General features: G+C 36.0%; 1 protein-coding gene across 1 annotated transcript; it reads left to right on the top strand.

Annotated features, from left to right (window-relative positions):
• The first annotated feature begins 47375 nt into the window (after positions 1–47375).
• LOC18425775 (uncharacterized) lies at positions 47376–66340 on the top strand. The gene is given in 5 exon segments (XM_088871729.1): positions 47376–47880; positions 49797–50399; positions 50605–50661; positions 57112–57185; positions 66232–66340. Coding segments are annotated over 4 exon segments (837 nt in total). The 5' UTR covers positions 47376–47880; positions 49797–49802.
• The last annotated feature ends 5749 nt before the right edge of the window (positions 66341–72089 follow it).

Here is a 72089-nt window from a genome sequence, read left to right as displayed (position 1 = left end):
GACACCCCAAACCTTGGCCTTACCCCATAGACTCGGTGTCTGAGTCCCACACCATCTCGTCTTGGTCGAAATGCATCATTCAAGAGGTTAACCAAAATATGGGGATTTATGCCAATCCGCTGCCGAACAATTACTAGCAATCTAGCAGCAAGCCTACCATGGCAACCCCTGGAACAATTGGTGATAGCAAGGGAAAGCCACAGTCATGACGGTCCATAGAGGATCACGGGTAGGGGATCCGAGTTTAGTCATCTTCCCAACTGAAAGATGGTGCACAGAGTAAAAAGGGGACAAAGGGGAAACATTGAAAGATTTTTACCGAGCACAAAAGGTGAAAATAAGAGAAGGTCAAAAATAACCTTTTAAGGCTTGAACGCTAGTGCTAGCTAAGGCCATGGCGTCACAGAGGAATGCTTCAAGAGGGACAACTCTCTTTCTCTCTCTGTAAAAAAACAAAGGCCTAGGAAATAAAAGGGAAACTGAAGGCAAGAAGCCCTTCTCTCTCTCTACCTCCACTTTTATAAGCTGCTTTTATTCGCGGGTCTGTCAAAAAAATGTTTCGCCTTCCTGGCAATGCTTCATGCTCACAGGTATGTCACAAAAACATTTCACCTTCCTGAAAATGCTTCATCTACTCATGGGTCTGTCACAGAAACATTTCACCTTCTTGGCAACTCTTCATCTATTCGTGGATCCGTCACATAAACGTTTTGCCTCCTTGACATTGCTCCATCAATCTGCGGCTCCATCAAAAGAGCTTTCTCCAGCTCTTCACACGTACGAGCATGTCACGGCTCTGGTGTGCCTTCCCACACAAACTTCACATCTCCATCCTCTTACAGCTCACATAGGCTACCTGTTAACTAGGGAACCTTATGCAAATGCGATCCCTCTGTCCTATACATTGTCAAGGAAGAAGGATCCCTTTTAAAAAAAAAAAAAAGACAAGCCAGGCATGATAAGCATCCGATGAGGATCATCATGAGTAAAAGTGAGAGCTTTAGGCGAACATAGTCATGAAGCTATGGGTAAAATTGCCAAAATAAAAATTTGGACATGGTGAAAACCCACAAGGGTGCTATGAGTAAAAATGATAGGCATGCATGACCATGAAGCCATGAGTAAGAGAGTCTTGAAAATGAGAAAATCGGGCACGGTGAAAATCCTAATGGGTGCCATGAGTAAAAACGGAAATCGAAGGTGGATGTGACCTCAGAGTCATGGGTAAAAGGACATCGATAAAAAGGAGCTGGTGAAAACCATTTTTATGGCGCCACTTCTATCCAGTTCAGGTGAAAACCTAAAAGGGCGCTTGGACTAATAAACAGGTTGATGCAGCTTTTGACCAAGGACGACTTCAACCAATTATAAAAGAAGATTGGAAGGTACTAGGTGAAATCCAGACCAACCCTTCCCCACCAACTAGATTGGGGCAAGCCACTAAGGGCACCAATTACTCGGCCTCAAAGCCAAAATGAACTTCCTGCGACACTGGGATCAAGTCCACTAAGGCCCCTCAGTTGTTACAAATTCAGCCACTGATCTGGGGTAACGCCCTTAAGCAAGGCGCCCACTTAGAGACAAAGAATATTACAAGGTACTAGGTGAAATCCAGACCAGCCCTTCCTCACCAACAAGATTAGGGCAAAGCCCACCAAGGGAACACGCAAGCGAACCTCAGAGCCAAAATGAAGTTCATGGAACACTGGGATCAAGCCCACCAAGAGCCCTCATTTGATACAAATTCAGCCACTGATGTGGGGTAACGCCCTTCAGCAAGGCACCCACTCAGAGACAAAGAAGATTGGAAGGTACTGGGTGAAATCCAGACCAGCCCTTCCCCACCAACTAGATTGGGGCAATGCCCACCAAGGGCTCCCACGAGCAGGACTCAAAGCCAAAATGAAGTTCCTGTAACACTGGGATCAAGTCTACCAAGGGCCCTCAGTTGCTACCAATTCAGCCATTGATTTGGGGTAACGCCCTTAAGCAAGGCAACTCAGAGACGAAGAAGATTGGAAGGTACTGGGTGAAATCCAGACCAGCCCTTCCTCACCAACTAGATTGGGGCAAAGCCCACCAAAGGCACCCACAAGCTAGCCTCAAAGCCAACATAAACTTCCTGCAACACTGGGATCAAGCCCACCAAGGGCCCTCAGTTGATACAAATGAAACTACTGATGTGGGGTAACGCTCTTAAGCAAGGTACCCACTTAGAGCCAAAGAAGATTGGAACGTATTGAGTGAAATCCAGACCAACCCTTCCCCACCAACTAGATTGGGGCAAAGCCCACCAAGGGAACCCACTAGTTGGTCCATTAGGAGGTGTTGTTGAGACGGAATGGTAAGCCCTTCAACAAGGCACCCTATCAGCACACTCCCCCAAAAAACATATTCTAGTGGCATCGGGAAGAAAGCCCTTAAGCAAACCCCCAATCGTTAGAGTCCACTTCGATCACCCCTCCACGAAGAAGCTTGGCGTAATCTCCTCCTCAAGGATTGTGCTGATGCCGGCAATCAAGAAGAAAAAGACTATTGAGAGACAATAAAAACTCTTATTAAGGATTCAAAAGATGAACTTCGACATTAAATTTTATTTTGAATGCTACACTTCCCACATTTCTCGAAGATCAGCATTTGGTGGAACAAGTTGTTATAAGTCATTTTTGACGTACTTGTATTCTTGAGTTTCATAAGGAGAGACCGGCAATAACCTGGTTCTGATAGTACCCAAGACACCGCCAGATCATGGGAACACTACAAAATAAGCTTAAAATTGAACAACCTTAGAAAAAAACACTGAAACGACTTTAAAAGGCATCAAAGGGTATCTTAGGATACCCAAAAGACGCTCAAACAGTTTTGTTACATTCCGATATGTTCTTATATGATCAGGACGAAATTTAATTATCAAACTCAGCTGCTATCATATTAAAAAATGGACCTTATAACTGTAACCCTATTTTTGGGGCTTCAAAACAATACAAGACCATCTCCATTAGATTTGAAATGTCGAAAAACCTTCAGGGACCAAATTTGGGCTCAATCAGACCTTTCAAGACCATTTTGGGCCCAAATTACCATAAAAGGATGGGTAACATTAGGACATTAAACATAAACTATGAAATCAGAACTGTGCAAATTATAAGCTCCTTAAGTTTGGTCTTCTTTCTTGAATTTACATGGCGTCTCATATCACATGTTTCACATGCTTAAAACTATCACTTGATATATTTGAGGCTAAATTCTTTAAGCTTGTTTTTATGGTCATATTGGAGTTAATACTGTTGCATGATGAACCTACCAAGTTTATACCTGACTAAACACCATTTTGCATCAGAACTACTACCATTTAACTACTTTGACATCAGCCACTGTCTTATGTAAAACTCAACATCAAATTCTATCAATGAATCCCGTTAATTGTTTGTTCTCATGAATGTCTTTATCCATGGGCCATCTCCATGTGTAACCGTTTACAAATCCTTCTGATAAAAGCAAAGACTACTTTGCCAATAGCCATGTGATTGGATGCTGATTTGCAGTCTGATGGATTCTTAGAAAGACGAAACCTAAGAATGATTCTTCTTGTACATGTTCATGGATGAATTTCAATGCTTCAAATGTGTATATGTGTTATGGCTGTCTTGAGGCCCAATGAAAGAAAACTGTGTTATATCATGTGGAAATGTAACTAGTGATTAAAAACACTAGAAATTAGCCTGTTAACACTCTTTTTGAAGCTCTAGACTGGAGGTTAGTATTCACAAGCTTTTATAGATGTTAAAATATGTTTGGTCTCTTATTTTAAGATACCTAGTCTAAGGTGTTTCTATAAATTTGGTAAATTCTGCTTTGAGAAGAAAAGAACTCATATTGTAAGGAACATACTGGGCCCAGCGACTTTGAGTCAGCCAATTTTTGTCTAGATGACCCTTGAGCTGTGCAAGAGCAGTTGGATCGGACAAAGGTGGCTAGATTGGTTAGAATCAGATCAAACTGGCTGGAACAGTTGAAATAGTTGGATTTTATCATATGAAACATTGCAATTAGTTCAGAGCAAGCTGGCTATTGTTTCTGTTCTGTCAAACTAGTCCGATCCTGATGATATTCGGATGAATTGAAGATGATTGTAGTAAGAATAGATCCTTGAAGTTTGGGGGTTGATTTCATACTTTTGGTAATTCTTGTTTGATCTGTCTTATTAAGCTTCCTTATTTAGATCTCGGACAAGGCAATCATCTTTTAGGAATAGCAACATAAGTATTTCATTGAGGATTAAAAGAATTACTACAAAAAAAATGATTACAAAAAAAAAAAGCTTAAATGTTTCATTTGGTTGACCTTCAAAGAGTCATAACTAGGTTTGCTAGAAGGAGAACATATGATAGGCAAACAATTTAAGGCTCTTTTATATGATAGTGAAGGAGTTACATTTGAAGTATATGTCCAACAATAACTTTGATATTGGGTGTAGCATTTCATGGCTTAACTGAAGATTGCAAGGAGTGATTGGTCGCCATATGGTCAATGTTTCAAAAAGCAGATCGCCCAGTGCCTGGGCGGCCGCCCAGGGCCTGCGCCCCGCCCAGGGGTGGAAATGCCCCTCGTTGAGGATATTTTTTGGTCATTTTTTTAATACTAAAGGTGCAAAATTGTGGGTTTTAGGTTCATTTGAAACTTAGAACCTATTAGAGCCTATTTTACAGAGAGAAAAACCCCAAAAAAAATTTCTACTGGGTCGCCCAGGTTCTAGGCGCCCACCTAGTTGCTGGGCGGTTTGGACCCCCCTGATCGCCTAAGTGCCGCCTAGTGCTTTTTGAAACACTGCATATGGTTGAGCTGTTGAACCAAAGTACCAACAAATAGAACTAATATGAGTTTTACTTGGGAAACCCAATGATTGATCAAGTTCTCTAAGAGTTGTATGAGATATGCTGGAAGGTGATGGATATATAGTTGTTGGTTTAGAAGAATGTCAGATGTGAGTTACTAGGAGCTTTTGCATTAGGCACTTCAATAGAGAGGGCGAAACACAATGTATGATTTAGTTTTTTCAGTTCATCATGAAAAAACTGTTGCATGTTCAGAAACTGTGCGTTTATGTCAGTGTACCTTGGACGAAATTCTTGTTGTATTGATGATCTAAATACTAGGCATGGCTTAGGCCCTACATTAGCAAACTAGTCTATCTATTTGTAGTTCAATTTGTATTCTTAGCTGTTATATCTGCTCATTTAGGCTTGAACTCTAAACTAATCTTGTTCTTTCTATGGTCGATACATGCCAGTTATGAGAGACATGCAGATGCTTAAATTTGGCTATCATGGCCATTGTGAAATGAACAAGCCACGATCCATTTTTGGACATATCATTTGTGAAGCAGTATTTGGTGAATGTTGTAGCTCATAAATGCTTGATGTTTCCAAAACTGATCCAAGTCAGAAATGTAGTATTCGAAGGGCTCAATCTTTGATTTAAGACCTTAAAATTTATTCAGATGGATATTGATAATAGGAAATTACTTGAATTGGTAATATTCAGCAACATCTTATTGGTAATAGAAATTGTGACCATTCCTTTTGTCTGGTGCTTAACATTATTTACATACATGCTTGCAGTGAGTCCATGATTGAAGTAGGAACCTTATTTTCATTAATTTTTGATTATGAAGTAGGAACCTTATTAATATTGGATTTTTATGACCTTAGCTTTCTGTCTCAACAATGGTTGGTGATTTGGATTCAACTATTTCTACTATTGTAGTATTGTGTTTTTATCTAGTTCTTCCATTATACGATAAATATTGCCCTCCAGAATGTTCCCCATTATGAAATTTCCATTGTAGGTCTCCATACTGACTTTCCCAATCATTTTTGTAGGCCTAAGTGATTTTATTATAAGTGACAACTTCAATTCAGGCTAAAGATGAACCCAAACACTTAATTGTTGATCACAACAACTTAATTGCTGCACCCATGAATTGTGAATGTCCTTGTCAATGTTCGAAAATTCGGCCTCCCAACCGCCTAGGTGAAAAAATTTTGAGAACGCCTAGGCGCACTGGGCAGAGTCATTATGCACCCTGCTTCTGGGCGCCTGCCTAGGCCGTCAAGGTGCCACCTAGGTGCTATTGTCTGGGCGCCCGCCTAGGCGCCACCAAGTGACAACTTGCGGGAGGGTGAAAAAATTGGTGAGGGTAAAAATGTAATTTCCCCCCCATAAATAGGGGGGAAAATGTTTAAGGGGGTATTGTAAACTCCCAATAGAAAATCCGTGGCCTTTAGGGTGATAAAAACCCCTTAAAAACCACTCTTTTGTAATTTATTGAAAGATTGATAAATTTTTTATTTTTTCGATTTTCCCAAAACGAAGACTCGTGGGTGGATTTGGAGTTTCTAGTAGTTGATTTTGAGAACTTTTGGCGACCCACTAGACGAGGTTTACACCGACATCTATTTGATTATGATATTTTTAAAATATTATCATATTTGAAAGAGGGTTTTTATTTTATGTTGCTATAACATATTATGTTATGAATCATGTGTTTTTTCTTGTACTATTTTTTTCTTTTACAATATATTTACATGTTTGTAGTTAAAAGATTGATTTTTTTGGTGATTCATTGAATTCTTTTCTCACTTGGACGATGTTTGGGGTGGGGAACCCCCCAAAAACCACTCTTTAGTAATTTATGGAAAGAGCGATAAATTTTTATTTTTTCGATGTTTCCCAAAATGAAGGCAATAGTTCATGGGTGGATTTGGAGCTTCTAGTAGTTAATTTTGAGAACTTTTGGCGACCCGCTAGACAAGGTTTGCACCGACATTGATTTGATTTGGATATTTTTAAAATATTATCATATTTGAAAGAGGGTTTTGATTTTATTTTGCTACAACATATTCTATTATGAATCATGTATTTTTTCTTTTACTTTTTTATCTTTTTACGATATATTTACATGTTTGTAGTTAAAAGATTGATTTTTTTTGGCGATTAATTGAATTCTTTTTTCAGTTGGACAATGTTTGCGGTGGGGGGGTTTGATATTGATGAGGGCACCTTATTTCTCGGTGCCCACCTAGGTGGCCAGGCACCCAAACCGCCTAGGCACCCGAATCCGTCTTTTTGAACATTGGTCCTTGTAAATTAGGATGATTTGTCATTTATGTCTGGTTCAACGCTGCCCATGGAGTCTAAATGGACTATGGACTTGGAAGTCATATTGTAGACACCCAACTCCATGGCACCATCCAGCTCTTTTAAGTGGTCACCCCCCCCCAACCTTCTCTTCTTAAAGCCCTGAGGTTAACACTTGAAGGTCTTTTCATGTGTCAACAATCTTGTATACCACACCACAATTTTGTTTGGCTTGGATTGAATATTCCACGTTTCCATCACTTCAAAACCATGGCAGTCTATCTAGGCTTAGAACACAATCCAAAATATTTTAAATGAGAAATGGATCATCGAATTAGTCACTTGGAGAAAAGTTACCTAAAGATTGGTAGAACCAAACTACTACTCAATCAATTTACAATTAAGACCCCCTTAAGCTACTAAAAAATTATTTAAACCTCCTTGCAGCCCCTGGAATATATAAAATGTCAAGTGCAGTGACATGATTTCCTAATCACACCTCTTGGCAGCAAGAATGATCTATGGGCTGCCTTAACTACAGAACATTTGTGCTGAGGAATATGACTGGTATGGTCGAAATCAGGAGAAAATGAAGATCCAAATTTAGCTAATGGATTGGCTTCTGCAAAATGCTTTGAGCAAAGTAATTTCAAATTGGCTCGATTTTTTTCAAAAATCTTTGGGAGATGCTTTTCTTTGGCCATGGCTGATAACTGTCATCAAGTTTATATTGTGAAGAACAGCATCATTAGTGGATAATTTTTATTCAATTTGAAAGCTACAGAGACACACACTTAAAGAAGTTGATTTACTCTCGTGTGGGGAATAACCAACTCTTTGATCCCAGTATAAAGGATTCAACATTTGTGCCCTTTGTATTTATCTGAATCAGGAATGTAATCCTCCTAGAGATCCAAGTTTTAATGTAGTTGTTTTTTTGAGCTCTTCAGTTAATGCTTCCCTTTCTCAGGTCATTCATGATAGAGGAAGTGACATTATAATTATTGGTCGTGGCATCATTAAAGCGACAGATCCAGCAGAGGCAGCTAGGCAGTATCGTCTTGAGGGCTGGGAGGCGTATAAGGCAAGCTGCTCATAAAGTATGTCCTTTTCTTTGTCATAGTATTTATAAATCTACTAATTTTGCATTGATGTAAATTTTCATGGAGTGATGGTTTATAAGCTTTATGGCTCATAGGCTTCTATTTCAGGAATAAGGTTTGCAACCTGGGGCAGCTGCAGCTGCATTACTTTGTTACAGTACCATTAGTTTGGTTCAAACTAATTGAAGCATGATAGAATATATGGTCATCTTCTATTTGGATTGGTAGCTTGCTACGAAGAATAAAGTGACACTTTGATTGGGTGTATTCATCAGCAAAATGCAAGGAAAAATCCCTTTATTTGTTAGTTATAAATCCATTGCATTTCTTCTGTCTCAGATAAAATTCCAACTACCAGTAATCGACTTATTGGGGTGTTGTTACTGATGGTCAAATTGATGAAAGCAAAGAAGTCTTGATTGATGTGGATCATCGTTTTTGAACTCTCTGGTTAATTAGCTGAAAAATGGCTGTATGATTATGTTTTTTAGTACGAGACTAAGAGCATGTATACTATGTTTCCTTGAGAGCATAGTTTTTTGCCTCTACTCCCTAGGTTAGAAAACCTACTAGGGAGGATTTTTTCAATATGAAATTCTGTGAAGCATTTAAGTATGGGAAAAGTTTATATAGAGCCGAGGCTCTAAACAATCACATTGGAGCCTACCACAAAATTTTCACTAGAAGAAGTTGTTTTGATGCCCAATTATCCTCAAATTGATCATCTTGACATCAAGTTGCTTGGACATGAGAAAAAAATGGATTTCAAGTTTTGGAATATTGTATTTTGTAAAGCATTTTTGGACAGTCAATTTTCAAGATTTTTAAGATTTCATAGATTTGTTGATCTATATTGTTTTTGAAGCTTTAAACTTTATAAATAAAGATGAAAATATATTTTAAACCTATCACAAGGATTTTCAGTATTAAAACCACATTTCTCAACACTACTTGAAGGTAGGCTCTAATTTGATTCTTTGGAGCCTATGCTCTATACAAACCGCACCCTTTAAGAATCATTAGATGATTATTCTCAAAAAAAAAAAAAAAAAAAATGAAATTTGAGATTTCTAACATTTAGAGCTCACCATCTACACATTGGACGGTCTCTATTCAATCTCGAAACATTTTTTTTTTCATATAGAGGGTATAATTAGAATAGGTTTTTTATTAAGGTTAATCTCATAATTGTTCTTACAGGGCAAGTTCAAGAATCTGAATGAATGTACTTAATATACTTTCCAGTCACAACAGACTCGCTCGAGTTGACTTGATTCCAGTGAAACACGTTGAGTCACCCGGTTCTAGAGAAGAACCAATGATTCTCTACAGTAAACTGCTTGAGTCAGCAATTCTGTACAATGAACCGCCCGAGTCACTATCTGGAACCGACAATTCTCTATAGTAAACCGCTTGAGTCAGCAATTTTGTACAGTGAACCGCTCGAGTCACTACCTAGAACCGGCGATTCTCTACAGTAAATTGCCTGAGTCAGTGATTTTGTACAGTGAACCCCCCGAGTCGCTACGATTCAACTGCTCGAGTCAGCAATTCTGTACAGTGAACTGCCCGAGTCACTACAAATAAAGCGATTCTGTACAGTGAACAGCCCGAGTCACTATAATTAAAGCGATTATGTACAGTGAACTACCCGAATCGGTGATTCTATACAATGAATCGCTCGAGTCACTATAATTAAAGCGATTATGTACAGTGAACTGCCCGAGTCAGTGATTCTGTACAATGAACTGCCTGAATCACTACAATTAAAGCCCCAAAAAACTACTTACGTTAGCATGCACCTTTTAAGAATTACTAGATGATTATTCTAAAAAAATTTGAAATTTGAGATTTTTAGAACTTAGATCTCACCATCTAAACATTTGATGGTCTTTATTCAATCTCGAGACATTATTTTTTTTTCATGTAGAGGGTATAATTAGAATAGCTTTTTTATTACGGTTAATCTCATAATTGTTCTTGTAGGGCAAGTTTAGGAATCTTAATCAATTTACTTAATACACTTTCCCGTCACAATGGACTCGCTCGAGTTGACATGGGAATCGGTCATCTCGTGTCGATTCCCATGAAGCACGTTGAGTTGCCTGGCTCTAGAGAAGAATCGGTGATTCTCTAAAGTAAACCTTCTGAAACACATTGACCATTCCCATGAAGCACGTTGAGTTGCTTGGTTTTAGAGAAGAACCGGTGATTATCTACAGTAAACTGTTTGAAACACATTGAGTCGCTCGGTTATAGAGAAGAATCGACGATTAAGAATCGGTGATTCTCTACAGTAACTGTCTGAAACACGTTGAGTTGCTCGGTTATAGAGAAAAACTGACGATTCTTTACTGTAAACCATTTGAGTCAGCAATTCTGTACAGCGCCTAAGTCACTACTTAGGATTGGCAAGCCAAACGGTAATTCTCTATAGTAAACCGCCCGAGTTAGCGATTTTGTACAATTCTCTATAGTAAACTGTCCGAGTTAGTGATTTTGTACAATAAATCGCCCGAGTCACTACAATTAAGGCCCCAAAAAAACTGTTTATGTCAGCATGTACCAACCCCCACATTCGCGTAGCCATGAAACAACCGTTAGCATGCAACAACCCACATGAAACAATTGTTAGCGTGCAACAACCCACACAACATCAAGTTGTTTGGGTTGGTTGGATTCTTTTATACCACCTTTTCTTCTTCCCACATCGTTTCGAGTGTGGGACAATTCTATGAGTTAAAAAACCAGCGCCCGATGGTGTAGCCACGACGGGCAAATATTGTTAAAAGCAGCTTGGGATAAATTGGAGTGAGATGGTGGATGCGCGACGCATGACGTTGTACGTCCATCATGAATAAGAAGCTAATGGTGGCAATTAAATTAGACGATAAAAAAAGGAAAAAAAATTATTAAAAATAATAATTGGGTGCCCATCACTACTATCTTTCACCAAAACAATTGAAATTTATTTAAAAAAAAAACATAAAAACTCTATCAGGCTATGATCTCATGGGATTATTTTATTATATGATTATTAATTAATTAATTAGTTAATTAGGATTAAAAATTTAGTACTAGCTTAAAAGATATTCAAAAAAGTAAAAAAATAATACTAATTCTAGTAAATTGAATGTTAAAAAAAATCAGTTTAGATGATTTTTTAAAAGAAAAAAATAACACTAACTCATACAACTTTAGAATTTATTTCAAGTTGTTCTATCAATTATCCCACATTGCAAATATGAATTTTTTTTAATTATTAATAACCAAATCTTGTATATTATTTATTAATATATTTATAATGTAAATTTAGTAATGTATTATATTTTCTTATAATAGTAAATAAGATTTTTTATATTAGATAATATGATAAGACATTTTATATTTTTATTTGTATAGTAAAATAATTATAAAATATAAAGTTATAAACCAACAACTTCAATTTCAATATATATTATTATAGTTAGTTAAGTTGTAATAATTTTGGATGAGTAAAATGAATTAATAAATGCTTGATACTTTGATGTGATACTACTATATGTGGGAAATTAAATTTTTTAATTTTATAATATGGAAGTGTTTGTAACTATTGTGCATGTTGTTGATAGGTTTTTTTTTTTTTTGAATTTTGATATCTTTATTTTTATTTTTTTGGGTAAATTGTTTTTGAATTTTTTAATATCATAACATTAAAATTTATTGGAGGTTTTATTTTTATTTTTAATCATATGATATGGAAGCATTTTCGAATAATTTTTTAATCATGTTTACTATAATATTATAATTAATAATTATACATTGATAACCAAATCTTGCATTTTATCTTACTTTATTTACATTATAAATTATATAATGTATTATTTTTCTTATAGTTGTAAATAAATTTTTAAATTAGATGATATTATAAGGTATTTTAGATTTGTTCTTATTTGTATAGTAAAATAATTATAAAATATAAACCAACAATTTTACTTTCATTATATAATAATATAATTAGTTAGGTTGTAATAATTTTGGATGAATAAAGCGAATTAATAAATATTTAATATTTTGATATGATTCTAATATCACTTTATTTGGGAAATTATTATTTTTTATAATATTATAATATGTTATTCTAATTAATAATTGTACAGACATCTAGACAAAGAAACGCATCAGTATTCACCTATTTTTACAAAGTAATGAAAGTACATTATGCATCACTTCTAATTACATTTAAAAACTAAAATAACATTATTTTTAGAGATTTATATTTCATCTATGTGTTTAAGGGTATTTTCTAATACTTGTACCCCCGTTGCGAATAAAAGAGAGAGCAATTTGCGACCTATATCAGCAGGCCCCAAAATGACTGTGGAGTACGAAAGCCCTAATCCAAAGGTGAAATTTCCAACAGTCTCAGAATGGCTCAAGAAGGATCGAGAATGTTGATAAAAGTCTCCTAAGAACACCTGCCAAGTTTCGTCGCAATCCGACGAGTTTAAGGCAGTGCAGATGCATAAATAGTTTTGGGAAAATCAGCCTTTATCACCCTCAAATGGACCTCATAACTGCAACCCTATCACCAGAGCCTCAAATGACTGTGGGACCACCTCTATTGGACCTGAAACGTCCGAAAACGCCTAGGGACCAAGTTTCAGCTTGATCAGACATTCTTAGACCAAGTTATGGTCAAATTACCCGAAATGGGTTGGTCACACGCTATTACCGTGCACCCTCAGTGAACCAGTTTCTATTAATGGACTGTATTCATATTTCGGGCTAAACTTTGAAAGATCGTATCTCTTTCATCTCAAGCCGGTTCAAGCTCAAATTTTACGAGCATGTTCGTCTCGTTGACCTAAGTATTTTGATTGTGGCATGACCCATGTCGTTGCCCAAGCTAGGAGAAAAACACGAGATAAGATCGCAATTCAAGGCAAGGTTGCAGGTTTTTCAGCAAGAGCACACCTCGATCGAGCAGCTACATCATGACGCTCGTACGTCGGATCGACTCGAAATCAGACCCATTACAAGCATGAGGTTCAAGGCTTCATCAGAGCCGAACCTTGCACGTGACGAACTGTTAGATTCGACGCACAATGAGTATGAAGTTGCTGCACTTTCCGGCCACCGGAAACTAAATTCTGGCCAAAAGATCAAAAATGGAAAATGGTCGTTCGGACACCAAATCGAGCCACGTTCGTCGTCAAACGCTCATGGCGAGTTGCTCATCGATATTCAACGAAGAAATCATAAAAAAAACGCCGAGAAAAGGGCGTAGTCTTTAAATAAAGATTGCATGTTTCTCGTGATTTTCGCACTTCGTAATCGTGGCCCAAAACCCGATCCGTGGAGCAAAAGTAGTACCAAAACGACTGTCTTCCCTAGCCGATCAAGAAAAGAATCATCTTTCAGCCGAACGGAGACCAAAAGGACCCCGAACCAACCCAGGAAGATCGCAAGAGTTCTTGAGCATAACAAGGACTCAATTGGAATTTTTTAGATTGTTGGTGCAGGGACCAAATCATCATTTTGCCCCATTTTCTTAGAAATTTTTTAATTCACTTAATTGTTAATTTTTAGCAATTAGGTCAACTTTTTATTATACACTCATTTTTGGGCCCCACCTCTATATAAACAAGTTTCATCAATAAAAAATCCTACTTTTTGCTTGAGATTTTGATCACATCTTAGAGAGGGAGAGAGGAGAGAGAAGACTTTTGGTGGTACCCTTGGCCATAAGGTAATCTTCTTTCTCTCTCTTCTTTTTTAGTCTCTCCTCTCTCTTCTTTCTTTCTCTCTCCTCTCTCTTAGTTCTTTCTTTCTCTCTCTTCTTTCCTTTCTCTCTCTTCTTTCCTTTTCTCTCTTTTCTTTTTCTTTTTCTCTCTACTTCTTTCTCGTCTGATGTTCCTCTCAGGTTGTTGCGTGCAACAGGGCATACTGCCGAGCGTGATGTTCTCTTCCCTCTCTGTTCGTTGCGTACGCCAGTGCAAATGCTAGGAGTGATTTATTTCTCTCTCTCAATCTGTTGTGTGTGGTAGTGCATACTGCCGAGCGTGACGTTCTCTTCGCCCTCTATTCGTTGCGCACGATAGTGCAAATGCCGGGCTTGATTTTTCTTCTTTCGCTCAGTCTGTTGTGTAGGACAGTGTAAATGCCGAGAGTGATTTTCTTCTCTCTCTCTCAGTCTATTGCACACGACAGTGCATACTTCCAAGCGTGACATTCTCTTTCCTCTCTGTTTGTTGCGCACGATAGTGCAAATCCTGGGCATAATTTTTCTTCTCTCTCTGTCTGTTGCGCATGACAGTGTAAATGTCGAGTGTGATGCTCTCTCCTCTGTCTGTTGCCCACGGTAGTGTACATTGCCGAGCGTGACGTTCACTTCTCTCTCTGTCTGTTCCACATGGCGGTGCACACTGCCAAACATGATGTTCTCCACCTCCCATCTCTCTGCCCAGCACGACAGCACACACTGCTGAGCACGATCTCCTTTCTCCTTTTGCTTGTTTGACTAGAGGGCTGGTTGAGCCTTACATTGATGTGCCAGTCTTGATGTCTAGCAGCTTAGCAGTTGTGCCAAACTAGTTACCGTGTCCATCTAGCTGTCATGCTAGACTTGTCGTCGAGTAGTTTAGCCGTTGTGTCGGTCTAGTTATAGTGCTCATCTAGCTGCCGCACAAGACGAGCCACTGTGCCAAATTAGTCGTCGCGCCAGTCTTGTCATCGAGTAGTTTAGCCGTTGTGACCCGTCTAACTGCCACGCCAGACCAGTCGTCACTCTAGTCTTGTCACTGTGCCCGTTTAGCTGTCGGGCCAAACGGCTTGTTCTTTTTTTTTTTGGAGGTTCAGCGAGAGCCAAGCTGACATTCCTCACTTCGCTCATTCTTTTTTTGCTTCTTCTCTCTACAAAAATTTCCATTCTTTTCCTTTGAAGATCTTGGTGAAATCCAAACCAACCTCCGTTCCACTTTTCTCCGAAGGACTAGTTGAAAGACATACTAGCCTTCAAACCCTTCTTCCTTTTCTTTGTCATTTCCTCTATCTCACCCCTTTCTTCCTTTCCTTACCATAAGATCTTCTTAAGAGTCCCTCGTCAAAGAGATGCCGTGAGGCTGTCAAATTGACATGGGCTCTTTTATGTTATTTTTTAAAAAGCACACATCATGTGTGCGTTCACCTTATGACAAGATGGGGCCCTCAGACCCACTTGTTTGTACTCTAATGTGTGTGTGTTTTGTAAGTAAGAAGAAAACAGGTCAAGGGAGGCGATTCCAAACCGGCCACAGGCCAGGGAGGCATTCTTCGCGATCTAAGAGGGCGCCCATACGAGCAGCCAGAGCGCGTCATGGACTCACGCGAGATGAGTCCCACCTTGCGACCCTAATTCCTCTCTCATCGGTTGGTATTCCTACCTGTGTCTTCTTTATACGATTTCCGAGAGAGCGATCTCAGGTCCCGAGTCCATCTTGAAACTGGAACCATACTGTCAGGTCAACCCGACTCGGAGGGCAAGATCGAGGCATCTAACCAGCTTGACAACTCCACTGGGAACATGCTACCCCATCGTTGGATCGTTCTTGTTTGGCATTTCTTTTCTTCTGTTTTCCTGCTTATTAACACACACATGTCTTCTGGGTTATTTAACCGATTCATCTGAGTTGGGGATTTTATGATCCCACTCGTGAAATTTCTCGAGAACAGGTTCTTCGAACCTCGTTCCTGACCTTCCTTCTAAGCGAGAACCCGGTGTCACGCTCTTAGGTTCTTACTTGGGTTGGTATGAGGAGGGACTCAAAAGTCCCTCACTCCCCATCTTCTGCCATTGGTGGATCCTCCACCAAAGCACCTAGCATGGGTGGCAAACTATCCACCCCACACCATATGCAACCTGCCACCGACAAGTCACTTACCGGTCACACTACTCAGGGCAGCCGAAAGGCAATCCCTTCCCTTCCTGCGCATGGCAGCTCAGCAGTCAACGATCCTGTGGGTTGCCTAAAGGCCACCCCCATGTTCTACCACATCAGGCCTCTATAACAAGAGACTCAACACATGGAGGAGGGGTCTTAAGGCCACCACCTCCCACACGTACACCAAGGCTCGTGGTCCATTCACTCGAGCCACACTTCAGGGCAATCCTCAGGCTACCTCGAACCGTTGTCCAGGTTCGAGGATTCTCGGACCAGGCCCTATATACTTGATGCATACATATCGCACTACTTGGGGCAGTCCTCTGATTGCGCTTAGCCAAGTACAGGAGAAACGAGCCCCTCGTCGTCCCTCTCAACACGTCTGCTCACTCAGTGAGGGGTGGCGACAATGCCAATCCCTCACAAACACACGCTCGTGGTACTCAACCTCTTAAGGCTAGAACACACTGATCGAGCCCGTGTTGACCCTCAGGTTGCCCGAAACCTTTCTTCAAGGGGCGCACATGCACCGCCACCACATATTGCATCAAGCACTCGACCAAGAGGTCACTGACAACTGTCTCCTCCCCCATTCGTCCCTTCTCCACAGGTCGAACCACTCAAGACTTGGTACTCGAAAGCCTTTCCAAAGAGTACCCCCCTGTGGTACCCTCTTCCGACTGGCCAGACCTTTGGAGCTCATAAGAGAGCACGGGGCTTGAGAGCCAAACATGACCAGGGCATACGAATAACGCCCAGGCAAGAAACCAAGAAGCTCAAGGCCAGCAAGCTTGCTGACCTCCTAGAAGAAAATCCCTTCCACCTCCTACAGCCTGAAGCAGAACCTGAGGTAGAAGGACCAGAACCCTGTATGGTTATCAGCATCATAGAAGACGACCCAACCATGCAGCCCCCGCGGTTCCAAGACCGTCGTGAACCGGTCTTGACCCAATTAGCATATAAGGCGCGAGCTCAGTCAGGGCATGTCGAACCCCTTCTGACTGACCTACTGCATCCAGTCTGGAAGGCACACAAGATGCTGACCATGCAAGGGACCGATCTCCCTGAAGAGAGGGTCAGCGTAATGGTCATTGACGATCCCAATGACGACCGGGAGGATTGAATGAACCAGTTTGATGGACATGATACGTAGAATGATGGACAAGATCGAGCTCATGGAAAGTACTTGGCCCTCTAGGAACTCATCCCACCAAGGTACCAATTCTCCTCATCCAGCCGAGCCAGTCCTAAGGTAGCCACCTCCTTCACATGACCATTCCTCCCACTGTCAAATCTCTCAAGCTGACATTGACGCTATGCTCACCCACAGTTTTCAAGGAAGCAGATTTCGGGCACGCAAGGCCCAACCCTATCAGAAGCCATATCCTTCCTATATTGATCAGCTCTAGTTTCCCCCTAATTATCAAAAGGGGAAACTCCCACTTTTCAACAGCACGAGCTCCCCTCTTTAGCACGTCGCCCATTTCTATTGCATGTCAAGAAACGACAGGTGATGGGAGGCTTATTCTCCGTCAGTTTGTTGAGACTCTTGACGGACCGACATTCAAGTGTTATGCTCATCTCCCTCCAAACTCGATCTAGACCTGGGAAGAAATGGAGTACTTGTTCTATAAACGCTTTTATGAGGTCGAAAGAGAAGTTCAGGCTATCGAGCTTCTCACGATGACCTAGCATCCAAATGAACCCGTCGAGTAGTTCATTGCAAGGTGGAGAAATCTGGCTGCACATCAAGCTAATCCCATGCCTGAAATCGATGCAGTCCAAACCTGCGTATGCAACATGCGACCAGAGATTTCGTTGCATGTTGAGGCTTCGAACCCATCTTCCATATCGGACCTGATCTCTAAATCAATCCATATAAAGAGCCTATTCAAGCACCATGGTGGGCCCCAGGTGCAGTCATCGAATGAGGGAAACAACCGTAGCTCGGGCAATGTTAGATTCAATGCCCGGAGCAATCAGCAGAAAGGAGTAGTCAATACCGCCGTCACTATATCAGACCTCAAGAAGGCCTCCCCTCAAACTCTGGACTTCTCCAAAGAGGTGAACCCAACAAATGCTCAAGCCACAGCTTAGGCAGGGCAACAACAACCCCAGACTTACAATAGGGTTCCTTCGAACCTCTATGGGAAGGATTACTAGGCAGAGAAGAGGACCAAAGTTTATAGCTTCAAGAAGGAGTGGGTCCCAGCCTTACTCCAAATGCTACTAGAGCAACAGATGATCGTCCAGCTGAAACAACCCATATGGTGACAGTACAAGAAGAAGACGAATAGGGATATCATCTTGAGAACCTGTGTAATAATCCCAAAATTTCAAAAAAAAAAAGAAAAAAAAAAAGAAGAAGAAAAGAAACTTTTAAATAAGTGATGGTTTGTATGAGCATGATGGTCCTTAGGGGCCATCACTACTTTCAAAAGCTTTTACCTTCATTTGGTTTAAGCTTTTGCTGCCTTGCCACGTCCTTTAGTGGATGTGGTTTTCAGGTGTTAAAGGCGGTCAATTACGCGACACCTCATACATGAGATGGAGGCGTTTTAAAGAAATTAAATAGGACGAAAGGTAAGACGTCGTCTAACAACTCCTTTCTTGCTCTCTCTCTTACAAACACAATGAGCTCCTCTCTTTAACTGAATTTTTATCGAAAGCTCTTTCTCAAATATTTTAGGTAAGTGACTTCATTATCTTGAAAAATAATCCATTCTTTTTAAAAATGAAATGAAATAATTACTTTCGCTTATTATCATGAATTTTAGGCACGATAAATTTTATGCGCAAGCGACCTCATTATTTTGAAAAATAATTTTTAATAAAAGTGTGATATTTTTTCTATGTTAGAAATTTTAAATGCTGTAAATTCTTAGAAATAAATTTATTTATTTTTCTTGTCTATTGTTAGAAAATTTTAGATACTGTAAAATTATTAGAAATAAATGTGATATTTCTGCTTTTAGTAAAATTGTGAGATTTCTTTCTACTATTTTTGAAGATTTAGACATTGTAAATTTCATGTGCAAATGATTGCCTTATTATTTGAAAACTGATATTTTTGCAATTGATTATAGCATTGTCTGTGAAATGTTTATTTGCGAATTGACATCCCATAAATTGTGATAATTTCGTATTCTTGAATTTCCATAAGAGTTTTTCTATACATATTAGATTGGCAATTATGCTAGAATGTCTTTACGAACTGTTACCTTTCTAAATCTGAGCCCAAAATATTTGACTGGTTATTTTTGAAATATTATTGAAAGTCTCTGTTATTAATGGTTTCAGTGAAATTCATATTAATAATTTCAGTGATATGTTGAGTACATGATATTTCTGCTTTCGAATGTTTAAAGAAATTTAGAAATACTTTAAGTATGCAAGTGGACTCATCCGGTTCGCCGGTGAGGTATAAGTGGACCTATCCGGTACGCCGGTAGGGATAAAGTGGACTCATCCGATACGCCGGTGAGGTATAAGTGGACCTGCAGGGACTAAGTGGACCTATCTGGGACGTCGATAGGGATTAAGTGAACCCATCAGGACGTTGATGGGGTATTTAGGTGACCTACTTGGGACGCCAGTAGGGTAATTTGTGAAATCCTTTGAATTATGCATTGCTGTTAAAATGTTATACGCATTTCAATAATTCGGATTATTCCTAATTATGTATTTTTGAAAATGAAACTGTTAATGCATTTCTGTTAATAGATCTCCCTTTTGAAAATATTGATATCTTTCAATCGTGATTATTTTTAGGATTATGATGATCACTTACTAAGTAGCCAATCTCATCAAACTATGGTAAACATTTTTTCAGGATAACTGCGGTTTCATTTTGAGTGCTCGTCAGGATCATATTGTAGTTGTGCTTAAACTTTCTTTTGTTACCTTGTAAGAATTCGCCACTCTAAATTTGTCCTATCAAGAGATGTATATATGTTTTGATTGTCACATCTCAGGAATATCAGTATTGTAAATTCTTGGGGTGTGACAACCTGCCACCAGACCTTCTCCAGGCGCTGTACTACATGATGCTCCAAGTTGGGGTCATTACACAAAAGCCATCTGTATAGCCAAGATACCTCCCTCAAGGGGCCAAAAAACTGTGGTGTTTGTATCACCAAATACGAGGTCACGACCTGAATGAGTGCTTTGCCTTTCAAGCCATACTGAAGGAGGAAATACAAGAGGGACACTTCACCGTCCCTATTTCAGACAATTATGTCAGACTACCGTCATCAGAGGTAGTTCGAACACAGACTTCCTCTGCGCAGCCTGAGCTTTCTAATCCAAACGGATCTTCAACTTCCCAACTATGGCAAGTCTATCGAGGACGGAACAGAAATATGTCCATGAGAAGGGAAGCAGTTCACCAAGCAAAGCCAGCTCCCAAGCCGCGTGAGCCTGATCAGTCTATCCCTGTGCATGAAAAAGGTAAAAGGAGATAAGCACCAAGGGTCGTTTATCAAAAGAAGAAAATCCGTCAGCCCCCAGACCATGGCAGAGTTTCTTGAGCCCCTTCCTCCATTACCAATTATGTGGGATTTCTTCCCCAAGTCAGGTGCTTTCGCTGAGCCTTTCTCTCCTTAGGATCCCAAAACTTCCAATAAGGGTGATGACATTAAAAGCACCCCCCAACGGTCCGAGCAAGGTGAAGACCTAAAAGATCCCTTGCACAAATCCAATTTCGGTGATGACGTTAAAAGCTACCCGGATCAGTCCAATTGAGTGATGACCTTAAAAGCCCTCCCTCATTCTCTGCTCCCAGTTCATTTAACTCTTCTTCTTCTTCCTCAAGTACAACTCCTGAATGCCCAAACTACGAGGCCCTTGATAAAGAACTGAAAGGTTACAACATCAGTAGACGGCATCGAAAGCAAATAAAGAAGATGGTGGCCCAAGAAGTTAAAAGTACGTCTTCTTGGGCCACCATCTTCTCTTAATTTCCATTAAATCAAGAGAAGTTACAAGTTAAAAGTATGTAATCTCAAAAAAAAAAAAAAAGGGAATGGGGAGGGGGGGGGGGGGGGGGGGGGGGGGGGGGGTGGGGAGTTTAAAAGGTAAAGAGGTCGCCAGTGTTGCTCTTGCATCTGAGGAAAAGAGAACAGTTGATCATCAGTGTTACTCTTGCATCTGAGAAAAAGAGAGCAGTTGATCATCAGTACCGCTCGTACATCAAAAGAAGAAAAGAGAAAGGCTTTAGATCGAGTACATTAGAGGACCAAAACAGACCCCTCTGGCAAGGAGCTGGCCTATGATGGAGAGCACGCCCTGATCATAGTGGGTACCCTTCCGCAGAACAACATGGAGTTCACAATTGTGTTGGAGGACTTGGTTTCCAACAAACTTTGTGAGCCAGATTAGGTCTCCTCTGACTAACATGGCTTTCATGAGAATGCCAGCCTTTTGCCTATTTTTCCCTGAGACCTCGACATTCTGTAAATCCCTCAAGCCACCGCACATGTTTCTTAAACATACGCCACCGTTCAGGCAGCCCCTTGGCTCATGCACTGCTGCGCAAGCAGCACACCGTGTGGGCTCATCGCCGTGCCCGGGTATTGCCATGAGCATTCTCACCACCGGGCGTGATCACTGTCGTGTGTGCTCACTACCGCACGAGCTTCCTGCCATGTGTGCTCACTGCTATGTGTATTCATCGTCATGCGGGTGCTTCCTGCCGTGTGTGTTCACCACTATGCGCATCCACTGTCTCGCATGTTCGTTTGCTGCCGTGTGTGTTTTCACCACCGTGTATACACCGCCGACCATGTATGACGCCTTGAATTTTGCGTGTGGTGCCTCCTTGATGGGCGACTCTTCGCTTTCCGTGTGATGCGCCTGCATGCGGAGCGACTCACTGCATCGGCATGCGTGGCCCTTCAATTGCCCTGTGACCCCTTGGCTGCTCAGCGGCCTTTCGGCTCCCCTATGAGCCATCTGATCAGAAAACCACCAATGCCTTGCTGCCCATCGAAAAACTCTCTGCCAATGCCACCTACAGGCCCTTGCACGAAAAAGGCCATGTCGCACCTTCTTCATCTTCCCAACGAACACGCTTGCTCACTATTGAGTCCCTTTCCTTCCCTTTTTTGCCGCATTCCTTTCTCCTAAAAACACCCACTACCGACTAGTTAAGTGCCTCGATATTGCCCTCCGGATCCCTGGAGGATCGGACGGCACGTGTCTCAGGTTTCGTGGGAGACCTGGGACATTTATGAGATTGCTCTTTCGGGAATCTCGTTCGAAAATGGGGGCAAGTGTTACTAACCGGTGAGAGAGGAATTTTAAAGGTGGGTTCGGGACTTACTCAGGCTGACTCGTATGGGCGCCCTCTTAGATCACGAAGAAAGCCCCCCAATAATGAAACTGGTTCGGAATTGCCTCCCTTGGCTCGTATTCTTCTTATTTTTTACTTTTCTGCAATCACACACATATATGGTAAAGGTTATGGGACAGGTGGGTCACACCTCACCCTTTCCTCTTTGATGAACATACGCAAGCACGCGCATTCAAAAAGAAGAAACAAAGATGGGGGGAGAGAATAATTTGATCAAGCAAGTGGATCAGAGCAGTGACTAGGCTGGTGGATAATTGGCATAATGTGGTAGCAAAACGTGCTCGATAACTGAGACCGGCTCATGGGATCACTACTAGACGTTATTACCAATATCGATTAGCTAAGCACGATGGTCGGTCTGTCATGACAGTAAAGTGGGCCAAGTGATTCTAGCGCAACAACATTACGGCTAGACGACATGACTACCATGAGAGGCTAACCTCAATCCCTCTTAGTCGAACGAAAGAGTAATGGTTAAAGAGAAGAAGGGAATAGACAGAAGTAGAGAGAAGAAGGCAGAGAGGAGAGAGAAGAAGGGAGAGAAGATGTAGTCGGTGCTAGACATTGTCGACTATTTCTAGAGATGGGAAAGAGAGGAAGCAGCCGGCGTGAGGCTTCGCCGACTATGTCAGATGAGAAGAGAGGAAGAGAACCAATTGACGCTAAGTCTCCCCAACTAACAGAAGAAGAGAGGGAAAATCAGTCAGTGTTAGATCTCGCCGACTGATAAAAGAAGAGAGAGAAGACCAACCGATGTTAGGTCTCATCGACTGATAAAAGAAGAGAGAAGAAAACCGACGCTAGGTCTTGTCGACTGATAGAAGAAGAAAGAGAAGGCCAACCGGTGCTAGGCCTCGTCGATTGACAGAAGAAGATAGAGAAGACCAGTCGGTGTTAGGCCTTGTCGACAGACAGAAGAAGATAGAGAAGACCAACCGACACTAGGTCTCGTCAGTTGACAGAAGGAGATAGAGAAGACCAACCGCCGTTAGGTCTCGTCAGTTGTGTTAGAAGGGGACAAATGGAGATAGAGATGAGAAGAGAAGATGAGAGAGAAAGAGAGAGAGCGAGAGATGGGAAGAGGAAAGAGAAAGAGATAAAGATGAAGAGAGATATAAGAGAGAGGGAAGAGAGAGAAAGAGAGAGAAGAGAGAGAAAAAAAGAGAAAAGAGAGAGAAAGTAAGAGAAGAGAGAGGAGAGAGAGAGAGGGAGGAGAGAGAAAATTGCTTGCTTAAAGAGTATCGACCCTTTTCTTCTCTCTCCTCTCTCTCTCTCCAAGACGTACTCATAGGCTCGAGCAAGGAAACAAAATTTTTATTTAATCTTTAAAAAAAATCAATTGAAGGTTGAGGGGTTTGTTTACAATGAGGAAGTACATGTTTATATAGAATTGTGCCCAAACATGGGTGGATTGATTAAAATTAGACCTAATTGCTGAAAATTAAGATTTAATTGAATTAAAAGAAATTCTAAAAATGGGTGCAAAATGACTGTTTTTCCCCTGCCTAACAACATGTGGAATTTCAGAACAGTCTATGCTGGTGCTCGAGATCTTGCTCGATCTTCCGTGGCTGACCCGGAGTTGTTCTGATGCCCGTTTAAACGAAAGATTATTGTTTTCTTATAGGGCTTGGCATGACAATCGTTTTGATACCACCATGAATCATGTTTTTGAGCTATGATCACAATACTTGAAATTTGTTTGAATCTTGGAAACTTCGGATCAATAGTGCGGTCGTTCCTAATGTTTTTATGTGATTTATTCATTGTAGCGCACTAAGCATGCCGTCACGATCGCGTGGCAACAAATGGAATGTGATTTAGAGCTCGAACGAAGATTTCGCGACTTTTGAGTTTTGGCCGAAGTTTGAAATTCAGCGACCGGAATTTCAGTCACTTAGTCGGCTTCGTGCATGAAATCTGACCATTCATTATGCATGGGGTTCAGACCAACAATATCCCTGGACCTTACGCACACAATGGAATTATTTTCGTGTTGATCAGTTGCACGAGCGTTGTGATTTAGTCCATCGAGCAAGGGGTGTCGCTGCTGAATTTCTGCAACTTCTTCACGGATCGGTAACTTCTCTCTAGCGTTTCTCCCTGCTCGGACATCGCCTTGTGGCATACCATATATCGAATTGTTCATCTTGATGAGACGAATACGCTCACCAGATTTGGGAGCTATCTGACTTGGAACGAGTGAGTTACGGGCCTCGAAAGTGACTGCCCGTGACTGTAAAACAGCTACCTTTAATGGTGTTTTGGTGCAGCGAGGCCACACGGGAACAGTGTGCCCTCTCCTGTTTTAATGTTTTGCTCATATCTTTGTTCTGGAGTGTCCGATTAAGCTGAAACATGACCCATAGGGGTTTTCCACCGTGCCGAATCAAATGGCAGTGGTTCGTTAGTGATTTGAGACACCAAAAATGTAGTTCTAGTTGTAGGGTCTGTTTTAAGGTGCTAGAGGCCAATTTTGCTGAATTTGTTTCTTTGTGTTCACTGTCTTAGACATGTCTGATTGCGACGAAACTTGGCAGGTGGTCTTTTGAAGTTTTGATAACGATCTTGAGTAATTTTGGGGCCATTATGAGACTGTTTGGAATTTCCACTGTTTTGTAGGCTTTATTGACCTGCTTCCTACCAGAGACCAAGGTGATGAAAAATACGTTCAAACACTGAGCCTTTTTGTCCCTCTTTCCCGCAAGTTCCTCCCATCGAAAAACTCTTTGCTTGCTAGTGTTCACTCTCTCTCACTGCTAAAAACCCTCGGCCATTTTAACTAAGGTAAAACGGTAAAAGGGGTTTAAGCCCCCTCACAAGGAAGAAATGACACCCAGGTCCAGAAGTTCAAACGGTGATGGGCCGGACAGGGTCGGGCTTGATTTGAACCCGAACTCGAATTGAGACACATTGCCAAGCGCGCTTCTCACTGCCGTGCATTTGATGCCGCACACTTTTCACCACCTCGGGTTTCTTATTGACGACCACATTTTGATTTTGCTCACTTTTTACCTCCGTGCACTTTTCACTATCACGTGCTTCTCACTTCCGTGCGTGTTTTGATGCCACGCACTTTTCACCACCGCGCGCTTCTCACTGCCGTGCACGCTTTGATGTCGCGCAACTTTCTGCCGTGCACCCCTTACCGACGAGTGTGCCTCTTACTGTCGAACACATTCATCGTCATGCGTACTCTGCTGATGTTGTCGCCAAGCATACCATTTTTATGCTGTCGTGCGCAACCTTCTGCCACTGGACCCGTGCATTTTGTATGCACTTTTATGCATGCTTCCCTTAGCTGACCCGTCCGTGTGCTCACCGGCAAGCTCGGTCCTCATTACCCTTCCATCACCAGCAGGGAACAGCCCTTGGTTCCTAATCCCCCAGTGAGTCCACCTCACATATGGCGACCCACACAATGGCCCAGTTGCATAACTTTAAACTGTAGCGATAGTTCAGCTGTATGACCCTAAACTATAGTGCACATTATGGCCGCATGACGATAATCTGCTTTGCACAATGCTCCAGTTGTATGACCCTAAGCTACAGTACACGTCTTGGCCACATGACGATAAATTGCTTTGCACAATGGTCCAGCTGTATGACCCTAAACTATAGTGCACCTCCTGGCTGCATGACGATAAACTATTTTGCACTATGGTCTAAACTATAGTGCAAGTCCTGGCTGCATGACGCTAAAACTGCTTTGCACAATGGTCCAGTTGCATGACCTTAAACTGTAATGCACATCTTGGTCATATGACACTAAACTGCCTTGCCCAGGTCTCGGTGGCATGAACTTAAATACGCCTCCATACACATGTGCCCCCCACCATTGCACACACTCGTTGTCAGTTAGTGGGTCACCCATTATCTACCTCCCCTACAAACACCATCCATCATCCATAGACAGTCTCGCGCCATCTCCACCAAATGAGTTAATACACTGCCATACTCATTCCATGGCCTCCACAGACCATCGTCCACCACCATCATGGTCCAATTGCATGACCTTAAACTGTAGCGCACGTCCGGGCGGCATGATGTTAAACTACTTTGCCCAAGTCTCGGAGGCATGACCTTAAACACGCCCCCACAAAAAAAAAAAAAAAACGGGCATAGTGTAAACCTGAAAAGGGGAACGCTATGAGTAAAAATGACGGACAGGCATGGTCACGAAGCCATGAGTAAAAGCGTTCTGTAAATAAAAACCAGGCATGGTGAAAACCTGAAATGGACACAGTGAGCTAAAAAGGACAAAACAAAAGGCAGACATGGCCTCCAGGCCATGGGCAAAAGGAAGTTGGTGAAAACCATCTTTACGGCACCACTTTCCGTAGTCCAAGTGAAAACCCACAAAGGGTGCTCGGACTAATAAAAGCAGGTTGATGCAGCATTCGTCTTCATAAGCAGCTTCAGCCAACATTTCAAGAAAAAATCCTTGGTAGCAGAATACCTTGTTATCGGGGCCCAAAAACAAGATCATTCACGAGATAAGAAATTGTCAAACCAAGTCAATATCTACCCATGGCAACCAACGTAGACCCCTTTCAAGGCCGCCTCGACAAAACCCCTCCCTGACTAGACTAAACGTTCAGGCAAGCCAACAAAAAGCCCCCGATTGGACTTTAAAATCATCCCTCACTGGAAAGAAATTGTCATACCAGTGCTATACACACCTGGTGTGGCTGCCAACAACGCTGCCAAGATGTCCAATAGGGTGTTGACTTTAAAATCATCACTCACAAGTAAGAAACTGTCATACCAGGCACCCTACAAACCTGGTGTGGCTATCAACATCGCCGTTAAGATGTCTAATAGGGTGTAGACTTTAAAATCATCACTCACAGGCAAGAAACTGTCATATCAAGTGTCCTGCAAAACCTGGTGTCGCTGCCAACAACGCCATTAAGATGTCCAATAGGGTGTAGACTTTAAAATCATCCCTCACAGGCAAGAAACTGTCATACTAGGTCTCTTGCAAAACCTAGTGTGACTGCCAACAACACCCCCAAGATGTCCAACATGGTGTAGACTTTAAAATCATCCCTCAAAATCTCTTCCCTGACAAAAAAAGCCTCTATGTATGAGCACCTTGGTCACCCCTCCGAGAAGCAGCTTCGCACAACTACCCCTTCAGCGGATGTGTTGATCCAGGGACTACGAAGTTTCTCTTTTAAGGCCACAGGACCAGTTTTGATTCCAAATGTTACCCTTCTCGCTTCTCTCGAAGGATAAAATTCAGCGGGGCCAGCTGTTTAAGGGTATTTTTTAACACTTGTATCCCCATTGCAAATAAAAGAGAGAGAAATTTGTGACCTATGTTCATAGGTACCAAAATGCCTGTGGATTACGAAAGTCGTAAAATAATAAGCCCTGATCTAGAAGAGACTTTTCCAATTGTAATAGAATGACCCAAGAAGGATCAAGAATGTTGATAAAAGTCTCTTAGGAACACTTGCCAAGTTTCATCACAATCCGACGAGTTTAAGGTAGTGCAGACGTAGAAACAATTTTAGAAAAATCCGCCTTTGTCGCCCTAAAATGGACCTTATAACTACAACCCTATCATTAGAGTGTCAAATGACTATGGGACCACTCCATTAGATCTGAAACATTCGAAAACCTTTAGGGACCTAGTTTCGGCTTTATCAGACGTTCTTAGACCAAGTTATGGCCAAATTACTCGAATAGCTAGGACACACGCTATTACCGTGCACCCTCAGTGAACCAATTTCCATTAATGGAAACTGTGTTCATGGGTTTCGGGCTTAACTTTGAAAGATTGTATCTCTCTCATCCCAAACCAGTTCAAGCTCAAATTTTATGGGCGTGTTCTTCTCGTCGACCCGAGCATTTTGATATGTGGCACCCCATGTGTGGCCTGAGCTGGGAGAAAAACACGAGAGAGGATCACGATTCAAGGCAAGGTTGCAGGTTTTCCAACAGGAGCACACTTCGATCAAGCGGCCACATCATGGCGCTCGCATGTCGGATCGACCCAAAATCATACCCATTATGAGCACGAGGTTCGAGGCTTCATCAGAGCCAAAGCTTGCATGTGATGGGCGGTCAGATTCGACGCACAATGAGTACGAAGTTGCTGCACTTTTTGGCCACTGGAAACAAAATTCCAGCTAAAAGATCAAAGACGGAAAATAGTCGTTCGGGCACCAAATCAAGCCACGTTCGCCGCCAAACACTCACAATGACTTGCACGTCGATATTCAACGAAGAAATCATCAAACAAACACTGAAAAGGGCATAGTCCTTAAACAAAGATCGCATGTTTCTCGTGATTTTCGCACTTCGTGATTGTGGCGCAAAAACCTGATCTGTGGTGCAAACGCGGTACCAAAACAATCGTCTTCTCGAGCCGATCAAGAAAAGAATCATCTTTCGACCAACGGAGACCATAAAGACCCCGAACCAACCCGGGAAGATCGCAAGAGTTCTTGGCACATCAGGGACTCAAGTGGAATTTCATGAATTGTTGGTGCAAGGGCACAATTATCATTTTGTCCCATTTTCTTGGAATTTCTTTAATTCACTTAATTGTTAATTTGTAGCAATTAGGTCAAATTTTGATTGTACTCCCATGTTTAGGCCATACCTCTATAAAAACAAGCACGCACCTCAGGTAATGAACCCAAGTTTCATCAATAAAAATCCTATTTTTTGCTTGAGATTTTGGTCACGTCTTAGAGAGGGAGAGAGGAGAGAGGAGAGAGAAAAATTTTGGTGGTACCCCTGAGCATAAGGTAATCTTCTTTCTCTCTCTCTCATCTTTCTTTCTCTCTCCTCTCTCTCTCTCTTCTTTCCTTTTCTCTCTCTCTTCTTTCCTTTTCTCTCTTTCTTCTTCCTTTCCTTGCTCTTCTCTTTCTTTTTCTCTTTGCTTCTTTCTCGTCTGATGTTCCTCTCAGTCTATTGCGAGCGGCAGTGCATACTGTCGAGAGTGACGTTCTTTTCCCTCTCTGATCGTTGTGCACGACAGTGCAACTGCCGGGCGTGATTTTCTTCTCTCTCTCAATCTGTTGCGCATGGCAGTGCATACTGCTGAGCGTGACGTTTGCTTCCCTCTCTGTTTGTTGCGCACGACAGTGCAAATGCCGGGCGTGATTTTTCTTCTCTCTCTCAGTCTGTTGCATACGACAGTGTAAATGCCGAGCATGCTTTTCTTCTCTCTCTCAGTCTATTGCGCGTGACAGTGCATACTGCCAAGCGTGACGTTCTTTTCCCTCTCTATTCGTTGCACACGGCATTGCAAATGCTAGGCGTGATTTTTCTTCTCTCTCTCAGTTTGTTACGCATGACAATGTAAATGCCGAGCATGGCGCTCTCTCCTTTGTCTATTGTACACGACAATGAACACTGTCGAGAGTGATGTTCACTTCTCTCTCTGTCTGTTGTGCACAGCAATGCACACTGCCGAACGTGATGTTCTCCTCCTCTCATCTCTCTTCTCTCTATCACGCACGACAGAAACACTGTCGAGCACGATCTTTCTTCCTTCCCACTTTCTGCCCTCACGGCAGCACACACTATTGAGCCGATCTCCTTTCTTTTGACTAGAGGGCTGGCTGAGCCTTACATTGTTGTGTCAGTCTTGATGTCGATTAGTTTAGCCGTTGTGCCAGACTAGTTACCGTACCCTTCTAACTGCCGCGCCAGACTAGTCACTGTGCCAAGACAGTCGCCGTTCCCGTCTTGTCGTCGAGTAGTTTAGCCGTTGTGCCAGTCTAGTTACAGTGCCTGTCTAGCTGTCGCGCAAGTCCAGCCACTATGCCAGATTAGTGGTCGTGTCAATCTTTTCATTGAGTAGTTTAGCTATTGTGCCGGTCTAATTACTGTGCCCGTCTGACTGCCACGCCAGACCAGTCGTCGCGCTAGTCTTGTCACTACATCCGTCTAGCCGTCGAGCCAAACGACTTATTCCTTTTTTTTTTTTTAAGATTCAGCGAGAGCCAAGCTGGCCTTCATCATTCCTCTCATTCTTTTTTTTCTTCTTCTCTCTACAAAAATTTCCGTTCTTTGCCTCTAAAGAGTTGGGTGAAATCCAAACCAACCTTCGTCCCACTTTTCTCTGAAAGACTAGTTGAAATACATACTAGCCTTCAAACCCTTCTTCCTTTTCTCTGTCATTTCCTCTATCTCACCCCTTTCTTTCTTTCCTTACCATAAGATCTTATCAAAAGTCCCTAGTCAAAGAGATGCCATGAGGCTGTCAAATTGACATGGGCTCTTTTATGTTATTTTTTAAAAAGCACACACCATGTGTGCGTTCACCCTATAACAAGGTGGAGTCCTCAAACTCACTTGTCTGTACTTTAATATGTGTGTGTGTTTTGTAGGTAAGAAGAAAAGAGGTCAAGAGAGGCGATTCTAAACTTGCCACAGGCTAAGGGGGCATTCTTTGCGATCTAAGAGGGCATCCACGCGAGCAGCCCGAGGGCGTCACAGACCCACGGAAGGTGAGTCCCGCCTTGCGACCCTAATTCCTCTCTCATCGGTTGGTATTCTGGCCCATGTCTTCTTCACATGGTTTACGAGAGAGCGGTCTCAGGTCCCGGGTCCATCTCGAACCCGGAACCACGCCACCAGGTCAACCCGACCCGAAGGGTGTGAACGAGGTACCTAACCACCATGATAATTCTATGCTTCACCTTTTGTGATAATTTAATAGTTAACAGTAGTTCATACAAGGAAGGAACATCTCCATATTTGCGTATTGATGCAAAAACATGAAAGTTCTTAATGGACTACCCCCATTTCTTATTGAATTCCTAAAACAAAAAATTTATAATGATTTTTAATAATTTTAGTAATTTTTTTAAGGCTAAATCCGATCAATTTGGCCGATTCCCTATCTGAATCGCCGATTCACCGATTCGATGGGTTTTTGGGTGCCCGATCCGGGGCACCGATCCGTTTTTTAAACCACTGCATGTATTAACTATTGTTAACCATTAAATTTATATCACACAAAAGGAGAATCATAAAATTATTATGGATGGAGTATATCATCATACATAGACTACAATAGATGATACAATTCGTAAAATATGACCTAATAATAAAATGAAAGATGATGTCATTCTTCATCTTGGTCATGCAGGTGCCATTGATTGAATTTACGTGACAATTTATTGACTCGATCTAAGAACAAATCATTTAAATTAGTGGGTCCCTAACAATACCCAAATCCCTGAGTATTAGTGTTTTTTTGCGCTTTTAATCCAAAATCCCTGATACTTATCCATCCTTCATGCTCACCTATACTGTCGTACTCATCCCTACCCTCTTGCTGTTGGGACCTGGTATGTGAATAATTTGGTTAGGATATGGAGGTCTCGGAATCGTCATCTCTCTTATTTTCTCTTATACCCCTTGTCCACTCTCCCTCATTAGGTGCAACACCACCGACATCTCCGATGAATTATGGATATGTTGGCGGGTTGTTTCCTCTTTCATGCTGCGCATCACTTTCTTCACGATCTTCCTTACCGATAGCTTCAAGGAACGCTCTCTTGTGCAACACTAGTTCATCTTCCTCTATTATCTATTATTTTGTTGTGTCTGTGATAAATATTGTGTCAGAGTCTATTGGCCTAGAACCTTCAAGCTTCTTTTTTATTTGTCGCTCTCAAAGGTTCAAGTTGTAATGAACGTAGACTAGCATATGAAGCCTCTTCGAAGCGAGTCAATTCCTCCTAGTAGTGTGCAACTATTGAAACATACTCTAGTTTCGCTCACACCTAGTAGCAAAACGTATCTGAGAGAACACTTTGATTGCTATCCTCCGTAAGTGAGGTGCATCACTACCATATATCTCCCACCATTCAGCTGGATTAAAATGCAAAAAACAATATAAGAGCAAGAACAATTCATAAAGATTAAGTATATGAAAGAACAAAATATTAGTTAGGGGTTAACCTGGATCCATCTTAGTTCGAGAATTCCTGGAATGTCTAATTCTGAAGGATCCTACATCATCCTTATATATAGAAAGCTAAAACAAAATATTTCGTTATAGTGCATTAGTTATTCCTCACAAATATAACAACTCAATGAAGTTCTTATCTAAATATTAAATATTACCTCCTGTATTGCCACTACCTGGTTTCGATGGAAAATTTTTCTTCTCTCCACAAAAATTTCCATAATCTTGTGTGGATGTTCAGGTGTCAAATAGAAAAATTTTGGGTAGAAGTAATAACCTAGAAAATACATAGATAGATAAAGGTCACTTAAATTTTTATTAAAAAAATATTTTAGATATAAACATTTTAAGGATATAAATATATATGTACTTGCATAATGAATGGGGCGGCCCAATTTGGTGTTCCACCTTCTTTCTATAATCTCGATCACTTTACTAGCAAAACTACACATCTCCTCAATAGCTAATTTGGCCCTCACCTTCGTAGAGGATGCACATGGTAGCGTTTTTGTCAGCATCCACCATTCTTAACACCGTGACCAAAGGGGCAGTGGCCTCTATGACACTAGAACATCGAGACCAGAACCTCCTATCCCCTCCACTTCTAGCCCATTTTTAGACTTCAAGAGGTAGTCGTTTGACCACTCTTTGCTGGTAAAATATCTCTTCAATGCAGCTTGGGATTCCCAAATGGAATCCACAGCTAAGTAATATGTCGTAAAGTGGGTTACGAGAGACTTGATTATATCTTTTTCTCAGATTGTTCTCTGAACAAAAATAAGATTTTAGAGTGGTTATATGTAAATCTTGACACGAACCTTGTTACCTCTAGAGTCTCCTTCACAATTTTGATCTCGCTGATCTCCTCTAATATAAGATCGATGTTGTATACAACACACGTGGTTCATATTAGATGCTTCTGCTTATCCATCAACTAGCTACCTGTAGAAACACAAGCACTCGCATTTTTCGTAATAAACTAGACCACATGCTTATCTCCTACCTACTCCACTATCTGGTCATATTGTCGTGTCAAGAACTTTGCATTCTTCTTTTTCTTTAAGATGTCTTTGCTAGACAAGAAGGTTGTACCTTTTGAGCAATAGGCCAAGAAGTTAAAATATTTCTTCGTACTAACTTTATTCAATCAACCATCATTCATGAGAATAATGCATGTTCTTGGCGAACCTTGTTTATATTCTTCAATCTACTTCCTAACTTCCTCCACCTCTCTTCATCTAAGATCGACCCACTGACCTCATATGCAATCAAGGGCTTTACCCTGGCCCAGCTCTCTGGATTGCATTGACCAAAGGCGGGAAATATGGGCTATTAGCTGCATCAAAGGGGATCCCTTTATCGTAAAATCATTTACCAACATATCAGCCCAATATGTTCCTTGTGTCTTTTACCATGCCTTTGAGGGTCATCTGTTGTGACTTGGGCTTTGAGGGAAATGAGTCTATATGACCACGACCTATAATATTGGTGCTTCTAGATAAGTCAGGAACAATTTCCTCAACATCTGGTGCCTTTGGATACATATTACCAACAACCCCTCCATACATATTCGAGTTGGGCCCGCCATACATGCTCGAGTTGGCCCTGTCATGCATACTCGAGCTGGGCCTGCCATGCATGCTTGAGCTGGGCCCATCATGCATACTTGGGTTGGGCTCACCATGCATGCCCATGTCATAACCACCAGGAATTTTGAACCCGTTTTCCCTCTGGTACGTTTCGTGCAAGCTCATTATTGTGGCCATCTCCAAGTCATGATTATATTGCTTTTTTGGATCTATCTCGCTCGATGGTGTATATAAGCCAATTATATTCTCATCCATCCTCTGTTTTGCGTCTTTTTTACCTTTGATAGCCTTGAGAATGGTCGTCATCTGCTTTCTTACATTGCTAAGGATACTATTGCACGCAGAAACATCTCTTTAACCCCTGCCAAGTGTTGCTTGAACCTATGACTACTTATCACTTTTTAGCAGTAATTACAAATAATTTTATCTTTTTTTGTTGGAATCATGTCTGACCCCATGTTTCCATACAGGGTCTTCCCTAGATCTTGCTATGGTTCAACTTTTTTAATATGTAAATGGTTAAAAATGAACCTGGCAATTCAACATAAAAAATAATCACCATGTGTAGTGATAATGTGTAGGGTTAGTTCATGAAGTTATCTTTGTTGTTCATGAAAAATACTTCTACTGGCAAAAATATTTTATTTATGCGACATTATAGATAAAACTAGTATGTATCAGGTGAACCTAGAATCAAGAAAAAACAATATAGTCATTCCTAATGCCACTACATGTAGACTCGTCACATATCTTCATCTTGACAAGCAAGAGTGATTTCCTACTGACAAATGTATTTTATTTGTATAACATTATAGATAAAAATAGTCTGTATCAGCCAAACCTAGAATCAAGAAATAAATAAGTAAAGTTACAATGATATAGTATCAATAAAAAAAATATTTACAATGATATAGTCATTCACAATGCCACTACATATAGCCTCGTTACAAATCTTCATTTTGATGAGCATGAATTAGTCTCTACTAGCAAAAAAAAAATATTTATAAAACATTATAGATAAAAAGAGTCTGTATAAGTACAACTTAGAATCAAGAAAAAAAAAATTTACAATGATATAGTATCAATATAAAAAAAATTATAATGATATAGTCATCCACAATGCACTACATGTAGACTTGCCACAACTAATATTTACAATGATATAGTCATTCACAATGCTAGTACATATATCAAGATAATATAATTATAAAATATGTATCAAGAATATACATATGTTTTATGTATCAACATACATGTTTTTTGCATAAAAATTTAACAATAAAATTGAAAAATACAAGTTGGTCACAGTTTTTCATTATTTTTCAGAAATCATAATTTTTTAAAAAATATTGAAAAACACCAACAATCATGATTTTTGAAAAAAATGATCACCAAAGTTTAGTTAATCACACAAATAGCACCAATAATCATCTGAATAACATTGTTATCCTCAAAACCCCTCTGAAATCATTCAAAATGATGCTTTCAGTTAGCAGATTTTTTAACTCTTTTTCTAAAAACACAGCCACAACTTCATGTCTTAAAAAATCGAGCAATAAAAATTGATTAATCCCACAAATTACACCCAAAACACAATAACAGTTAAACAAAGTAATACTGAAATAATATACAATTCAAGAAAAAATATTTTGCAATTATTATTCTTATATTTATACTTTAATCATATGAAGAATAATATTACCTTAAAAACCCTTTTGAAATAATTCATAATGGTGCTTTAGTTCATCTAAAATTTATAGTTTAGCGAAGGAAAAAAAAAAAAGCCCTAACTATTCTTGAGAAAACCGTGACTCAAAATAAAAAATCCACCATAAATCGACCAAAAAAGAGAAAATGAGATATAAATTATGGTCAATAACATTATAAAGAACCAAAACCTTATGATATGAAGAAAATATTTGCTAAAAATCGATTGGAATCAATTAAATGGCGGAAAAAAAAGAAGCCCTTACCTGTTCTTCGGAAATCGTGACTTCAAATCCAAATTGACTTGTAATCAACCAAAATAAGAGAAAATAGTGTATAATCTCTACTCAATAATACTATCATGAGTAAGAACTCTCTGATTTGACCAAAAATAGTGTTGTATTTAGTTTGCAATCCAAGAAGTGGCGGAAAACCTAAAAAATGTTCGTGTTCTTCACAAAACCGTAAATTTTTTATCTAAATTTGAGCTTTCAATTCGATTATAATGCTCGATAAGGCTGAAAAGTGAGATCCAAAGCTTGCAATATTTGATCCAAAGCCTGCAACATCCAATAATTGATAAAAAAAAATCCAAAATGTGATGATTTTTCATGCTTTACATTGTTCATCGAGTCTTGAACTGTCTCGGGCGGTTTATTGTAGAGAATCGACGGTTCTTTTCTATAACCGGTGATTCAGCATGTTTCACTGGAATCGACACAGGATGACCGATTCCCATGTCGACTCGAACGAGTCCGTTGTGACTCATCATTTTTTAAAACAAAACCATACAAAATACTACGAGTATAATGTAATTTAATTTACTAGGATACCATAGTTGTAATTTAATTTACTAGGATACCATAGTTGTGTTGTGATCAAAATGGACTGTGATGGAGAAGAGTTTGAATGCACCAAGACAGGACACGATTCTAATGGACTATAATTTTCAATTATCCTCTGGATCGGGTTCTACTTTATAAAACTCTCTGCGTCCCTTAATTTGTATGGCATTCACAAGTTAATTATCTCTTAATTTGTATGGCATTCATAAGTTAATTATTTATTTGTCAAAGGGTGTGGTTTCTATAAGGTTGCAACTTTAAACAATCCAATTAAGACGGACCTTCAAATTTTATCATATCATACACTTTTGATGTAAAATATTTTTAGGATTATCTCAAAATCTATTATTATATCTAATTATAAAATTTTAAACTCCAAAAATAATTAAAATCAAGTAGATTTATAAACATATAAAAATATTGAAAATGAACGGTCTAGATAATATGTTGTAAAATGCACCATTTTTTAGACTCAAAATCCATTTATTTTTCATAGTCATACATCTCGATGTCGATATGATCAATCAGAGGGTTTTCAACATTAAAACAATTTTTTCCGATGGATTTTTGAGGTGCATCTGTAGTTCTACATTTTAAGGTTGCAATCTTATATAAACTCTTTCCTTTATCAAATGCGGTATGGTTTCTTTTCTTGTGTAGATTCCGGTTTCTACAGTTGCCACATGAGACAATCAACACAATAACAATAGCAATAATGTATAAACAAAAAAGTTAAATTAAATCTAAAAACAATATTTTGCATTATGTATGCACTACTATTATTATAATTATTTATTGGAGATATTTTTAAATATAAATAGATATGGATATAAATATTTTCAATGATACTTTTTCAATTATATTGTTAATTGTTGACTCTCGAATCTGTACCACAGACTACTACTTGTTGATGTTTTGAAGGTTTAGATGTAATAATTTGATAATAGTCAAAAGAAGATCATAAGACACTGGATATTGTTCTTCTTCCCACTTTTGTGCTTCTTTATGGGTTTGTGTTCATAGTGACAGAATATGAACTTGCTAATGTTTTCAGGGACTTGTGAACTAACAGGCCTAAGTAATAATTTTTTACAAAGAAATGCCCTTGCTTTGTAATGTAAGACATTTTGGGAAGGGTGAGAATGTTGAACTCTCCCTTAATCCATCTCAAGCCCGAGTAAAAGAGGTGGGTTGCGTAAAGTAAGCAGCCAACGTAAAACTTAGCTAAAATTTTTCATGAATTGTGAATCTGTGTTGTCTACTTATGTTAGGGTGTTTCCCATAAGCAATACACAGTACTAGAATCTGGGTACAGTGAGAAATGAGCAAGGGTTAGCAAGGGCATTCTCCAAATGCGAGATACCACAATGCCGCCTGGTTGTGATGAAAAATATAGGCAAGGGTTCCCATGACATTCTGGAAGAACGTTGGTAGAGAAGCTAGTCCAAGAGGATAGGATTCGTTTTGCAATGTGAAATATAAGAATACTTATAGGTAAGAGTATAGAGTTAGTGGATACAAAGAGATGAAGGAGAATAAATATAGCTTATCTATGGAAACCTAAGTGGTAAGGGGAAACAACTAAGGAAATCGATGGGTATAAACTTCGGTATATAATAAAGAATAATATCAAGAAGGTCAATCTATGGGTTGAAGATGTTATACCTTTAAATTTGGGGTCCTAAAAATAATTAGAAGTGGAAATAAATGGACATTCTACTCCCAAGGGAGTAGAATATCTTTTGGCAGTATACTAATATGCACTAGGATTGGGAAGTAAATCATTATCATCATAGCTTTTTTTCAATTAATTGGGGTCAGTTACACAAATCGTGGTCCGCTATTCTACTTTATTAATGTCATACTTTCGGTGAGGCCATAAGTCCCCATATTTTTTCTCACTGCTTCCAACCATGGGTTTTTTGACATACTCCTTATCCTTTTTGAGTCTTCCACTTAATCTAACTCGCACCTCCTAATAGGTGTTGTACTAGGTCCGCGCCACATATGGTCAGCCATCAAAGTCTATTCTCTCTCACCTTATCGCATATTGGTGTCACACCTAAATTTTCTTGAATGGATTTATTTCGAATTGTATCCCTTCGTATTTTGCCAATCATCATATCAACATCTCATTTCTGCTATACTTATTTTATGGGTATATTGTTTTTTTTTGTCCAATGTTCTGCTCCATAGGGCAAAGCTGGTCTTACAGTTGTCCTATAGAACTTGCCCTTCAGCTTTATTGGTGTGTGGCGTTCACATAAAATTTTGATTTCACATCTCCACTTCGCCCACCAAACTTTAATTCTGTGTACAATATTTTTCTCAATCTTTCCATTTTCCTGGGAAGTTAATAAACAAATAAAAACACAATATCATTTTGAGTCCCAGAAATAGTTCATCTTGCAACACATTATTTAGACTGTCCATTTTCAAGATTTTCATATGTTTATAGATCTACCCGATTTTAACCGTTTTTTGAGTTTAAAATTTTATAATTGGGTATAAAACTAAATTTTCAAATAATCTTAAAAAAATTATACCAAAATTGCATATTATAATAAAATTTGGAGCAAAAAAATATAGATGTAAAGCGTAAAATTTATGAGCGTTTTAAATGTTGCCAAATACAAAAAATGAATATTTATGAAAACTGCCCTATCATGCGTAAAGTGGGGTTTGTTAAAGGATGAAATAGGCAGGAAGACTGATAGAAAAGGAGCCTAAACTGAAGAAGATGCAATTGGATGGATATATTTAGGGTAGCAAAATAAGGTTAGGTCTTCTTTCCAAGCAGGAATTTTTCATGAAATGGTTGTTGGATTATGTTATAGTATTAGGAGATATGCTAATTTGCATTTTTGCTGGGGATATAAATTGCTTTTTAAGTTCAATTTTTACAATTGAACCACTTGAGAAAGGGCACATCAAAAAATACAACTAGGGCCCATCTCAAGAGAGATGTATTCATTTTTTTTTTTTCTCCTTAAGGGTGTGTTTGATAACTAGAAGCAAGTTCATGAATTATAAATTGAAAGTCTCCCTAAGGGTGTGTTTGATAACTAGAAGCAAGTTCATAAATTATAAATTGAAAGTTTCTGAAGAACTATACATTAGTAGTTCTTGAAGAAGTTCTTGGTTTTTGTGTTTGATAACATCCCTAAAAAGTTAAGAAGTTCTTGATTTCTGTCTTTGATAACCTTCTGGAACTTAAGAGGTTCATGGTTTCTGGAACTTAAGAGGTTCATGGTTTCTGTGTTTGATAACATCTTGGGAAGTTAAAGAAGAACTTGGTATATATATTGATTAGCTTTAAGTAATAAGAAAGATGTAAATGTTAAAATTGAGCCCTAGATATTTTTTATTTTTTATTAATTTGTAGAATATTATTTTTTGAAATAAAATATCAATTGAAAGTAAAGTAGAATATTATTTTTCTGTAATAACTTGAGCACTACTTACATTCACCACTGATACATCTATATCCCAACCTAAAAAATATATATCATTCACAACTCAAAATATATGTCATTCGCAAGTCATGCACATAACATTTGTGCTCTCTCTCCAAGATTATAATGGTACACAACATTTATATGTTATCTATTAAGGCATTTGGGACGCATGTCAATCAACATTCACAATTCATGCATCCATATATGATCATATACAAAACCAGCCCATTCAACAATAGCATGTAATAATTTAAATATACATAATTGAAAATGCAAGTAGTAAGAAATCAACCCATTCAACAATAACCTGTAATAACTTGAGCACGTAATAACTTGTGCACTACTTAAATTCGCATGTGAAAATCTGCTATCCTATTTAAATATGCAATTTGAATAAGTACTTGTGAATTGCCTCGACAACTTGGCAAGTGTCCTGTAATATCACAAGACTCAACTGAGTCAGGCCTCTTTTTATTGGTTAATCAATAGATTCAACCAAATCGATCATGTATGACTTAGCTTAGGAACCTACCAAGCCAAGCAGACTCACTGATCAGAGGTAAGAGGTCAAATCTTTGGAATTTTTAAGGCGTTGTTGATAAATACAACTAAAAAGAAAATGTGATGTAAAGAAAATGTGATGTAGTTGGTCTATCAAAATCAAGAACATGTCATGGAATAACTGTAATAATAACATGGCAATAATATTAAGAGACAAGTGAGATAAAAATGGAGTTTTGTGTGTTGATAATTTGATATAAGGAAAGGACTTCCAGGATTAGATACTCAAAAATAATAATAACAATAACAATTATAATGTTAGAAAATAAAAAAAAATGAAAGGTATCTAACAACCAAATTCAAAGTGGTCCAAGTGCTTACATTCTATTTCATCCTGAATAATTTTCCAATCTATAAGCTTTTTTATCAATTCGTTTGTTGGTACTCAATCTTGATTGGAGAATGTCGGCTTTGCAAAACCTGTGAGCATGATGTTTCCTTTAGGTTTAAAATACTATAAGAAAGTATTATATAAAGAGAGTAGTAAATCGCAATACACATGAAAGAGCATTTAGAAAACAAACGCCAAACATGAATAGTAAAGTGAAGTTTCCAAGTTCCTAGAAGACACTTCATGTTATCAAACACACCCTAAAAGTGAGTTCACATAACTAACAATTTCAAAGAAAGAGAGAGAATCATGCTTTATCTTCTCTCACTAATCCCACCCACCTAGTCCTCTGTAACAATCCTAAAATTTCAAAAAAAAAAAAAAAGGAGAAAATATGCTTATAAATAGGTGATGTTCTGTTTGAGTATGATGGTCCTTGGGGACCATCACTGTTTTAAAAAACTTTTGCTTTGGATTAACTTTTGCTTTGCCTTTACTTTTTTCCTTTTTTCCTGCTTTTGCCTCCTGCTGCATGCAGCTGGCAGCGTCCTTTAGCGGACGTGGTTTTCGTAAGATAAAAGTCTGCTTTTAACGCGACACCTCAGGTATGAGGTAGAGCGTAAGAAAATAATATAATAATACGTTATAAGAATTTAAATAGGGGATGTGAGCACTCCCACCCTAAAACAAAATTTTGAGATCTCTCTCTGGTCGAAACACAGTGAACTTCTCTCTCGAACCGAAATTTTTATCGGAAGCTCCCTCTCAAATAATTGTGGGTAAGTGACATCGTCTTTCTGAAAAATAGTCTATTTTTAATAAATAGTGATATTTCCGTCTAGGATCTTTATTTTATCAGTTTTATATGTAAGTGACATCGTCTTTCTGAAAAATAGTCTATTTTTAATAAATAGTGATATTTCCGTCTAGGATCGTTATTTTATCAGTTTTATGTGTAAGTGACATCGTCTTTTTGAAAAATAGTCTATTTTTAATAAATAGTGATATTTCCGTCTAGGATCTTTATTTTATCAGTTTTATGTGTAAGTGACCTCATTGTCTAGAAAAATAATCCATTCTTTTTAAAAATAAAATGAAATAATTATTTCTGCTTATTATCATGAATTTTAGGCGCGATAAATTTTATGCGCACGTGACCTCATTATCTTGAAAAATAATCTTTTTAATAAAAATTGTGATATTTTATCTATGTTAGAAATTTTGAATACTGTAAATTAGAAAAATAAATTTATTTATTTTTCTTTTCTATTGTTAGAAATAAATGTGACATTTCTGCTTTTAGTAAAATTGTGATATTTCTTTCTACTGTTTTGAATATTTAGACATTGTAAAATTCATGTGCAAATGACTGCCTTATTATTTAAAAATTGACATTTTTGCAATTGATTATAGTATTGTTGTGAAATGTTTATTTGTGAATTGATATTCCATAAATTGTGATAATTCCGTATTCTTGAATTTTTATAAGAGTTTTTCTATACATATTAAATTGGCAATTATGCTAGAATGCCTTTACAAACTGCTACCTTTCTAAATTTGAGCCCAAAATATTTGATTGGTTATTTTTGAAATGTTATAGAGAGTGACTGTTATTAATGGTTTAAGTGAAATTCATATTAATGGTTTCAGTGATATGTTGAGTACATGATATTGCTGCTTTCGAATGTTTAAAGAGATTTAGAAATAATTTAAGTATGCAAGTGGACTCATCCGGTTCGCCGGTGAGGTATAAGTGGACCTATCTGGGATGCCGGTAGGGATTAAGTGGACTCATCCGGTACGCCGGTGAGGTATAAGTGGACCTGCAGGGATTAAGTGGACCTATCTGGGACGCCGATAGGGATTAAGTGGACCCATCAGGACGCTGATGGGGTATATAGGTGACCTACTTGGGACTTCAGTAGGGTATTTTGTGAAATCTTTTGAAGTATGCACTGCCGTTAAAATGTTATAGTATTTCAATTATTCGAATTCTACTTAATTATTCATTTTTGAAAGGGAAACTGTTGATGCATTTCTGTTAATAGATCTCATTTTGAAAAATATTGATATCTTTCAATCATGATTATTTTTAGGATTATGATGATCACTTACTGAGTAGCCAAACTCATCAAACTATGGTAAACATTTTTCAGGATAACTGCGGATTCATTTTGAGTGCTAGTCAAGATCAACCTTGGAAGATACTGTTGTTGTGCTAGCTTTCTTTATTTACTTTATAAGACCTCGCCATTGTAAATTTGTCCTATCAATAGATGTATATATGTTTTGTCTGTCACATCTCAAGAATAACAGTATTGTAAATTCTTGGGATGTGACATCCTCTCTCTCTTAAAAAGCAATTTATGGGATCCCTATTCAACTCTATACTCTCTAGAACCTCAAAACAATAAAAAAGAAAGATAACCACTGTTATGAGAATATGAGAAAAAGTTAAATTAAGAAATACCCAAATTGAAACACTTTTTGAACGTCCTAATCAGAAAGGCAAAAATAAGATAAATGAGCAAAATGTGCTTAACAATATAGTTGCATCTTGGTTGCTTGATGGGTGACATTAAAGCTCAAACTTTGTAATGCACTGTGAAAAGAAAAATGGCTAGTCCTAACCAGAACCGACTGGTTAGAACAGAATCGGGACCCCCCAGTTTTGAGTAACCCAAAAACAGCCAGTTAGTACACAAATTGACTTGATGTCTACTTTACTGCCTAGTCTTCTGCTATCTGAACTGGTTTTCTGATAAATTGGGTGTTATTGACGTTATAAATGTTGTTTTGAAACACGGACTGTTATTTAAACAGTTGCCCACTATTTTTCAGCAGAAACTTGTAAATAACTTTTTTTTTTTTTTTTTTATTCTTTATCTGCTATATTTTGGTATTTTCCAGTGTATTTTGATGTAAATAATCATATTATATCTATAAAACAACTATTTTGGAATGAAATATCCATAAAAACAGAGCTTCAATCAATTGAAATGACGCTTTTCGTGGTTTTTGAAATTTTCACCATATCTTCAATTAAAACTTCACTATCAAATCCTTTATTATGAAACTTGGGGCGTTTGATAGATAATCTTAACCCCTACCAAATTTGTATTTCAATTTGTTCGATCTATAGAAGATTGTGGATCGATTTTGGCCCGAAAAGCTGTTGTTAAAAAAACCTAAGTTTGATCCAAAATTAAAGATTTTTTATCAATTTATTGCTCATTTTGGATCAAATTGAGTTGTTATTTTTTCTCATAAAGTGTTCAACTATCAAATAAAATAGGTGAATTTATTTATGATTGAGTAATTTTGTTATATGAATTTTTTTCTTGCTTGATGTGATGAAAATTTTATAGATCAAAATTTTTTGCCATTTTTCAATTAAATCTTCAATATCGAATTGTTTTTTTATGAAATTTGGTGTGTTTGAAAGATAATTGAAGCCTTTACAATAAATGTGTATTGATTTATTTGATTATCAGAAGATTGAGGGTCCTTTTTTGCTTGAAATGTTGCTCGATTTTAGGGGTCTTTGATAAATCGTTTTTTCTAAAAAAATATTTATTTTGCTTAAAAAAAGTATTTCTTTTGATGAATATGGTAATAATGTTTTTTATATTTTTAAATTATCTTATTTTATTGTAATGTTATATTTTTTATAAAAAAAATTATTTTGCTTAATAAAACTTGTTTTTTCTTTTAATTTTATATATTTGTTTTGCTTAAAAAAATTATTTCTTTTGATGAATATGGGAATAATGTTTTTTATATTTTTAAATTATATTTTTTTGTTGTAATGTTATATTTTTTATAAAAAAAATTTATTTTGCTTAATAAAACTTGTTTTTTCTTTTAATTTTATATATATTTTTAATATTATTTTTTATAACATTTGGACTTGAATGTATGCATATATCTTGTTATTTCCATTTATTTTTAATAATCCAACATGTTCTTCTTCTTTTTTTGTTTCATGATGAACGCTATGATTTTTTTATCTTTGATCTTCATGTATTTTGGCTTGTTTAATTGTAGTTAAGGATTTCTCCTATTTTTGTAATAGCATATCTCTTTTATGGGTGGCTTAGATAAAAGTAAAAAATTATTGAATAATGCAAATAGGACATTTGGATTACTAGATGATGTTTGCTTGTTGTATTAATTAAAAAGGAAAAAAAAATTCCATTGTACCGTTTGTGTTCTTAATCCTTGAAATAATTTTTGTTTTTTCCTTCCTTTTTTTTTAAGTGAATGATATAGTTATATAAATTAGCTCTCTATTATGGAAATATAGTATTGAGATGGACTTAATTATAATTTAGCTCTCTATTACTAGTCTTTTGTTATTTGATTATGAATTCCATTTTAGAAATTACTTTCTTAAATGAGGCTTCTTCATAGGCTTCAAATATTAAAAGTTATTTCGAAATTATTTTTGTAAGATAAATGTAGGTAATAAGATAGTATATAGGGAAATTATCAGTAATATAGCTAAATTTTAATAAAATCGCAAAAAAAACCCCAACTTCTCAAAACCTCGCCCACATTCTTTTTCAAATTTTTGGTTTTTCTAGACAAAAATACCCTTTTACAGTAGTCTTTCTACTGTAATACATTTTGATCTTTACGGTAATTTAGATACCGTTACAAATTAAGATAGTATTACGGTATATAAAATACCGTAATAGTATGAAGTTATATTACAGTACTTCGAGTACCGTAATAACTAATCTTCTTTTTACAGTATTGTCAATACCGTAATTGTTTGAATTATTACAGTAATTAAATTATCGTAATGTGTGGTGTCACCATATTCTTGTTATCGTATGAAAAGCTTCAAACCGAAACTAATATTAGGATTACCCTTTTCTCTAAAACTTCTTGTATCACACTTCTCATCTTTATCTGATGCTTGCCCACCAGATACTACAGCAAACACCAAATTTATAGAGAGAGAAAGAATATCAATTTAGAGAGAGAAGGAGAAATTGTTCGCAAATGGGTCTTAAATTGGTAATTGTATGCAAAGAATACTTTGTTTAAATATTCAATTAATTGCCGACCAGGATTATTAGGCTCTTTAATAGTAGTCAGTATCCATGTTGAATTATCCCGAGAGCACACAGATGCTAGAAGAGATCCAAAGAACCAATGGGACCCTCCTGCCTAACAAGAGAGCAACCATTTTTCTATAAATTACAAAACGAATGATTTAAAATGGCGTGAAATGGCACTGCATATTCATTTCAAGTTTCAACAGGGTATCATAAGAGATTTGTTAAAAGGAATGTAAATCGGTCAGAGAGAAGTTATATGATTTTGGATTCTGGTTTTGGTTCCGGTTTCGTGCACGACTTTCAACTTCCAATCAAGAAACAAGCATGCATTTCACTCGGTAAAAAAAGTATTCTTTAATGGACAATTACGGGGAGGATAAGGATGAGTGGGGGAACTCTAATATTAGATTCGATTTGAAACTTTTCAACCTATTACAGTAATAAGATTAACGTAAGGATTTCACCACACATTACGGTAATTTAATTACTGTAATAATTCAAACAATTAATATTGTAAAAAGAAGATTAGTTATTACGGTAATCGAAGTACCATGATATAACTTCATACTATTACGGTATTTTATATACCGTAATACTATCTCAATTTGTAATGGTATTTAAATTACTGTAAAGATCAAAATGTATACAGTAGAAAGACTACTATAAAAGGTATTTTCGTCTAAAAAAACCGAACATTGGAAAAAAAAAGGTTTGTGTAAAGTTTTGAAAAATTAAGGGTTTTTCTTGTGATTTTATTAAAATTTATGTATATTAGAGATAATTTTCTTAGTATATACTTATCAATATTTTTTCATATATTTTGATTTTTTTTGATCCATTTAAAAAATAAAATTCTACCGAATCAAACTGGCGCGGTTAATCACCCGGTTAGCCCGATTTGGACCTAACTGCTTCTGACCTCATATTTGATTAACCATTTCGAATTGATTTTTCAAACACTCAAAATATATCATAGTTGTTGCTTTTGTCTTCACTCGCTTTTTACCGGTTCATTCAAATACTTCTTGCTTGGAGGATACGAGAGATAAGGGAAGAAGAGTCGGTGACAATAGATGAGAGAGAAAGAGGTGGAGAGAGAGAGGGGGACCTTTTTAACGGAAGAGAAATAGTGGAGAGAGAGAGAGGGAAAGGAGAATTTGAAAGGAATGAGTTCAATGATAATTCAACGGGAAAATTAATTTAACGGAAAAAAAAAGCTCTTTGTGCGCGCTATGCTCCCAGATTTTTATATCTTCAAAATCGGCGTCTACAATTTAGATAGGTATATTCAAAAGAGAAAAGTTTATATGAAGCTGAGGCTCTAAACAATCAAATTTGACCGTACCTCAAAAATTTCATTAAAAGATGTCGTTTTGATGCTTAAATATATTTAAATTGATCATATTGATACTAAAATACATGGACATGAAAAATAATTGGATTTCAAGTTTTGGAAATAGTGTATTTTATAATGTATTTTTGGACGATCAATTTTTAAGATTTTTCAAGTTTTCATAGATCTGTCGATCTACACCATTTATAAAGCTTTAAACTTTATAAATAAATTTGAAGATATGTTTTAAGGCTATCACAAACATTTCCAGTAGTGAAACCATAATTCTCTACACTATTTTGAAGATAGGGTCTAATTTGATTGTTTAGAGCTTAGGCTCTATGCAAACCGGACTCTATTCAAAATCCAGACGATCGTTCCAAAAAAAAATCAAATAAATAAAAGGGGTTTTAGCGTGAAAACAGCGGCTTAAAGGTCTCTCACCCCCGCTGCCTCTTCTGCTCTTCTCTCTCTCTCTCTCTCTCTGAGACGATAATCCATTTCGAAGTCTCATCTTCTTCAACATTCTTCATCATTTTCAACAAAAGGTAAGGTTCTTTTTCTTCTCCTTTTTGCTGGTTTTCCTTTTATTTTATTTTTTTTTGCTGGTTTTTCTTTTTGTTGGAGGTAAATCATTGTGTATGAGGCTGTTGATGACTCCATGAGATTGATGCTTTGGTCTATTTTCTCTGCTTCTAATGAAAAAAAGGAATTTCTTCTAACTGTGTGTTGTATTTGTCAGAATGTTGTATTTGTCAGAATCTATGGGCAAAAACAAAATTTAATCTAACTTTGATATGTGGGTTTGCTTACTTGGGGTAAATAGAACCGACATTATATCCGTAGCGTAAGGATTCTTCATGATAAATTCACAACAACATTCCATTCTCTGAAAAAAAAAAAAAAAAGTGAATAGGTTTTCTTTGCTGTATTTTTCTGGTTTTTTATTTTTAGTATTGGTTTTTTTTCAGTAATCCATTAAAAACGCACTTTCTATTTTGTTTATATATGGAATTGGTCAATGGATAATGATCAAGTGGAGCTGGTCCTGCAAGCTTTGGAATGCTCTATTTTTCTTGTTCAATGAAGGCTAAGAGCTAGAAGCCGGATTTTGGTTGTGAATCTCTTCATTGTTTATTCATTTTTTGTATATTATATTGGTCTCTTTTAGCTGCATTTGATCAATTTATCAATTATTTCAATTTTATGAAATTTATGGTTGCTTAATTAGTGAGGATTTGTGTTGGTGAAATTGGGTTTTATTTTGAATGCCGATTGCTCTTCTGTAGTTTTATTATACGATTTCTTTAGTCCTTTCCTTAGATTTAAAAAGTAAAAGAGGAAAATCAAAGATGGGTTATGTCTACTTTTTCCATTTGGTATGATTTTCTCTTTTTAATAATATAGTTTCTATAATTTTTTCTGAATTACACCATTCGTACTATTTTAACTCATAATTTGTATGTATGGATTACATTTCGATTATTCATCAAGTTTGTGTTGTTGCCTCGACAATATGCTTTGTAATGGTAATGCTATAGCAAAATTGAAATTGATGAAAATGAGGAACTTCTTAAGAGAAATGCAGCTAGGGTAGGACACCTAACATCCCTGAAAATTGGAGAATTGAAGAATTGAAGTGACATAGGTAGCCTGATATATATGGGATTAAGGATGATTTGATTTGTTTGTGCTTTTTGGAAAATTGTAGTGACACAAATGAGGGAATAGTTTTTGGATTCCCAATTCCATGATGTTGAGTATGACAAATCTTGGACCTTCTTTGATCCAATGGAACTTGGATGCTGGATGTCTGTCACACCTTTTTCTTAAGAAGTTACTGTTTAATTATTTTCATCTTTATATCTGCACTTTGATAAATTGAGTCAAGAGTAATTAGAAAATCGTGTCTCTAGCTACAAGGAATTAGCACCTCCAGGACTTTTTCAAAGGGCAGTTTGTGTAGTAAATACATATTTTCTTTTAACTTCATCTCTTGCAAGAGCATCTGCTCCCAACTTTGACTCTCACTAAGATTCTTGTGGCACCTTTGAATGTGCTATTTGTTTCAATTTAGAGTTCCCTTAAGATGAATATAGAGGCAGGTATTATGCAATTATTCTTTGTCAGACGTTTGGAGGTTCATATTTGTCTTAGGTAAATTCTACCTCGTGGATGCAGGCTATCCCAATATGCCAGCCATATGGTGTGAAAAACTCTCATACCAAATCCCATGCTTCAAATCAAATATTTACAAGAAATTGTAAAGAGTACTTATTGTCTATCTTCTATAATTTGTTAATATATGGCAATGCCGGTTGTTAATTTGTAATTGTCCTAAAAAATACTTATATTATCCTGTCTCCACTCTTGTTGAATATCTTGATTTGCTTACCGAGAACAAAAAATTGCCTTAATTTTGCTTAATGGATCCATTTCCTTACAAGCTCCTGTATATTATCAGATCAAAATGGGTCGACTTCCCAGCTCAAATAGCAACAGATTTAAGATGAGATTGAAGGGGATTAAGAAAAAGGCTTCTGAGTTATCCACTCTTTGCAATATTGACGTGTGCGTAATTTGTTTTGGTCCCAATGGTGAGCTTGAGACATGGCCAGAGGACCAGTCGACACATATGCCTGTTTTCGAAAGATGCATCATCTTAGCTAAGAGCAACTGGAGCAAAAGAAAGATAGATGCTTATAGCACTTTGGAAGCCCAAATTGACAAACTAAGTAGAGACTTAGTTAGAAAGCACCAAGAAATCAATGAATGTCTGCATTTTCTCAATGATAGCTACCTTGGGGTTCATTCCAGTGAGAGTCCCCAATCTATGTTGGCATCGTTAGATATGGAGATCGATAAAGCCAGTGCGAGATTGATAACAGAAACTGTGAAACCTTTGGATGAGACTGATTTCGTTGGATTGGATGACATTGTAAAATTGAATGGTTTTGACAATTTTAATGGGGGAGATGTTCACACCCTGCCGCTTCAGCTTCTTCAAGAAGATGATTTCCTTCGAAGTCATCAATGGTTGGTTGGTGGCCCCTCCTCCAGACTTTATTAGGGATCAAGAAGCTTGAAGGGTCATGGGAAGACTAGAATCATTGGTGTATCAGACTTGATGGATATGGGTTTTGAGCATTTTACCATAGCCAGCAACATCAGAGTCCTCTGCTTTCCATGCATCTAACCAGTCTTTGGTTCATTCATTCAATTTTTTTGTACATTCATATGCATATACATAAACTTATTCATTCTTCATGTAGTTATTCAGTGATTTCACATTCACTGGTTTTGTGCGTTCATTCATGAATAACAGTCATGTATTCATTCATTCATATCCTTATGTATTGGATGTATTCTTCCACCCTGCCGCTTCAGCTTCTTTAAGAAGATGATTTCCTTCCAAGTTGTCAATGGTCGGTTGGTGGCCCCTCCTCTGGCTTTTTTTGGGATCAAGAACCTTGAAGGGGCATGGGAGACTAGAATCACTGGTTTGTCAGACTTGATGGATATGGATTTTGAGCATCTTACCATAGCCATCAACATCAAGAGTCCTCTACTCTCCATGCATCTTACCAGTCTTTGCCTCATTCATTCAAAGTTTTTTACATTCATATGCATATACATAAACTCATTCGTTCTTCATGTAATTATTCAGTGATTCCGCATTCACTGGTTTTGTACATTCAGTCATGAATAACAGTAATGTGTTCATTCATATCCTTATGTATTTGATGTATTCTTCCTCCCAGCATTCACTGGTTTTTTACATTCAGTCATGAATAACAGTAACGTGTTCATTCATATCCTTATGTATTTGATGTATTCTTCCTCCCCTCCCATGTCGATGGTCTCATTCACTCCAATGTATATCTATTGACAAGTACTGTTCATATTACCATGAGTTATATTTTAATCAATGCTCTTATGATGATGTAGGGAGAGAGAGAGAGAGAGAGAGAGGACTTTTATAGAGGAATGGCCTCAGGGTACAACAACATGACACATAGAGTTCCATTGTCTCCCATTAATATTCAAAAGGTTACAAGCAATTAATATGAGAAGACTTTTTAGAGGAACTGTCTCCAAACAAATCGCAGGTTAAGTTTTTTAAGTAGCCTTACTGTGACACGCAATTTGGAGATATCAGCCATATGTGAAGGATATGGTTTCTATGAGTCCATGTAGAAATGAGTCCCTGATTGTTTTTTGGACTTAATTTTTAAGAACATGTAATTTTTTAACGTGGAGATCATGAATTTGAAAAATAAATAAATTTTAAAAAGTAGAAATAATAATTTTGTGAAAAAAATATTTGGACCATTAATTTCAATTATTTTAGATGGACCACCTATTTGGATAAGGTGGATGTTTTATCACTTGGGACCGCACATTGTTTCATGCGGTCCAGACCACATGAAACAAGTTTCCTTATGTAAATGTAAGAAGGGCAATATTGATGAAGTAAGCATTTCCCTCTAAAAGGACAAAAGAAAACAGGACAATATGTCAGATTTTTCGTTTTTGTGGGAATCATAAAAAAACAAATAATAGTATAAATTTATATGGAGCTTGTTTTCATGAGTTTCCCGACTCATAGTATTCTATTGCAGGCTCCCTTTGACACCCATTTTTTTTATACATCTTGGATCCAAATTTGTAGAGATCCGTGATCTAAGATCATGAATGTAAAAAATTAAATAAAATTTTCAAACCTTCTTTTTAGAATTTTTGTCCTATCCATTGCATAGGAATCTTTAGTAGTAAAGATGGACGTTTATGAGTCAGTGCGCAAGTGAATCTGCTGACTTACAAAACACTTTTCCAAACTATATATTATGGGAAGCTTTTTATGTTTCCTCTACATCATAAAACTTTTGCCCTTTAACCGACAGTCAATTCTAAATGGACGGCTTAGATGACTCCAATGACGATGTTACTTTCTATATTTTTTAATTTTTATTTTTATTTATACAAAACGTTTTGACACCAAAATTTGGGCATCCAATCTTCTCTTGAACTCGCACCTATAAAAAATATAAAAAAATATTTTCAATAAAACAAAATGTTTAAAATACCCTTAAAAGTTTCGAATGCATTTTGGTTATTTTATTTTATCAAAAATATATTTTTAATATTTTATTTAGGTGCATCCCATTGACGTGATGGAACGTACCAAATTTTATATTCATATAGTTAGTAAAAAAAATTAAAAATAAAATACTATGAGGTGTTGGATCTAGATTCAATGGTTAGTAGCTCACTTGATCTAAATTAGACTGCTACATGAAGGGGGAAGTATATATCTTTTATGTTGTAGGAGAAGCATAGAAATCTTTTCCATATATTATTGAGTGAGGTTTGTGCAAGGTTCCCACTCTATACTTGGAGGAGTGACATTTGTACAAGTTGCCCACTCTATACTATTCAAGTACGGCACACCTCTAACTTTTGCCACAAAGATATAATTCTGGTGTTGGAAACCTTTCAATGGCTTGAAAATCCATATTTGCTCCTAATTAAGAAATTTCAAAGTCTAAAAAAATGTAGAGATCAAATAAATCTATAAACACTTGAAAATCTTGAAAATAGACGGTCAAGATAATTTGTTACAATATGCACTATTTTTTGGACTTGAGATTTTGTTTTTTTTTGTTATAGCTCTATATCTCAATGTCGAGATGATCAATTGAAAAGTTTTCCATCTTCAAAACACTTTTTTTTTTACTTGATTTTTGAGATGCACCTTACTTCTATGGTATAAAGTAACCTTAAACAATCTAATTAAGGCATAACTCCACAGTTTATCATTACATGTAATTCTAGTCTAAAAAATGTTTAATTTTATCTGAAAAAAAAATCTATCTCTAATTTATAAAATTTTAAACTCTAAAAATGATTAAAGTCAAGTTCATCTATAAATATATAAAAATCTTAAAAATGGACTATAGAAAATATGTTGTAAGATACACTATTTCTGGAACTCAAAATCTTTTTTGTTTTTCATAGTTATACATCTCGATGTCGAGATGATCAATTAGAGTATTTTTCAACATTAAAACAATATTTTCTAATAGATTTTTGAGGTGCAACTTTAATTCTACATTTTAAAGTTGCAACCTTATATAAACTTTTCCCTTATATAAGAGTCCAAGTAATAAACCATGGCCCATTTGGATTGGAGGAAATTAAGAATCCCAGATATTTGAAATCCAAATAAATCTATGAATTTTCAATATCAAGGATTTTTTTCATGGATTCCTCAAATCTCTTGTTTGGATAAACCATACAAAATTCATGGATTATTGGCAATCACTTCCATGTCCGCTTTTTGGTAACTTGATACAATTTCTCTCTCTAAAATTTTTATATACTTTCTCTCTCTAAAACTCAAAATTTGGGATAGTGTATCTATAAAAATTTTAAGATAGTTTCTCTCTCTAAAATTTATTATGGTTTGTCTATCTAAAATTTAATATACTTTCTATCTAAAATTTAATATACTTCCATGTCCATTATTTGGTAACAAAACTTGATACAATTTCTCTCTCTAAAATTTTTATATACTTTCTCTCTCTATAACTCAAAATTTGGAATAGTGTATCTATAAAAATTTTGAGATGGTTTCTCTCTCTAAAATTTAATATGGTTTGTCTCTCTCAAATTTAATATACTTTCTATCTAAAATATTGAAATTGTATATCTAAAAAATTTGAGATAATTTCTCTCTCTAAAAATTTTAAATGTTTTACTCGCTCTAAAATTTAATATAATTTCTCTTTCTAAAATTTTAAGATACTCTCTCTCTCTGAAACTTAAAACTTGAGATAGTTCCCCTCGTCAATAATTTTGAGATAGCTTCTCTCTCTAAATATTTTAAAGTAGTTTCTCTCTCTAAAATATGATATAGTTTTTCTATCAAATTTTAATATACTTTCTCTTTCTAAAAGCTAGCATTTGAGATAATTTCTCTCTAAAAATTTTGTGATAGTTTATTTTTTTTAAAAAAATTATATACTCTCTCTCTAAAATTTGATATAGTTACTCTTAAATTTAGGAAGCTTTCTCTCTCTAAAACTTCATGTTTGAAATAGTTTCTCTCTCTAAAATTTTGAAATAGTTTCTCTCTTTAAAATTAGATATAGTGTCTCTCTAAACATTGATATACTTTCTCTCTCAAAACGTTAAAATTTAAGATACTTTCCCTCTCTAAAACTTAAATTTTGAGATGGTTTCTCACTCTAAAAATTTCATGTACTTTCTCTATTTAAAATTTGATATAATTATCTATTTAAAATGTTAATATACTTTCTCTCTCTAAAACATAAATTTTGCGATGGTTTCTCTCTCAAAAATTTTGAGATAGTTTCTATCTCTAAAAAGTTTTAGGTAATTTCTCTTTCTAAAATTTGATATAATTTATATTTCTAAAATTTTAATATATTTTCTCTTTCTAAAATTCAAAATTCGATATAGTTTATCTCTAAAACTTAAAATTCGAGATAGTTTCTCTCTCTAATTTTTTTTTTTTGCCATTTCTCTTTCTAAAATTTATAATAGTTTCTCTCTACAAGTTTAAGAATACTGTCTCTCTACAATTTTAAGAACACTTTCTCTTTCTAAAACTTAAAATTTGATATAGTTTCTCTCTTTAAAAAATTTTGAAATAGTTTCTATTTCTAAAAAATTTTAGGTACTCTCTCTAAAATTTGATATAGCTTCTCTATCTAAAAATTTGCATGTACTTTCTCTCTCTAAAATATGATAGTTTCTCTCTAAAACTTAAAATTTGAGATAGTTTATCGCTCTAAAATTTTGAGATAGTTTATCTCTCTAAAAAATTTGGTACTTTATCTCTCTAAAATTTTAACAGATTTTTTCTCTCTAAAAGTTAAAATTTGCGATAGTTTCTCTCTCTAAAATTTTGAGATAGTTCATCTCTCTAAACAGATTTGGTACTGTCTCTCTAAAATTTTAACATGCTTTCTCTCTCTAAAATTTTAACATACTTTCTCTTTAAAAGTTAAAATTTGAGATAGTTTTTCTCTTTAAAAATTGAGATTGTTTCACTCTCTACAAAATTTATATACTTTCTCTCTCTAAAATTTTCATACCTACCAAATTCTCTCTATGTTTTGAGTCAAGGGAACTAATGAGCGAAATCCATGGGCCTTGAAACTACAAAAGAACAGGTTTTGATGTGAAAATGAAATCATGGAAAAGTATATCTTATTTCCAAAATTTTGATTTTGATGATTTTAAGTATTTTAGTCATTAAACAACTGGATTTTGACAATATCCAATATATTAGAAATCCATGTCTTAAAATCTATGCACCCAAAGAGGTCCATAGTGTTTCCTCCTCAGGAAATTGGACAATTTTCCACCAAATCGTAATGAGATTTGAAATGTGTATTGCTCCTTTTATTAGTCCATATTTCTCCCTTAACCTGAAAGTTGGGATTTTGTGGTGGAATGTGTTTATTCCTTATGTATACGTAGCGAAATGTACGTGCTCCGCCCGTGTTTTTTTACAAATACAAGGTATATAAAGACGTGTAATAAAAAAAGGAAAAAGTTTATATAATGATGCAACCTTATAATGTAAAACTACGGAGGCAGTTTAAAAATTCATCGAAAAATGTAGTTTTAATGTTAAAAAACCCTTTGATTGATTATCTCGACATCGAGATGTATGACCATGAAAAATAAAAAGATTTTAAGTATTAGAAATAATACATTTTACAACATATTATCTACACCGTCTATTTTCAAAATTTTCATATGTTTATAGACCTACTTTATTTTCACCATTTTTGAAATTGAAAATTTTATAATTAGATATAAAAATAGATTTTGAGATAATCCGAAGAACATTTTATATCAAAATTATATACCATGATAAAATTTGAAGGTGCACCTTACCTCTACAACTACGAATGCATTCGTATGCCAACTGCACCCATAAAAAAAATTCTAAAAACATGTAGGAAATCAAATATTATGCTTCTCAAAATGAGATACCAAGATTTTGGTATTAAGAAAAAAACGACGATTAGTGTGTAAAAATTCAAATGTCATACCCCTAAAATGAGATATCTAGATGTTTCATAAGCATTCATATTACCTCTATCGAAATTTATCCACAACAATCTAGAATCTTAGAGAGAGAAAGAGAGAGTTTTCAGGCAACGGTAAATATTGATTTAGGTAAGGTTGTGGTTTTTATAAAGTTGCAACCTTAAACCATCTAATTGAGGCTCACTTCCAAATTTTATCTTAACATATAATTTTGGGGTAAAAAATTCCTAGAAATATCTCAAAATCTATTTTTATATCTAATTATAAAATTTTAAACTTAAAAAATGGTCAAAATCAAGTAGATCTATAAATAAATAAAAATCTTGGAAATGAAGAATCTAGACAATGCGTTGCCAAATGCACTATTTATGGAACCCAAAATCTTTTTTTTTTTTTTTTTTTTTTTTTCAGATTCATACATCTCGATGTTGAGATGACCAATTAGAGGGTATTTCAATATTAAAACAACATTCTTCGATGGATTATTGAGGTGCATTTTGTAATTCTACATTTTGAGATTGCAACCTTATATGAACTTTTTCCTTTATGGAATGTTGTCCTCAATGATTATTTTAACTCTGAGACGATCTAGCTTCGTTCTATGATGGCATGCAAATTTTGAGAACATGCTCTATTTTTTTCAAGGGAAATGTTTCTATATTTTCCGTACAGCATAGAAGATCTATACTTCCCCTATTATTTAGCTGTCCAATTTTGATCAAGACAGCCACTCACCGTTTGATCTTAGATCTAACGTCTCAAAGTATTTTAGTTTTAGTTTTTCTTATACAAATTGTATGAACATGAAATTTGGTACTTGCCTTCTCATTAGGGCGCATGTATAAAAAATATTAAAAATAATTTATCGATAAATATAATAACCAAATTACCCTTTGAATCTTTCAAGGGTATTTTGGTCATTTTATTTTATTGAAAATATTATTTTTATATGTTTCGCTAGTACGAGTTTAATAGAGCATTGGACGTCCACAATTTGATGTAAAAATAGTTTATAGAAAATAATAATAATAATAATAATAATAATAATAATAAAATAGTGTAGAGACGTGACATTTTGATTGGGGCAATCTTAAGCTTCCATCAAAAATGGACGGTTAGATAAGGGGAAGTATATAAGTTTTATGTGGTAGAAGAAGCATAGAAAGCTCGCCCTTTGTTCAATATGTTGAGAAAGGTATGATCGTATGATCTCCGTTTTCTTGTAGTATCATAAAATGTAAGGCCCATGAAAAAGTGCATTTTGAAAATCCAAAATTTACTTGATAATTATATTTTTAGATTTTAAAATCCAAAAAACTGCAAAAAACCAAAATAGTGTTCGAACAACTATATTTACCGAAAGAAAATGACCCAACAATTTCAGATCTTGGAAATGCAAAATTTATTTGAAAATTGAATTTTTGGATTTTGAAAATCCAAAAGTTACATTTTAGTGTCCTAACAATTTCGGATTTTGGAAAAAAGAGTCCCAACAATTTTGGATTTTGAAAAACCTAAATTTATTTTAAAATTAAGTTTTTGGATTTTACAAATCCGAAATTTGAAAAACATTAGTGTCCCAACAATTATATTTACCCAAAAAAGCATCCCAAAACTTTTGGATTTTGAAAATATGAAATTTGAACTTTTAATTTTTCAATTTTAAAAATCCCAAAAATTCATTTTAGTGCCTCAACAATTTTGGAATTTGAATATCCAAATTTATTTGGAAACTGGATTTTTGGATTTTCAAAATCCAAAAATTACATTTTCGCCTCCCCAACATTTTCAAATTTAAAAGTCCAAAATTTACTTTGATATTAAATTTTTAGATTTTTAGAATCTAAAATTGCATTTTCCCGCTGGATCATATATTTCTATTTATTCAACTATTGAATATTTAAAAATTTAGTGAGGGCAAAAAAATTTAAAAAAATCCCCAAGTATTACCTTTGAAGAAGTAATTTTGGATTTTGAAGATCTTAAATTTTTAATTATTTGGCATCTTAAGGATCCATGGGGTGAACAAATTATTAATATAATTTTAACTAAAGGGGAGCGGTTTGTATAGAGCCTAGGCTCTAATCAATCAAATTTGAGCTTACCTTCAAATAGTATCGAGAAATACGGTTTCAATACTAAAAATCTTTGTGATAGCCTTAAAATATGTTTTCATCTTTATTTATAAATACTAAAGCTTCAATAATAGTGTAGAAAAACTTGAAAATCTTGAAAATTGACGGTTCAAAGATGTGTTACAAATACACTATTTCTAAAACTTGAAATCTATTTTTTTCTCATGTCCACGCATCTTGATGTTGAGATGATCAATTTGAGGATATTTAAACATCAAAACAAACTCTTCTAATGAAATTTTTGACATATGCTCTAATTAATTATTTAGAGCCTTGGCTATATGTAAACTTTTCGCTTAACTAAATCTAGCAAGGAATTTGGGCCATCTCACACAACTAAGAGAGACATCTTATATGATAGTGATCTATTTAAACAGAAAATGGGTAGAGAGATCTTGATGTCATAAATCTTAGAGAGTAGTGCGTGAAGAGAGAGATCTAAAACTATTTCATGCCATTATATCCACCGTGGACGACATCACAAAAGGTAATATATTATATTATTTTAGATATTACGAGAAATGTCAAACAACAAGCTCGCCTAGCTCAGTTGGTAGAGCGCAAGGCTCTTAACCTTGTGGTCGTGGGGGGGACCTACAGGACTATAAATTTTTTAAACAAATTTTTGAAACAAAAAAATAGGACTATAAATTTTTGAAACAAAAAAATAGGACCTACAGGACTGTAAATTTTTGAAACAAAAAAATAGCTTCTCAAGTTGTCAAGAATTACAAATTTTTGAAACAAAAAAAAATAGCTTTTTTTTTTTGGGAAGAGTTAGCAGGCGTGAGGGCCCTTTGTAGGAATTGAAGCCTTACGACATAGCATTCTAAGTCGTCAAGCACTAACCAATTAAGCTTGGATTTTTTAAAAAATAATAATAATATTAATAATAATGAAAAATATATCTATATCTCCCAATTTTAAGTTTCATTTTTGTGATAAATCTAAGGTTTCAAAAGATATCTTCTGACCCTGACCACTTTAAACGAAAACAAAAAACATAGCTCTTTTTGGGGAGAGTTAGTAGGGGAGAGAGCCCTTCGTAGGAATTGAAGCTTTAGGACATAGCATTCTAAGTTGTCAAACACTAACCAATTAAGCTTAGACTCTTTTTTTCTTTTAAATAATAATAATAATAAAGAAAAATATCTCCATATCCTCTAATTTTAGGTTTTATTTTTCGATAAACCCAAGGTTTCAAAATATATCTTCTGACCCTAACCACTTTTAAAAAAAAAAAATCTTTTCTTTTTGGGATGAGTTAGTGGGGGAGAGGGCCCTTTGTAAGAATTGAGCCTAGGACATAGCATTCCAAGTCATCAAGCACTAACCAATTACGTTTTGACTCTTTTTTAATAATAATAATAATAATAATAATAATAATAATAATAATAATAATAAAAAAGGAAATGACCTTGTGAGACCCTCCCCCACCCATATGTATCGGATCCCAAATGATCACCATTAAATTTGGCACAGATCTCTAGAAAAGTCAAGTTTCATACCTATATGATTACTTTTCTAGAGATTTATGCCAAATTTAATGGTGATCTTTTAGAGTTCTACACACATGGGTGTAAGAGAGTCTGATAGGATTATTACTTTAATAATAATAAAGGAAAATATCTCCATATCCCTTAATTTTAGGTTTCATTTCTTGATAAACTCAAGGTTTCAAACATATCTTTTAATCCCCTGGCCACTTTAAACTTATTTTTTAACCTAAACAAATGTGAGAAAGACATGTTATTTTTAAGCCCAATCGTTTCTCTCTCTTCACTTATATACCTCGAAATTCTCTCTTTCTCTCTCTTCACTTATATACCTCGAACTTCTCTCGTTCTTTCTCTTCTTGTGTTTCTCACTCTATCTCTCCTCCCTTGTTTCTCCAAACACGTATCTCTCCTGATAACCTCTCACTTCCATGAAGCCCTTCTCTCTCTCTTTCGAAGTTTGGAAGGATGGCTTTTATTAATAATAATAATAATAATAATAATAATAATAATAATAATAATAATAATAATAATAATAATAATAATATTATTATTATTATTATTATTAATAAATAAATTTCGACCCTTGAAGAGTCAAACTTATTTTAACAATAAAAAGTTTAGTTCAACCCTTAAAAGGATCTGGGTGATCCTTAATAACAAAAAATTTAGTCCGGCCCTTCAGAGCTCTAATTTGGGGTAATTTCAGTAATAATAATTAATAATAAATAAATTTTGACTCTTGAAGGAATCAAATTTATTTTAACAGTAAAAGTTTAGTTCAACCTTTAAAAGGATCTGAGTTATCCTTAATAACAAAAAATGTAGTCCGGCCCTTCAAAGCTCGAATCTGGGGTAATTTCGGTAATGAAAAATAAGGACAAAAAATGGACCTCATTGTAAATTTGATAATTTTGAAATTATTTTTTAATTTCAAAGAAAAGGAGCTCCATAAATAGGGTGGCAAACAGGTTGGGTCTGGCCGGGCGCAAATCCAATTGAACCCAACCCAAAAATAAAACAAAAGTATCTATATATATATAGACGCAGATCCAATTGGACCCGACCCAAAAATAAAACATATATATATATATATATATATATATATATATATATATATATATATATATATATATATTCCAACATTATGTTAAATATATAAATGTATCCAAACTATAAATAGATATTTATATTTAATTCAATATTATTAAAATTATATATTAAACATTATTCAAATAATAACACTTCTCGGGTCAGGTCGGTCCATATGGACCCAAATCCAAACCCGAATGGTGTTCAGGTCCAATATTTAGACTCAAACCCAACCCGCTAGATCTAATTTTTTGACCCATACCCAGACCTGGGTCGGTTTTGAATGTCGGGTATGGGTCCATTGCCACCCCTAGACTATAAATTATATTGTGTGGCTTCTGCCAAAAAAAATTTATATTGTGTGGTGATAATTCTTCAGAACTGAGATATATAGTACCCAAGCGGTCGAAGATTTTTGGTGTTAAAATCGTGGGAGTACAATTTTCTTGTGCTTAAAATCTCTTTCCATGTTTATTTGAGGGATAATAGTAGAGCGTTCCACATAATATGGACATTCAAATTACTTACTCAAATTCATGCACAACCACCTCCAACGCTCCAGATTAGATGGACGGCCACAATTTACCTTTCAAAAGCTATTTTTTCTAGTGCACCTTATTGAGAAGTGTAAATGTCTCAAATTGCAATTTTAATACAAATTAAAATTGAAATTATGGCTATTTATTCATTCATTTATTTATTGACAATTGGGAGTATGGTTTTTTTTTTTTTAACGTGAACAAGAGATTTCATTAAAATTGATCGAAGGCTCAGAGTTACATAGTATTATAAAGAGAGTAACAAAAGAAAAGTTAAAAAAGAGAGGAAGAAGGACATACGACAGGGATGATAGACGTTAAGAGACAAGCCTAGCTGAAGCATCTACATCGCCATTTTTTTCTCGATTTACGTAGCAAAATATTACCTCTTCGTCAAGGATGGCTAATTGAATTTCGTCCATGATCGAAATCCATTGCTACAGGGTCTTGTTTGCAGTCAAGTCTAAGGACCCCTTCCTCCACTGCTCGAAGCTCAATTTCATTAATGCCACAAAACAACAGACTACCCTTGTATGTAAAAATAGTCTTTCTAAGGTGGTTTTTCAGGATCATTTGGTCGAACACTACCATCAAAGTTCAATTGCAGCCACCCTATTGGAGGTAGAAGCCAGCATGCGGACCTTGTGACTTTTTTAGAATTACGCATCAAAATATCTGAGAATTGGGAGTAAAAGACCTCTTTGGGGTAACTATTAAGGTTCGTGAGGGTCTAAGCCCATTGGATCTTCCCTCGAAGGATTTGATTCCTGATGTACTCTGCCTCTTGTGATTTCCCTTCAAAGATTCTAGAATTCCTCTCTTTCTAGAGGTACCATAGTATAGCAGCAACAAGAGTCTTCTACAAATGAATGCCCATCGAGGGGAAAGGAGGGTGAAAAATCTGAGTAAGAAGTCCTGGATTTTCTTTGACATGATCTACCTCCAGTTAGAGATCGAAGCTACCAACTCTAGAGAGGACAGACTGAAGAGCAGTGGAGAAAGGGGTGACTGCTATCCTCTGCATCCATCTTACAAAAAATACAAAAATTGACTAGGATCTTACCCCTTTTCACTAGTTAAAACTCTATCCTATAAAATTTCTATAAAATTGAATTTGTAACATTAAAGAATTCGAAGCTTTTGCTAAAGAATTTAAAAAATAGTACCAAATGCTGAATGAAAATAAATCAGAACTAAGAAAAAAACAAATTTTTCATAAATTACTATAACCATGGGATGAAATTTGTAGCACTGAATATAGTAAGTATGTAAGTGATACATCATTAACTGATACTTTGGGAAATAGAATAAGATTTGTTTTCCAAAAAATTGAATTGCTTAGACTTAAAAGCAAATAAACAAGTCAATAAAGGACTTGGAGAAAAAGATTGTAGCTGAATTCTAAAAAACAATTTTGAATTGGGTTGCAAAAATAAAAAAACAAAATAAATTTTTCAAAAAGAAAACTTTCAAATGGAAGAAGTGGAATTAAAAGAGAAACTTCAATCGTAAAAAACGACATGTAGTCAAGAAGAACATCAACAAACCCAAAAAGAGTTGTCGATGTTATAGATGCAATGAAGAACGACATATTGCTGCAAATTGTCCTCAAAGGAAAAAAAGTTAAGAAAATGATGAAAATCATTGAAGAAAATGATTATGAAATTTGTTTCAGAGAAGAAATTTTCGATAATGAACCAATTATATTTGAAGTTGAGACTGAATCAAAAAGTAGTTATTCATAATCAGAAATAGTCTTCATGATGAATAAAGAACATATAACAGAGTTCCTTATGAAGAGCATCAAGAAGTTCCCAAATTAGGAGATGTAATTCGTGAAGAATATACAATCGATGAGTCTAAATTAGAAAATTTAAAGACTCTTAAGAAAAAAGAAATATATAAACTGTTAAAGTTCCAATTTTGGAATACTAGACACTTTGAACATTTTAGTGGTAATAAAACTGCGAAAGCCTCAGAAAATAGTTCCGTTGAAATAGCAATTTTTTACAAAATCAAATTTGTAAAACTCATAAAGCAATATCAGAAACTCAGATATATGCATATTGGTGTAATCCTAATCAAAATAATAGCATTATTTCGACAAGAGATAGATACGCCAAAATTCGTGGTTGCTTTGGTTTGGACAAAAGATTCAATGATCGTATTAAGGCAATAATAGAAGGTGTACAATCTAATCTTGTCACTGAAAGAGTTTGGTTCAAAATAAAACCTAATTATTTCATCTCAGTGCAAGATAAAAACATTCAAGATACTGTCAAAATTTTAACCCAAACAAAAAATATTGGAATAGAATGAGATAGTTTTGATCTTGCAATAGAATGGAAAACAATCAATGAATTAGTGTGACTAAGACTTCTACAAAGAATATTGACAGTAGATTTGTAGAAATCTTTGAATCTCGTAACTTTGATGCAGAAATCCAACCAAGATTAATCAACTGGCGAGATCTTGAGATCTCTTCTAATTGGCTAATTGAAAATTTTACAAAAAAACTTCCAAAAAAGGAGTATGTCTATTACTTTCCAAGCCTTTGAAAACAACATATATTTTAATGATCTACGCTTCTCTAATAAAAGATTAAGCTTTGAAAAACCCAGAAATTTTATTGATGAAAGAAGAATGAGTTTCGAACAACTAGATCAAAAATCAAAAGCTATAGTAAACCAAAAACCATTGGGATACAAGAATATTCAAATTCATATATTTCTTAGATCTAGTTCTTCTCTACAAACAGAAGCAGATGAGCAGAAAAATAATCAATAATATCAAGAAGAGACTCAACAATCCATAACTATATCTAGAATGAAAATAGGAGATGAAAAAAATCATCTTTTCACATAATCAAAACTGAAAGCGATATATGTTCGTTTTAGGTAAATTTAATTTTTCAGGATATAAATCATATTATCTTGATATTCTAATTGATATAGGAGCAACAACATGTGTCTGTAACCCAACTACATTACCATTAGAAAAATGGGAAAAAAAATGAATACTTCGTTACATACAATTGGTATTGATGATAATAATACTGAAATAGAGTATAAAGCCAAAAAATTATCAGTTTGGTTAGGAAATACAAAAAAAATTATTTCAAAAATTTTATATTCCAAAAATTCTATGTTTTCTTTTTATGCATGGTGATTTTATTTTTGAAAATAGCTTTCCTTCAAAATCACTATCCAATAGAAATTCATGACACCAAGCTCATTTTATCCTAAAAGGTGAGAAGGTATCAATACCAATACTTGTTGAACACAAGTATAGATGCCAAATAGGGTTGACGCCATAAAAACGTGGTGAGTGTTTAAATGAAATAAAAGAACGTAATGAGAATAATTGGGTTTACCAAACACTTTAACCAAATTTTAGTGAAAATCCTTTAAAGCTATGGTCTAGAAATCCTAGATACTTTAGTTTAAAACTCTGTGATCCAAACAAGATTATCAGAGTAAAACCAATAATCTATACTACCTCAGCTCCTATAATATAACATTGTATGTTGACAACCGATGATATAAAAAATAATAATGGGATGAATGATGATTCACAACAAGAAAATAAAACTAGAAAGAAAAAAGAAACAAAAAGTAAGCATAAGTGGCCCTGTAATCTCTATGGAGATCATCAAAACATGCTCAAAGTTAACCCCTTGTTTGACTGCAACATAAAAATAAATTTGCAGCTATTTCTAAATATAGATGGCCATCTACTGGATTTTCACAAAATGCAATTAAATCAATTTGTGGTTTGCGGCAGGTAGGCTGCTTTGCATATGAACGACCAAATCCCAAACTGGAAAATAATTTAAGCGATAATTTTTTTGATAATGAGTCCAACATACCTCAAAAAGGACAAGTCATCTTCAAAATGAATGTAAACAATCAATGACTAAAGAGAGAGATCAAAATAAAAAAACACATCTTCCTAGTTAATGCAAACAATTCAAAGAAAAGGGAAGAAAATGATAAAAAAAAAGAAGTTTAATCTCCCAGCCAATGCGAACAACCCAATAGAGAGATATCTACTTTTTGAGAAGAGGTAACTGTATTACATAGGTATGTAAACCGATACATCTACAAATTGTAATATCAAAAATACCATGTACGAAATCAGAATGAGCTTTTCCAAAAAAGAGAACTGCCCAATCTCCCAATCAATATAAACAAACCATCTTCTCAAACGATGCCAACAAACCACAAAGAAATATCAAATACAAACCTCATTTTCCCAATGAGAATAAAGAACATAGAAAAAGAGAAGGATGAGACCACAACAGCTTTATTTCCGTAAGTATGGATGAAGTGTGCTGAAATGTAGAAAAAATCAAAATCCAGAAAAAAAAAAATCATGTTTATGTCAACAATCTGACCAAAATTCAAAGGATCAGGCCATTTAGCCACATGAGCAATGCTGTAAGCAACCACCAAAAGCAACAATATAGAAGGAATTGTAGAAGAAAGGACCTAACCCAGAAAGACAAGTACTAAAATTATGCTCATAGTCTGATGATGGTTCTGCAGGTCATCCCTTGATGAGGAAGGAGTAGTTCGGATGAATGAACTGAGAGACTGTGTAACCTTTGTGTATGATGGTTACTCTTTAGAGATTAGGCCAAAGCCTCATTCATGAACCATCACATGGCATGTACATAGATAGCCAAATGGAGAAAGCGAACCACCTTTAGGGGTGAAGTGTATACATGTGTGAGAAATTACTCCTATGCACCATAGAGCTGTGATTGTATCATGGTCTAAGGAACCATGGATTCATCTTTAGGGGAAAACCTATAGTCCATAGAATGAGATTTTGTCCCCTAGCCTATTGGCCAACTTTGGTCACCCAATCATGAGCCCCTGTAGTAGACTGTGGGTCATCAGTTTGATAGAGCAAGTGTAGATTGTAGCCCACAGTTGATTATTTAGTTTTTAGACTGATTATTTGAATTTTTATGATTGCCTTGATATTTTATTTTTACCATTTGGATTTATATTATGAGAAATCAATTTTCAATGTTTCAAATAATAAAAAATAAATAAATCTTGTTTATAATTATCTAAAAATTATTTTTTAATCAACTTAACATATGAGACCCACAATGAAAGGTGGGGGCCCATTATTATTTCTTAATAATAAATAACATGGAGATTGTGTGGGGCCCACTTGGAGCCACCTAGGGTGACACTCCTCACACACGGAGGGATGTCTTGCCACTTTGGTCCAAGCACCCTCATGCTAAGTTAGCTTTCTAATTTTGTGTTAAAGCATTCTTGGTTTAAGAATCAAGCCAATAAATTATGGTATGTCTTGTGAATCAAGATATTTGACTATTTAAATATTATATGAATATGAAATGCATATCCATAAAAAGAGAAAGTATGTGTCTATTTTTTTATTTGAATATTTGATAGGAATAAGTAGAGAAAATAGAGAATAAGGTCCTAGTACCTTCATTTAAATCTTGATGGTGGATCTAAGAAATGTATAGCTCACATCTTTCACCTCACAAATCTCTTTAGATTAATGGTTTAGATTTAAACTTACTAAGGATAGCAAAGCCTAAGCATTAGAAAATCTATAAATAGGGGTTCCCTCTCTCCAAAATCTCTACACCTCCTCTCTTCTATCTTCTCTCTTTAAGCTCTCTCTACTCTCTCGTTGTCTCTTTAGGGGGGGGGGGCACGTCGTGCCCCCTTAAGGAATACTCTCTCTCTCTCTCTCTTTCAAATGTTCTCTCTCTCATATATAGAAAGAAGGGGCACGCTCCACCTACAAGATCTCTCTCTTTCTCTCATCTCTCTAGGTTAAGCCAATGAGGCATAAAGAAGGCTAAGGCATTGAGGCCTTATGCTTGCATTATTAGAGGGTTTTGCTATACTTAATAGATTTGAGATTGATCATTGATCCCGAGCACCATTGGATGAAGACATTTAGTATGGGGTGTACTGAGGCAAGTTGTGGTAGTCTCCAGCTACTTTTATTTGCTTTATCTTATTTCTTTTTATTCTCTTCTATTCTCATAAAGCAATGCGTCAAAATTTATCCATTGAATAAACGAGTTGTTTATAGCACTAGCTAGTGAGACACGTATTTATTTATTTCAAGAGAGCTTCTATTTGTAATTGGATATTGTGAATGATCTAGTCGATGAAAGAAAAGAAAATTTAAAATTTATATACACCGCACTTTATCATATAGTCCAACTTTCACTTACCAAAAGCTTAAATACAAGAAGATTGGTCATTGTCGAGTACTTCAAAAGATGGGGCAGAATATCTACAATGTGGAGCTTCCCAAAAGATATAAAATTTCTCCTATTTTCAACATTTCCAACCTATATAAGTATCATGGGGAGGCTGATATGGAAGGTGATGCTAGGTGGGAAGCGCATCTACCTAAGCAAAAGGGGGAGGACAAGGTAGAAAGGATCTTGAAAAGCCGTATCATAGCTACCTGCTAGGGGGATTATAGTCAATAATTGTTACAATGGAGGACCAGCCTAAGCAGAGAGTTTGTGGATTTCGAAAGAAGAATTGATGAAGATTGATCTGAAAGCCCTTGAGGAATCTATTGCTGTCTCGAACTCGATGACAAATTCTTTTTAACCTGAGGAGATTGATGAAGAAAATAGAAAAAAGTTTTGTCGACATGTTGTGGGCTGCATATTCTCTTTAGTTTTACATGGGGATTTTGGGTATTTTTTTCCATAACGAACTTTTTACATAAAAACCAAGGGTATCCATTTAAAATTTGAATATGGGAAAAATTAGGAGGGAAGAAGTAGAATTTGAATTTAAAATTTTACGTAGGAAGGTAACGTTAGGTGGGAAGTGCATCTACCTACAAAAAGGGGACCAGGAAGAAAGGATCTTGGAAAGCCGTATCATCCCTACCTGTTGAGGTGACAACAGTCAATATTTGTTACAATAGAAGGACCAGCCCCGATGTAGAGAGTTCGTGGACTTCTAAAGAAGAATTGATGACGATTGATCCGAAAGCCCTAGAGTAGTTCATTGCTAGTTAGCACTTGGGGATGAGTTCTTTTAATCCAGGGGAGATTGATGAAGAAAATAAAAGAAAGTCGTGTTGACTTGTTGTGGGCTGCATATTTCTATAGTTTTTTAGGGGTATTTTGGATATTTTTCCCATAATGGACTTTTTACAAAAATAGCATGAGTTTCCATTTAAATTTTGAATGTGGAAATTTGGAGGGAAAGATTAGAATTTGAATTTAAAATTTTAATTAGGAAGTGATATTGTTGTAACAATCTTAAAATTTCAAAAAAAAAAAAAAGGGAGAAAAGATGCTTTTAAATAGGTGATGGTCTGTTTGAGTATGATGGTCCTTGGGGACCATCACTATTTTCAAAAGTTTTTACTTTGGTTTAAACTTTTGCTTTTACCTGCTGCTGCTTGCTGCTTGCCACGTCCTTTAGTGAACGTGGTTTTCGTATGTTAAAAGCAGACTCTTAACGCGACACCTCAGGTATGAGGTAGAGCGTAAGAAAATAATATAATAATACGTTATAAGAATTTAAATAGGGGAGGTGAGCACTCCCACCCTAAAAAATTTTGAGATCTCTCTCTCTCTGGTCGAAACACAGTGAACTCCTCTCTCGAACCGAAATTTATCGGAAGCTCCCTCTCAAATATTTGTCGGTAAGTGACATCGTCTTCCTGAAAAATAGTCTGTTTTTAATAAATAATGATATTTCCGTCCATGATCTTTATTTTATAAGTTTTGTGTGTAATTGGCCCCATTGTCTCGAAAAATAATCCATTCTTTTTAAAAATAAAATGAAATAATTATTTCTGCTTATTATCATGAATTTTAGGCGCGATAAATTTTATGCGCGCGTGACCTCATTATCTTGAAAAATAATCTTTTTAATAAAAATTGTGATATTTTATCTATGTTAGAAATTTTGAATGCTGTAAATTAGAAAAATAAATTTATTTATTTTTCTTGTTTATTGTTAAAAATAAATGTGATATTTCTGCTTTTAGTAAAATTGTGATATTTCTTTCTACTGTTTTGAATATTTAGACATTGTGAAATTCATGTGCAAATGACTGCCTTATTATTTAAAAAAATAATAGACATTTTTGCAATTGATTATAGTATTGTTGTGAAATGTTTATTTGTGAATTGATATCTCATAAAATGTGATAATTCCGTATTCTTGAATTTCTATAAGAGTTTTTCTATATATATTAAATTGGCAATTATGCTAGAACGTCTTTACGAACTGCTACCTTTCTAAATTTGAGCCCAAAATATTTGATTGGTTATTTTAGAAATGTTATTGAAAGTGACTGTTATTAATGGTTTCAGTGAAATTCATATTAATGATTTCAGTGATATATTGGGTACATGATATTGCCGCTTTCGAATGTTTAAAGAGATTTAGAAATAATTTAAGTATGCAAGTGGACTCATCCGGTTCGTCGGTGAGGTATAAGTGGACCTATCTGGGACGCCGGTAGGGATTAAGTGGACTCATCCGATACGTCGGTGATGTATAAGTGGACCTGCAGGGATTAAGTGGACCTATCTGGGACGCCGATAGGGATTAAGTGGACCCATCAGGACGCTGATGGGGTATATAGGTGACCTACTTGGGACGCCAGTAGGGTATTTTGTAAAATCCTTTGAATTACGTACTGCCGTTAAAAGTGTTATAAGCATTTCAATTACTCGGATTATACTTAATTATGCATTTATTGAAAGTGAAACTGTTGATGCATTTCTGTTAATAGATCTCATTTTGGAAAATATTGATATCTTTCAATCATGATTTTTTTTAGAATTATGATGATCACTTACTGAGTAGCCAAACTCATCAAACTATGGTAAACATTTTTTCAGGATAACTGCAGATTCATTTTGAGTGCTAGTCAAGATCAACCTTGAAAGATACTGTTGTTGTGCTAGCTTTCTTTATTTACTATGTAAGACCTCGCCACTGTAAATTTGTCCTATCAATAGATGTATATATGTTTTGTCTGTCACATCTCAGGAATAATAGTATTCTAAATTCTTGGGGTGTGACAATTATGGTATCAGAGCAATAGGTTTAAGATCCTTAGGAAATTTAAAAAGAATGTACTTAAAATCACATTTATTGTGTGTACAGACCGGGATAAAGTCAAGATCCAGAATAGCTGAAGCCAATATGGAAGGAATTCACAAAGCCTTGGAAAATATGGTTGCTTTAATGCAACATCACAGGCAGTCAGTTACAGGAAATGGTGGGAGCAATATCGAACAATTTAAGAAATTAAACTCACCTTCTTTTAAGGGTGCTGTAAACCCACTGGAAGCCGAGGGATGGATTATGCAATTGGAAAAAATATTCGAGGTTATGGAATGTCCTGATGATAGGAAGATGGCCTTGGCAGTTTTTATGTTACAAGGTGAGGCACAACACTGGGGGCGAATGGGAAAAGGAGTATTGGTCAAAGAAAATAAAACCTTGGCTTGGGAAGTATTTCTAGAGGCATTTAATGAAAAATATTTCCCAGATTTTATTCGAGACCAAAAAGAATAGGAATTTGTAGAATTAATCCAAGGAAATAGGACAGTAACACAGTACGAGGCCAAGTTTACTGAATTGGCCAGGTTTGCACCACATATGATTAACAATGAGGCAAGAAAGGTGAAGAAATTTGAAAGGGGTCTCAGGCCAGCTATTAGAAGCAGAATATCAGTCTTGAAATTAAGAACTTATGCTGAAATAGTGGATCGTGCCCAAATTGTCGGAAAAGATTTTGAAGATTACCAAAAAAAGAAAAATCAGAACAGTCATGTTAGACCTACATCATCTAATCGACAACAGTTTGAAAGGCCAAACAAGAAGCCTAGGCCCTCACCATTTCAAAACCCAATAGAACCTTGTAGAAAATGTAGGAAAAATCATGGATCAAGCCTTTGTTATTGGAATACCGGAGTCTGTTTTAAATGTGGAAAATTGGGACACCAGACTAAACAATGTCCTAGCTTACAGACACAACAGCTTCCAAAGCAGGGAGAGATAACTCCAAAGCCTCAGATGAAGGGAAGAGTATTTGCAATTACCGAGCAAGATGCTCAGGCCTCGAAATCAGTGATTCAAGGTACTCTTACTATCTTCCAAAAAGTAGCTCATGTTTTGATTGATCCTGGATCTACTCATTCATTTGTGTCACAACACTTTGCATGCCACTTAAAGGTAAAACCAGAACAACTAGAATACATTCTAGAGGTAGCCACACCGATGGGAGATTCAATTAACACCAATATAATGTACAAATCATGTGTAATAAAGATAGAAGAAAAGGAACTGTTGGTTGATTTAATACTCCTGGAAATTCAAGATTTTGATGTAATCTTAGGCATGGA

This window comes from Amborella trichopoda, chromosome 1 (assembly GCF_054954075.1).
Source record: "Amborella trichopoda isolate Santa Cruz 75 chromosome 1, AtrichopodaSantaCruz75HAP2 v2.0, whole genome shotgun sequence".
NCBI lineage: Eukaryota > Viridiplantae > Streptophyta > Magnoliopsida > Amborellales > Amborellaceae > Amborella > Amborella trichopoda.
This window is presented reverse-complemented; position numbering and strand designations above follow the sequence as displayed.